Source organism: Juglans microcarpa x Juglans regia, chromosome 1S (genome assembly GCF_004785595.1).
Source record: "Juglans microcarpa x Juglans regia isolate MS1-56 chromosome 1S, Jm3101_v1.0, whole genome shotgun sequence".
Taxonomy (NCBI): Eukaryota; Viridiplantae; Streptophyta; class Magnoliopsida; order Fagales; family Juglandaceae; genus Juglans; species Juglans microcarpa x Juglans regia.
The window spans coordinates 9,302,051-9,374,139 of NC_054595.1; the positions used below are offsets into that span (position 1 = coordinate 9,302,051).

The window sequence follows — 72,089 nt, forward strand, 5'->3', positions numbered from 1 at the left end:
TTTATACTATGGGACTGTCAAGTCCTAGTTCTGACATGCATCTGACTCCATATATGCTTGAATGAGCTACTTTCGATCTTAGTTGTCCATTTGCCCTCTGACCTTAAAGAATGTTAGAGATTAACGGGAACAAGACGTGCACATTCCTGCAACTTGCCTTGGGTCCACTCTCGCAGTCTTTCCCTTAATAAGGGTTTCCCACGTAGTGTTGAACCATACCTATTAGATTAGACAATATGGCCTGTAGGTTCTTAAGCTTTTTTCTGCAGGCTCACTACAAATGTGACATCTCTTATCTCGAAGAGCTCCTTCCACAGGCTGCTAAGCACCCCTATGTTATATTGGAGAGCTCCCATGTTTGCATTGAGTTTGCTCTTGCTTGTTGCTCACCCTAGTACGATCAACATATCATTTGCTCGCCTGATTTGGGGGAATAATCATTCATCACTTGATGTTGAAACTTGTTTTCCAGGCTTTCTACGCAGTGATGCTCACCACTTTGCTCACCCAGTTGCTTCCTTGTCCCCCACCTTTTCTCCTTGGGAGGGGATCTCTTCCCTTACTTCAGTGCACTCCTCACAGATGCTATATTCCCACTTCCATTATAGGATTAGTAGGGGTTGGAGATTGCCAAGGGGTCTCTAGTGCACAACTTGACCTTCACTTAACAAATAGTGGTTTTTGGGACAGAAATGTTTCTCGCGAATAATATTTAGTAGCAAATACCTACGATTTGCCACAAAATATAAGTCGTCGAAAATTCTCGTTGCAAATATTTATATTGGACCATTTTATTTGTCACAAGTTACAATATGTGAAAATTAAACGTTTTTTCCCACAAAATTAAGATCATCAAAAAATGTTTAAAGATAATATTGTTTTACAGTGAGATATGCATTCATTAGTGATGGAATTGGTTGGTTACAAAAAAAAAAAAAAAAGTCAGTTCCCGTGAATACTATTTGGTAACAAATAATTAAGTTTTGCCACAAAATACACATTGTCAGAAAACTCTCGTCAAAAATAATTATATTGGACCATTTTATTTGTCAAGAGTTACAATCTATGAGAATTAAAGGTTTTTTCCCACAAAATTAAGATTAACAGAAAAAAGGTGGTAGATCAAATTTATTTACGGTGATATATGCATTCATTAGTGATGGAATTTGTTGGTTAAAAAAAAAAAGTTCTCGCGAATACTATTTGGTAGCAAATAATTAAGTTTTGCCACAAAATACATGTTGTCAGAAAAATCTCTTCGCAAATAAATAATTTGTTGATTCTCGTAATGTGAGGCTTGGTTTAGCGAGTGATGAATTTAACCCTTTTAACAATATGAGTAAACCCTATAGCATATGGCCGGTGATACTTGTACCTTCAACTTGCCCCCTTGGTCATACATGAAAGACCTATACCACATGCTAACCTTGCTAATTCCTAGTCTAAAAGCACCTGGTAATGATATCGATGTCTACTTGCATCCTTTGATTGAGGAATTGAAAGAGTTGTGGGAAAACAATGTTGATACATACGATGCATTTGAAAAGAGCTGGTTTCGCTTACATGTAGCATTGCTTTAGACCATCAATGACTTCCCAACCTATGCTAATCTCTCTGGCTGGAGCACAAAGGGAAAGATGGCATATCCTACATGTAATGTTGATACAGATTCATTGTGGTTGGCCTATGGGCGAAAGCATTGTTACATGGGTCATTGTCGGTGGTTGTTGCCAGGGCGTAGGTGGAGATCTATAATTTCAATGGTAAGCCAAACCATCAGGAGGCACCTACACATTTGTTAGGACAAGATATACTTGAACAATTGGCTGAGCTCAGAAATTGACTGTTTGGTAAAGTTTCAAAGAAGAGGAAACACACAACAACTGAATTGAATTGGACCAAAAAAAGTATATTTTTTGAGCTTCCTTATTGGTCATCATTGGAATTGAGACATAATCTAGACGTTATGTATATTGAGAATAATATTTGCAATAGCATCTTAGGACTTTGATGAATATTGATGGAAAATCCAAGAACACAGCCAACACACGTAGGGATTTGGCAAACCTTGGCATAAGGAAATAATTACATTTACAACAGGATGATGATCGTTATTCCATGAGGATGGCATGTTACATGCTAAATAACCATGAGAAAAGGTCTTTTTGTGAGTGGTTATCAAATGTTAAGTTCTCCGATGGATTCACCTCAAATATTGCTTGATGTGTTAATGTTAGTGAAGTCAAGATTCTAGGCATGAAAAGTCATGATTGTCATATTTTCATGCAAATATTACTCCCAGTTGTGATTGGTGGATATTTTACAGCTGAAGTTCGACAAGCATTGACTGAGTTTAGTACTTTCTTCAAAGATCTTTGTGCTCGATCATTAAAGATTGATATCCTCCATCGGCTACAAACTGAAATCTTCATTATTCTTTGTAAGCTAGAAATGATATTCCCACCTGTCTTCTTTGATATAATGGTGCATTTCACCATTCATTTACCGCGAGACTCATTGCTTGGTGGACCGGTACAATATAGTTAGATGTATCCTTTTGAAAGGTATCTAGGAAAGTTCAAGAGTTATGTTAAAAATAAAGCCCGTCCAGAAGGCTCAATTGTAGAGGCCTATATTCATGTTGAGTGCCTTACATTTTGCTCGATGTATCTCCATGAGATTGAGACAACATTTAATCGACCAGAACGAAATGTTGATGTCGTTCAAGACCATGGAGTAGGAACGTTGTCTGTTTTCTAGCAAAAGGTTTGTCCGCTTGGATCGCCCTCCGCTGAAAGAATAGATGAAACATTTTTTGCAAAGGCTCGGTGATATGTGCTCAACAATTGCCCTGAGATTAAACACTACCTAGAGTAAGTATTGCTTACTCTAAACTCAATCATATCATCAGAAACAATTTCATTTGTTGGAGATAGAAATCCATTCAATTATTTTCATTGTCTATGCATGTAGTCAACACTATAACAAGATTAAAGAAGAAGGCTCTAGCAATGTCGATCGTAGGCACCAAATTCAATTTCCCAATTGGTTCAAAAGCCATGTAAGTTTGCTCATTGTTAACCTCAATACCATATATATCACTTCAAGTTGCAACCCAAAAATGGCATTTATTGCCATTTCTAAACTAACTGAGCTAACGATTGCTACTAATAGGTCCGTGAATTGCTTTCGTCGAATCCAAGTGAGGTTAGTGATTAAGTTTATGCTCTAGCATGTGGACCAGATCTATGGGTTGAGTCATACAGTGGATGCATTACGAATGGAATAAGGTTCCATACAAAGGACCGCAAACAACATCGACGAAAATAATGGGATTCTTGTTAATGGAGTACATCGGTCTCATAATGTGGAGTTCTACGATGTGTTGAAAGATATTTTGGAATTACGTTACATGGGATGACATCTTGTATACTTGTTTAAATGTGATTGGTGGGACATCGGTGATCATAACCGAGGCATACGTGTAGGCGGCCATTTGACAAGTGTGAATACTAATAGAACATGGTATAAGGTCAAGCCTTTTGCCCTTGCCAGTCAATGCTCACAAGTGTTTTACTTAAAAGATCCGAGTGTGGCAGGAAATTGGAAAGTAGTACAAAAGATAACAAATAGGAATGTATACAACATTCCACCGATGTCGACAATTGGGGATGATGATAAGGACTCCTTTGACGGTGATGCATGTCAAGATGAGGATGATGTTAACCATTTTAGTCCAGTGAATCAAAATGATAGTGGGTTGGTGAATCAATTGCATAGAAAGGATGAAGAACCATATGTAGTTAATGAGTTGCCTATACCACACTGTGCATGTTCTGGTGACGCCGAATATACTTTTATTGATGATGATGGTGATAGTGACGAAGCTGATGATGATTCCATTAATGAAGATTTGTTTGGAAATGAGGAAGACCTGGAATCAAATTCAGAAACAGACTATCTGACTATTATATGTTTCTGTGATTACTCAATCAACTTGAACTGTGTTTATTTAATTTTGAACCATGATATATTTTTTACCATTGTTGAGCTATTTTTGTACACTTATCACAGAGTGGAGGGATTAATTTTGGGTTCAAAACTTGGTCTGTATATTAAGGGAAGAAATTGGAGAGGGCTAAAGGTAATGTCCAAAATCTATAACTTTGTACTTACCTTGTGATAATTTTGTTAGAGACCAATTTGAGTATTACTGACTGTTTATATCATGAGAGTGGACAGTGTGTGGGAAATAATTTCATAACTCTGCAAATACTAGAATTGTGGGGAAAAGTTATGCTTGCTTATATAACCATCGATGAGTTTGCAGACAAATTAAATTTTGTGGGTCATGTTGTGGTTCCTGATTGTAAAAAATATGGTTGGATATGGACTGTTTAAGTGTTGTTGAGACTATACCATATTATCTCGATGTTAAGAGCAGAGTTTAAAGACTTTCTATTAATACAGACTACTAATGTTCTAGGATGTATTTATGCAGCAACTTGGCAGAAGTTACCATATCTCAAAGGGTTACTGTTTGGTAGAGAGCAAGTACACTAGGCAGATTTTTCATGGCTGATTAGGTACCAATAAGGCTAAATTTTCAATGTTAATCACAATTTATTTTTAGTATTGTAGTGTAATGCCAAATAACAACTTGTGGTGTAGATTTGATTTTTCGTATTGTAACAAGCATTTAAGTATATGAAACTGCAATTGGGAAAATGTAATGATAGTTTAGGTGGGTTTGTAAGGATAGGGACATTGATGGGTTGCTTGTCTAATGGCAAGATAGACACCTGTACTAAAGTTGGATAAGTTCTCAATTTGAGAACTTGTGCAAAACTACCTGTGGGATGAAGGGGGCACTTAAAAACTTTATGCTTGGAGATGAGTATAGTAGATATTTATATGGTTCAAACATGGTGTTCATAGATGGTAATATCCAATGCTTGTGAGGCAGTTATGATGTTACCCATTAAAGTTAAATAGTTACTATTATCCAGATGAAGCAATATCTCTCAATTGGCAAAATACAAGAGAATGGTTAATTAACATCAGGCTCTATACACAATATGAGCATATATGCTTCTTACATTACTATATGATATTTATAGAAATAACTTATTTTCAATCCAACCAGAATTTCCATGGAAATTTTTTTAATATTGTAATCCTTCCATGGTTTGGTATAATTAACTAAATTGCCACAAATTAAGTATTGTAAAAATGATGAATAAAAAAAATCGAATCAATGCACAACAAATTAATTTACTAATTTAGTTTTAGCCAAAATTGAAGTGTTAAAAAGTTGGTAGAGTCATTTTGGTTCAGCCCACTGAGCAAGGACTAATAATGTGACCTAAATTATGAGTTGTCACTGTTTAGTTGCTGGTTGGTGGTAAAATGAGGGGAAAAAGTGGGAAACTCAAAAAGTGGCTTTGAAACCTTATGCCGCATCTTGTCAAAGTCTACCACACTTTGGATCATGGTTAGTGAGGTTAATATTGGGCTTCTTCCTACTTTGCAGAGACTAGGGTGTACAAAGCTTTTTTTTTTTTAGGTTAAAAACTCCTCTAACTCTAGAGGAACTAGAGGCTTGGTGAAAAACCTGAAGTTGAAGCTACTGCCCAGTTTTTTGAAACTCTTTTATATAGAGATTCAGATTCTATTGTGAGTAAGTCATAGATTAAGTTCCTTCGTATTGGACTATTTTAAGTTGTACATAAAACCAAAGTTGCATTTGATGAGAACTTCTGTGATCAAAAGCCATTTTTTTGTTTCTTGAACAATCAGTGACTTTAGTGCCATTGATTGTGTGTGTTTCCATACATTTTTTGTATGTAATCCCTTATATATAAGAGGTCAGCTATACATCCAGTAAATCTGTATTCAATGACTTGTTAAGACTTACAAATAGTATCACTTGATTATGCTACGTTACAGCTCACTTCTGTTTTTGGCATAAATCTAGTTATTGTTAATGTCTTTGTTTGACATATAAGCATAATCTTGCATCCTTTTAGTTTGAAGAGAGAAATCAGACCCCTGCTATTAAGAAATGGTTCATGGAATGAGAGGAAGGAAGAAAGTTCATGGTGGGCATGCTAGCCATATAGCATTAGGTTCTGTAGAGGCCAATTAGAAAAACAGCCTAAAGTATGCACACCCAGGGATGAGATTCCATCATTTTCAGATGAGGAAATGCAAGCACTGAGTGTTGAACCAGAGGGGCCATCAATCTCCGTCAATGAGGCTGGTATGAATATGGATGTTGCAGTTAACATATACCAGATGTTTAAAGTTTCTGTAGTCAGTATTGTTTTATAATAATGTAGTAATCATTAAAGACTTTATGTACTGCCTAAGATTAAATTTTGGCCTTGTTCTATAGCTCCTCTTACAAAGAAATGTGGTCGGAGACCAGCAAGGTGCACAAAATTTGAAAAAATTTGTAAATATAGTAAAATACATTTGGATATTAAAGATGGCCAACGAGGAGTATCCTATGAACATGCGGCACTCTTCACAACATGAGTAACACATATTGTCAGACTATATGCAAATATAACACATGCAAACTGGACTCTTGTGGATAAGAAAGAGAAGGATGAACTAATAAGCGTGTCCAGGTAAATTTTACAGTTGTAGTATTATTTTTTTAGTTAAGTGCACATTCATTTGCATACTAAAAAGTTGTACAAACTCTTGTGATTAGGCTGATTTTGAATTGGATTGGACTAAAAGCAACCATCAGGAGACGGTGACAATGGCACTTGCTCAAAAGTATAATGATTTCCACTACCTACTACACCACACGTACAAAAAATATGCACCACATGAGGAGGCTATTTCTGGTGGGACAACTATGGTAGAGAAAAGCATATGAGAATATTTATGTGAGAGATGGACGAGTGAGGAATTTAAGGTAACAAATAATATCAATTATTTTCAGGAGTCCATTTTCAAATTTAGTTAGATTGAAATCTAAAGAGTTGCATGCTTTTGTTATATGTCCTTTTATTAGTAAATTGGCTGATCAAAGACTATTTGTATGAATTGTAGAATCTGTCAAAGAAGAACACAAATAATAGGGGGACTCAATGGATGACTCATACAGCTGAAAGAAAGTATTTTGTTAGGCTCATGGAGGAAAGGCTAATAATTTATTTTAATAGTAGATTATTAAAACTCAAGTTTAATAGTTAATTTGTAAGCTGTATTTTTTATTACCGTGGAAAGTACTGAACTAAGAAATCTATTTTAAAAGCGGGAGACAACTCTAAACTTGGTTTCTTGTTATAAAGAGGTGTATTGGTCTACAAGAAAAAGTTGATTCATTATTGAAACTATTGAGCATAACTATGTGAGTAAATAGTTATGTAATTTACTGCATTGTGACATTATTTATAACAGATTTGTGACTGTTTGATACTGAAATAATTGAGTTAATGTAGAATATGATAGTTGAAAGATTGAATGAGATGGAACCAGATGAAAACATGGATGATGCAGCGAATGCCGTGTTTAGGGATGTATTAGGACATCAATTTGGATATGCTAGAGGTTTAGGCTAGTTAGTAATAGCAGACCCATCTCCCTCATTTTTGAAAAATTGGGAGTTTCAACATATTAACGAAGAGAATGAGAAGAACAAGGCTGAGGTGCAGGACTTAAAGACTGAACTTGATGCTTTCAAGAGAGACGTGGCTGCCATGAGGGCCCACTTTTTTTGTTTATGTTGAGAAGGAGCTAATTTCTCAGATGACAGAATTGGAGTACCAGAGTCAGTCTCATAATGAGACTGAGTTGGGAGATGCATAGTCATCTTAAAAAAATATGGGGGTACCAGTTTTTTGAAATTTTGGGACAACTTTTTGATAAGTAAAATCCTTCCTTTAAGTGGATGTATGTATCCTTCTATTGAGCAAATTGGTTAATCATGATGATGTGGGGACTTGGATTGTTTTGGAAGATAGCCAATATAGTTTGAGACTAGTTAAGGCTATCTTGGTGTCTATAGTATAGTTGTAAAGGTTGAGGCTAAACTTTTGATAACTTAAGATGCAGGTGGAAGGAACACAAGTTGAACCTTGTGTACAGGTATTCCATATTTTTTTTCCTAACTTTCAACTTATAGTATATTTCCATCATTTGTGACTTATACTATATACGCAAATATCCTCTTGGAAAGCATAGATTTACAAAGCCTAGATATATATATATATGTATGTATGTTAAAGCTGAATATTGTAATCTGTGGTTACTATTAAGAAACACCTTGTGACATACAAATTACTATACTATATGTTTGAGAGCATCTTCACTTAAGTCCCAGCCATGAGACACAATATTTATTACTTCCTTTGTTGTCAATGCAAGTTATGGGTGAATTTTGAGTAACATAAAAGTGGCAATAATAACTTCTTGTCAATGCAAACTAAATTGAATGCCTATACAACCTTTTAACAGATTAATTGAGTTAATGTATATATAAAAGGGTTATTTTAGTTTTTGTTGTGATTACTCGAGAAAGCTGTGCAAATAGTACTATATAGGATTATTCTAAAGCAAATAAATTTCTACACTAGTTTAGATGTTAATGATGATATTTTGAAGCTATCATTTAACTTGTTCTAAATTAAAGACTTTAATCAACAGGAATAGAGTTGTTGGTTTATTCTTCGTGGCAAAAGTAATACTTTGTTGTAGTGTTAGGAAGATCATTTTAATCTATTACAAATAACCCTTTTACTTAGTTTGTTGTCAATGCAAGTCAAGGGGCACTTTTGTTATATGCAAGGGTTAGGTTTATGAAAGGTGTTTTTGTAATTGATACATTGTTTTTTCTATTATTAAAGATAGCAAAACTACATGGGGCCAATCTAACTCCTCATATGCTCTCAAGGAAAACCCAGCCAAATCTACAGGTATTATCCTATGTAGTTTTAATGTACATAGGCATAAAAACATAATTGTATGTATTATTTTAGACATGAAACACGTCCTATTTTATTTGTAGTTAAATAGTGGTGTGTTGCAGTAGATGATTATTAACAAGTTTGGAATTTCCTTGTACAGGTTGATAGCTTTAACTAGTAGATGATTATAGTTTGGTATTGGTTGAAGCAGATTCATACACGAATCTCGGTAATTTGTGTTTCCAATTTTGTAGCTCAGTTATTTTATAATAGTGAACATCACACTAGTTACAATTTGTGAAACAAGAGTTCTCGATCATTACATGGTTAGTAATGGACCAAGTCTCCATGCATGCATGCTTGAATTTATAAGAAGAATGTTCCATCCAGGAAGGTGTTTTAGATTTGACTAAATTATATGTATTTGGTAACTCTTGATGTATTGATGTAATCAATGGAACTTTTGTTGTCCATGTAAATGCAAGAATCTTACTAGTACATGAACCATATGTAAGTACTATATACATGTTGGTGACTATAATGACACCATTAATATCAATATATATATATATATATATATAGATATATGTATGTTGGTTGATTAATTCTTGATCTGGACTGAAGGGGATATGAGGAAGCTGTTCAATCACTCGCGAGAAAATTTTTTCACTACTTGCCGTACAAGTCTTTGCAGTGAAATAATGATTATGATTAATTGAGTATTTGAATTCAAGTAATACTTAGAATAATTAGTGGTTGAATTGGTTAATGCTAAGCGAAGCATTTTACCCAATTAACTACAATAAAGCAAAAGGAAAAAATGTTACTCAAACACTCCTGACCTAAAATACTCATGACAAAAAAATTAATATTATTCATCATTTAGCTTGCAAGAAATACTTTTTTTAGTAATAAAACAGTACACGGGTAAAAACTTTTATCGACATTATTGGATGTTCCAAGAAATACCTTTTCCTGACCTTGTTTGCATGTAGGAAAAAAACCTTTTACTAACCAAGTGCATGGCAAACTCACAATTTTGTCTATTAATGAGTATAACAAATGCCTTTTTCTGACAAGTTTATTTCTCGCAATAACGTATTTCCAGTAGAATATATATATATGCAACAAGTACTTGAAATTCATGTGAATTAGTTGTAGGACAACAACTTTATCTTGGAGAAATGTTCGTCGAAAAAGGTAAATTGTGACAAAATAATTTGGTATTTTTGGCGAAGTTTTTTTGTCAGATATAAGTATTTCCCACTACATATTTTAGTTACCAAAAACCTTTTTCGTTGAAGAAAATGTACAGTGGGATAATCTTTTTCTTAAGAAAAATATATATTTGTCACAACCAAATACGGTTGGAAATAATTGTTATTCCAACGAAATACATGCTTGTAGCTTTAACCACTTTAGGTTGCGACGCAATTCTGAGGTGTCAGCTAAGACCATATTTGGTAGGTAAAACTTTATTCCGACACAAAAATGCCTTAATTGCAAAGAAATCACCCTTGGGAAAAACCACCATATGTTGTAGTGCTTGTTGACAAATGGGGCATCTATAAACAAAATATGTTATTCCACTCTTCATGCCGTCCCACCAAAAGTGTCACTTTAGGTCTTGGTACATATTTGTGTTGTTAGGGTGCACAGTGTATGGTGCAACATGAGCATCTCTTAAAATTTTACCCTTGACTTCTTGATCAGTTGGAATCATTCTTTTATCCTTAATATATATATATATATATATATATATATATATATGCAAAACCTATCTAGGAAAAAACTCTTCTGATCCAGAGTTCAATCCCAGATGCAGATGTTTCAACTCCAAAAATGATTTTTTGGAAAGATATAATTCTTCCCAAAGAATAGATTTTGGAAGAAGAAGTTCCTCCTATCCCTCGAAACTCTGTTGACAGTTACTCAAGTAACATTCAACAGTATTTGGATGGAACCATTAAAATTAGCTTTGATCAGACTAGATCTCCAGGGCTTAGAAAAAATTCTTTTGCTGGATCTAGTTCTTCTTTTGCAGGGTCAGAAATTTCAGTAAGAAGAGACCAAAATCTCAAACAATTTCTGGAAGATTCTGTTAAAACAGCCCAACCTGTTAATTCTGTTCTAAAACTGAAAGGACTTTCTACGTCCTCTCAAGTTACTTCTACCTTTTACTCTACACGGGACACTGGATCTTCTAAAGACCAGCCTATTCATAATGAAGCTGATAAAGAAGACGATAACTCATCTTTATCACCTACAGCTTCAGATATGGTAGCTCCTGTTGCACCTCAGATTCATCACAGTCTAATTGTGCTGAACAAACCATTTGCGTTTGATCTTGTTTACCTTTTTGAAGAATACAAACTTTCAAAAAACAGTGCTAGGCGAAAAGCCTACCATGCAAAGTATTCTGAAAAGAAAAACAACGGATTAAACAGAAATGAAAAGAAGAAATGAATAAGCAGCAAAAACATATTCTTTTCTTTGATTTTGTTGAAAATATTTATGTTTTTAACAATATTTTGAATGTTGTTAAAACTGATTTTGTCAAGGAAGAAGGCAAAATGGTAGTTCAGTCTAGCCATCCACATTTGGAGACTGTTCTCGTCACCCATAAAGGGGTTGAGATATCTGCTTCACCTTTCAAAATCTCGGAAACTGTTTCCAGAGATCTTGAGAAGGACAGGATTCTCAAAGAAATAAAAAAAATTATTTCTCAAAATAACTTTGTGAATCTTGCTCTTCATACGATCGGACAACAGTTAGATCGGATTGAAGAAAAGATTGAAAAACCTAATCTTATTCCTTTGGTTTTGACTACATATCAACCAAAGACAATAATTGAAAAACCTTTGATTATCTTACCTGAAAGTCGAGCCAAAATTGATTTTAAAAATCCACAAGCAAAGACTTTAAATAAGATTGATCAAATGCTTAATGATCTGAAAAGAGAACAGCCTTCTACTAGTGCTTTGTCTAATAAAGAAATAGAAGAAGAAATTCTTGTTGAAACTACAGATGAGTCTTCTAACGATCACTCTTCTGAAGAAAATGACCTTGATTTACTTGAAAAAAAATTTCAAGATATTTTTTTAAAACCTGAAATAGCCAGATTTTCTTCAAAAGGACCCAAACCAATGAGTCTAACGAAGAACTGGTATTCCAGGCCTACTCCTCCTGATTTACAGTTTGAAGAAAAAATTTTTCAAAGCCAATCTTCTTACTCTGTAGACAAGGTTTACGAGTGGAATATTGATGGTTTCTCTGAATAAGAAATCATGAATACCATGAGTAAAATGTCTCTTGTAGCAAATGCCTATGTAAATAACAATATTAGGCAACCTGATAATTTTAAGATTTTAACACAAGGTTTTTCCTGTATTTTAAGAAACTGGTGGGATAAACACCTAACCAGAGATGCCAAGGAAACCATTCAGAACGCTGTCAAGTGTAATGATGAAGGGTTACCTATTTTTGATGAATCAATTGGATCTGCCCAATCTGATGGAGTTAATACTTTGATTTACACAATTTTAAAGCATTTTATTGGCACACCATCTGATATAACTAGCCGCATCAGCGACCAGTTAAATAATCTCAGATGTCTGATTATAGATGGTACCAAGATGCTTTTATTTCCAAAGTAATGCTTCAAGATGATAGTCAGAAGCCTTACTGGAAAGAAAAATTCATTGATAGATTACCTCGCTTGTTCGCTTACAAAGTGAAGGATGAACTTACTATTACTGGGTCTCTAAATTACGATGCATACACTTATGGTGATATCTATACTGTAATTAAGAAACTTGGTATTAGTATGTGTAATGATCAAAGAATGCTTCGAGAGCATATGAGAAAAAGCAAGAAAGCTAAATATGAAATGAGAACATTTTATGAACAATGGACTTCCTGCTATAGCTCCCTCTAAAAGGAAGTACAAGTTTTCTAAACCTCATGGTGGTATCAGGAGAAAACCCCGTGATGATAAGAAAACTTATAAAAAACCATTTTCTAAGAAAAAGAAATCTAAGGATTTTTCTCAAGGAAAATGTTTTATTTGTGGCAATCCAGGACATTTTGCTGACAAATGCCCCAGAAAGCTTAATCAGTTGAATATTGATAACAATGATAAAGAAGAACTATTTCGACTCCTAGAAATAGTTTCGTCTTCATCATCTGATATCCTTGAATTCAATTCTAGTGATTCAGAATATCACTCAGAAAATGAATCTCCAAATTCTATTAGTCCTAAGCTAGGTTTCAATTGTAATGATACTTGTTGCCAGACAAAGGGTAAGACAATTTATGTCTTGTCTAAATCTGAAGAACAAGAAAACCTATTGCTAACCTTGATTTCTCAAATAACAAATCTTTGGCTTATGGACGAATATCTTCTTAAGTTAAGAAAGACTATGGCTCGCCAAGAACCAGAGTCTTCTAAGCAAATGATTAGTTTTCAAGAAATCTTGGAGAGATTTCAAAAGAAAAAACCCAAGGAAATTTCTACAAATGATTTACAACACGAAATAAATCTTGTTAAAAAAGAAATTGTAGAACTCAGATCTGAGGTTAACAACCTTAAGTTTGAAAATGAGATTTTAAAACAAGAATTTTTAGTGTTTAAAATTGACAAACAACTTGATCATGATATTCTTTCTGACAATGAGCAAGCAAACGATTCTGGTTCAAGCCAACATGAGTTAGCTGCTGATAATCAGATTTGTTTGATCCATCATACCATTCCCCCAAAATGGTTTTCTAGGGTCACCATTGTGGTCGCCCATGATTTTCAATTTTCTGCTATTGCTATGATTGAATCCGGATCAGACCTGAATTGTATTCAGGAAGGACTCATTCCTAGCAAATATTTTGAAAAATCCTCTGAGAAATTATTTTCGACAAATGGATCTCAGATGAAAATCACATATGAGCTTAACAACGCTCATGTTTGTCAAAATAATGTTGCTTTAAAATCCCCTCTGTTTTAGTCAGAAACATGTCTGACAAAGTGATTTTAGGCATTCTATTTATTTATGCTTTATATCATTTTTTGACTGAAAAAGATGGTATTACTACCGACCCTTTTGGTCAAAAGGTCAAATTTAAATTTGCGTCTCGTCAAGAGATTGATCAAGATAAAGGTTTGAAATCTTTACTCTTTGCAAAAGAAAAACATCTAAATTTCCTCCAACAGGAAATCAGATACAAAAAGATTTCTAAACAATTATCTTCGCCAATTTTAATTTCAAAAATTGATGATTTTAACAAGCGTCTTGTTTCTGATGTTTGTTCTGATTTACCAAATACTTTTTGGCATAGGAAGAAATACATCGTTTCTCTTCCCTATATCAAAAATTTTGGTGAAAGTACTATAACCACTAAAGCCAGACCCATTCAGATGAATAGTCAGACTTTAGAATTCTGCAAAAAGGAAATTGCAGACCTTAAGGATAAAGGCATAATTAGAGACAGCATGTTCCATTGGTCTTGTCCAACCTTTTATGTACGAAAGAATGCAGAACTAGAAAGAGGTACCCCTCATCTAGTCATTAATTACAAACCCTTGAACAAAGTCTTGCAGTGGATTAAGTACCCTATTCCCAACAAAAATGACTTAATTCATAGATTGAGTAATGCTGTGGTCTTTTCCAAATTTGACCTCAAATCTGGTTTTTGGCTAATCCAGATAGCTGAGTCAGACCGGTATAAGACAACCTTTGTTACCCCCTTCGATCATTTCGAATGGAATGTAATGCCATTCGGTCTAAAAAATTCCACTAATGAATTTCAACATATCATGAACGATGTCTTTAACTCGTTCTCTGCTTTTACCATCGTCTATATAGATGATATCCTTGTTTTTTTCAAATCTATTGATGAACACTGGAAACATTTGAACTCGTTTCTAGACATCATTAGACTCAATGGTCTTGTCGTTTCTGCGAAGAAGATCAAACGAATTCAGAATTATTACTTGAGGACTTAGACAGTTGTTGCTCAAGCAATTTTATTAAATCTTTTTTGCCAAGTCTGTTGAGGTTATTATCTTTGGCAGACTTAGAAGATTTCTTTGAGGATGAGCGGATGGCTTTCCTCTTGCTGAAGCAGTTGGTAAATTAGGGGCTTGAATCATCCTATAAAAGCGCTTGTGCAAGAGAGGGTGTCTCTTTCAATATAAAGCCACTAATAGGATCACTACTAGCCGATGTGGGACTATCCCGGCCCGCATATTCGACCCTCCCCTCGGGGTCCCTTGCAGCGGCCCCACACGCCTACCAAACCAAGGGACCCTTGCCAAGAGCGGCCCTACTACCCTCCGGCGATATCGGTTTTGGCTCTGATACCAATTGAGGTAGAACTCATCTTACAAAAGCGCTTGTGTAAGAGAGAGTGCCTCTCTCAATATAAAGTCACTAGCAGGATCACTACTAGCCGATGTGGGACTTATATATATATATATATATATTGTTCTTACTAATGCTAAGTGATGTTTGCATATTTTGTGATTTAGTAGTGTTTGAATGACTAGTACTATTTTGCAAAAGCCCATATATAAATAGAGAAATTGTCTAAAAGCTCACACGTGATTGTTTATAATCTTCATGGCAGAAGAAACTTCGAGATATATATTTATACTCGAAAGAATAGAAGAATTTTATAATATTTAAATTAAAGAGGAGTTTGCGTAAATAAAATCATTTGTTATTTAATTCGTCTTCAGTACATAAAGGTTACTTATATTTTTCATGCACGGTAAAAGAGATCAGTAGATCAGTAAATTAACGGAACTCGATAAGATTAAAGATGGAAAACAAGCCGACCAAACCTGGCTAAGCCAGTCGGTTTCTCCTTTTATATATATTATATTAATTTTATTAGTACACCTTATAATACATGATCATATCTATCAAAATCCATATTTTACATATATAGATATATTTCCACACTGCAAAGCGATCCAAATTAATAAGCTTCATTATTAATTCATGATATATTAAACCTGCAAACCTGTTTATTCTCAAGCGTACATGCATTCTCCTGATCATCGTGCATGATCACACGGAAGAAGCAATATCGATCCCAGCATACAGCTCATAGTTTACTATTTTAATTATATACTTTCATTCCACGTACTATGATAAGTAGGTAAAGTACTACGTACGTAGTTATTCAAAGTTCCTTTAACTTGGCCTGCAACGGCGCTCAAAAGACTAGGCCGGTGTGTCGCTTACTCTTGTGCTTGGGCTCCATTCCTATGCATTGGCTCTAGTCCTACATTCAAGTGATCTGGATTTGTGCGTGGTTGGCCCTGACGTGTGTGAATAGCATGCAAGTGGGTGCATGGAATTTTCTGTTAAAACATAGATAGAAATTCGAAATGCATAAGCATGGAGAAAAATCTCATTCTCATTGATATGTTAAAAATGATACAACACCTACTATTATTTATACATTACAAAGGCAGAAAGAAAAAGTTCTAAAACTAATTTTAAACTTTCTACTTAGTTACAAGTAATCTACTAGAGCTTTATGGACAGCATGGTTTAGGCAGTGCTTTACATGTTGATTTCCTGACATTGCTTTGTGTGTGCAGCCATGTATTTCACAGATGATCCCTTACTTTTCTGTGACAACACTTTCCTCATTTTTCTGTTGCTTTTCTTCTTCCTTTTACTGTTACTTTTCACTTCTCTTTTCTGCAGTGTATTTACCTCAACTTTTGTTGCTGCATGCATTTCTTGGTCATTGCAGAGTACTACATGTTTGCTTTTGTTGCTGCATATATTTCCTCGTGTGTTGCAGCTTTGTTGCTCAGTGTCCTCGTGTCTTTCTTGCTTGCATTTATCCTTCTCTTTATGTTTTATTTCGTGAGACTCCCCCTCAAGATGGGCATAGATGTTTAGGATTCCCATCTTGGACAATAAAATTGAAAAACAGAAGATGATAAAGCCTTAGTGAAAATGTCTGCCAATTGGAACTTTGAGGCAATATGGACAGGAGTGATTACTCCAGCTAGGACTTTTTCTCAAACAAAATGGCAGTCTAGCTCTATGTGTTTAGTCCTTTCTTGGAAGATAGGATTCCTTGTGATGTGAATGGCTGCTTGGTTATCACAGAACAAGAGAGCAGATTGTTCATAATTGATGTTGAATTCTTTTAAGAGACCAAGAAGCCATACGATTTCACAACTTGTTGTAGCCAATGCCCTATATTCTACCTCAGCTAAGGACCTGGAGACAGTCACTTGTTTCTTTGATTTCCAACTTACCAATGAGTCTCCAATGAACACACAGAAGCCTATGACAGATCTCCTAGTTTCGGGGCAAGCAGCCCAATCAGAGTCACTTATGCTTTCAAGTGTAGAGGTGATCTTGATGACAAGAAGATGCCCTGACCTATGGACCCTTTGAGATATCTTAGAACTCTATAGGCTGAGTGCATATGAGTTTGTGAAGGCTTGTCCATAAATTGACTTAGAACATTTACAGCATAAGTGATATTTGGCCTGGTAAATGTTAAATAAATGAGCCTTCTGTAGGCTGTGGGGTCTTGCAGAATCTCATTTGTGGTGTGGCTCAACTTGTGGTTCAATTCAATAGTTGTAGAGACAGTTTTAGTGCCAAGTAAACCTGCATCTTCCAATATTTCGAGAGTGTACTTCATTTGACAGATATTGATTCCAGAAGATGACTTTGCAACCTCTAGGCCTAGGAAATATTTGAGGGGTCCAAGGTCTTTGAGTTTGAACTTACTGTGGAGGTAAGTTTTGAGTGAATCAATTTCATCTTGAGAATCACCTCCCACTATGATATCATCCACATACACTAGGAGTGTTGTGAACCCTTTTTGACTAACTTTAGTGAATAAAGAATAATCAGACTTAGATTGCTGAAATCCAATAGGAGTAAGTGAGTTGGAAAATTTTGAGAACCATTGCCTTGATGCTTGTTTGAGTCAATAGAGGGACTTATTTAGTTTGCATACTAATTTCTCCCCCTCAATCCGCTCTCTGTGAATGTTATAACCTGGCGGGATATCCATATAAATTTCCTCATTGAGATCCCCATGTAAGAAGGCATTATGCACATCCATTTGAGATAAAAACCAGATTTGAATACATGCTAAGGCAAGGAAGACACGAACTGTGGTGAGTTTGGCCACTGGACTAAATGTTTCTTGGAAATCAAAGCTTTCTCTTTGAGTATACCCCTTGGCGACAAGTCTAGTTTTGTGTCTTTCAAAAGAACCATCAGATTGAGCTTTACTTTGTAGACATATTTACAACCAATGGCAGTTTTGTTGGGAGGGAGGGGGGGTAATAGTCCAAATATTATTCTCCTCAAAGGCACTGAGTTCAGCTTGCATTGTATCTTGCCAATGTTTAAATTTCACAGCTTCACTATAGGATTGAGGTTCAGAAAATAAGGAGAGGGAAACAGAGAAGGATTGGTGAGATGGGGAGAGGTGTTTATAGGTAAGGTGATGATTGAGTGGATGAAAGGTGGAGGATGAAGAGGATTTAGTGAGAGGTAGGGATTCTGCTATCTGACAATGGTATTGTTGTAGATAGGCAGGTTGATGTCTATCTCTGGTAGACCTTCGAGGAGGTGGGTCAGGAGTTGAGGTGGCATGGAGCTCATCAAGATGAGGTGAAGGAAGAGGTGGGTCAAAAGAGGTAGTGGGCAGAGGTGTTTCAAGAAGAGGTGTTTCAAGAGGAGTTTGAGATTGGAGAGTAAAATTGGATGTGGTAGATTGCAGCTCATTAAGAGGAGGTGGAAAGTAGCTATATGGTGGTGGAGGAGGTAAAACTGAATTATGAGGGAAGGAGGAGTGAATGTCTAAAGAGGAATGAAAGGAGGGAGTGGAGGTTGAGGAGTGGAATGGGAAAACAGATTCATGGAAGATTACATTCCTAGAAATAAAGGTGGAATGAGTCTCTATATCCTAGAGCTTGTAACCTTGGATGTTTGCAGGATATCCTAGGAAAATGCAAGGTTTGGCTCGAGGTTCAAACTTGGTTCTGTGGTGCTTAGGAGTGCTAGCATAACTTAGGCAGCCAAAGACTTGAAGATGATCATATGAGAGTGGTGAGGAAAAGAGCCTTTCATAGGGAGATTGGTTGGAAAGGAGGGGTGTAGGAATCCTATTGATGATGTATGCTGCAGTCAAGATGGCATCCCCCAAAAAGGAATAGGTAAACTAGCTTGAAAGAGAAGTGCTCTGGCAACATTCAAGAGGTGTTGGTGTTTCCTCTCAACAACACCATTCTGTTGAGGGATATACACACATGTTTTTTGGTGAATGATGCCATGATCTTTATAGAAATCAGACATCTCGAATTCAAGGCCATTATCAGTTCTGATTTTCTTAACTTTGCTATTGAATTGAGTATTTATGAGCTGAAAGAAAGACTGTAGGATAGGTCTTGTGTCTGACTTTAGGTTCATTAAAAACACCCAAATGATTCTTGAATAATCATCCACAATGGTTAAGAAGTAATGAAAGCCTTGAATTGAAGCTTGAGAATATGGGCCCCATATATCACAATGAATTAAGTCAAAAGGAAATGAACTAGTGGATACACTTGGAAGAAAGGAAACATGTTTCTGCTTGGCCAAAGGACATATTTTACAATGAGATAGATCCTTGGTCTTTACATTAGGAACAAGAGAATGAATTAAATTCATTCTTTGTAAAGATAAATGTCCTAATCTAAAGTGCCATAAATCAAAATCTTTTTGTATAGCTGCTTGGTTGACTCGAGCTTGATTGGGAAAAGTTAAATAGGGGTTGATGTTGCTGTCATGAAAAGGAGGCAGCAGATAATAGAGTCCAGCATGGACCTTAGCAAGTCCAATCGTCATCCATGAAGAGAGGACCTGAATGAAGCAAAGATCATTTAAGAAAAATAGACATGTGTTTGGGTTTTGAGTGAGTTTGCTAGTTGAGATGAGGTTGAAAGTGAATGAGGGCACACATAAGACATCAGTTAGTGATAGTGAATCTGTTAACTTAACAGTGCTAATGTGTGTGACTTGAGCCCTTGTACCATTTGGGAGTTGCACAAAGGCTTGTATGCATGAAAAGGGACGGTCAAAGAAGGAGGTGGAGCACACCATGTGATCAGTGGCTCCTGTGTCCATGATCCATGGTGTATTAGAGTGCTCATGTAGGTAAGATGAACTGTGTTTGCATTGATTTACAATATTGGAATGAGAGTGATTAGCAGGTATGGAAAGAGTGAAGAGGCAGTAATGATTACCTGCTAAGTTTGAATATGGTGTGGTCGAGGAGCTAGTCTTAGTAGTTAGTGTCTAGTTTGGCAGGAGTAGGTGTGGGCAGAATTGGTTTTTGTCCCAAGTTTAGCTGAGGAAATTGAGCATTGACAATATCCATGGGGTGCTATGCTTGTGCTTGAGAGAGTTTCAATTGAGAGGCACTTGGAGCAGGTGCTTCATGGCTTGAGGCAGTAATCTGGGCATCAACATGATTTGCAAAATAAGGTGCAGCAGAAGTATTCCCAGTTCTTGGTTTGGTAAATTTGAAGTTTGGTGGGAATTCCACTAACTTGTAGCATTTTTCCTTTGTATGTCCAACATTACCACAATGGTGGCAAACCAAGTCTGACCTATCCTTTTTCTTTGGAAAATTTTGGTAGGCAAGTAAGGCAGAAGGTTCTGAGGTGGGCAGAGCAGTGTTCCTTGCCCGCCTGTCTTTCCTCTTGCAAAATTAGTGAAAATGTTTTATCCAATGAAGGTAAATGGCTTAACAAAATGATTTGTTGCCTCACAGCATCATAACTATCAATTAAGCCCATTAAAAATTTAAACACGTAATCTCCTTGTTGGACTTCACCAACATTTTTCAAGGCATCACAGGTACACTTTCCACATGAACAGTATGGAAGAGGACTATAGCTATGCAATTCTTCCCAAATAGCATTAAGTTGTGTGAAGTAATCACTTATAGAGAGGTGTCCTTGTACAATGCCACTTAGCTTATCTTAGAGGTGATAGATTCGAGCCTCATCAAGTTGTGCAAAACGTTCCTTAAGCTTGTCCCATACCTGCTTGGCTGATGTCATGAAGAAGACATTGGATGCAATGTCTTTTGAGACAAAATTTAGAATCCATGCAAGGAGGATGTTGTTATATCTTAACCATCAAACACAGGAAGAATCTGACAAGTCAAGGGTGGTGATTGTGCCATCCAGGAAGCCTGATTTGTTTTTGATAGAAATAGAAAGCAGAAATAATTTGCTCCAAGAAATATAGTTTGAACCAGTTAACGGAAAGCAGAAATGATCTGCTCCAAGAAATATAGTTTGAACCAGTTAATGGAGGTGAGACAATGACAGTGTTAGCATTGTCACTGTGATGTAGGAAGAAGGGACTATTTGGATCCTCAAGGGAAGAAGGAGATGAAGAAGAAGAGGAGGTTGTCATGATTTATGAGATAAGGTTTGTTTGAAAATTAATGAAACACAACAGAAAAAAAAGGTCCTGCTCTGATACCATGTTAAAACATGGATAGAAATTCGAAATGCATAAGCATGGAGAAAAATCTCATTCTCATTGATATGTTAAAAATGATACAACACCTACTGTTATTTATACATTACAAAGGCAGAAAGAAAAAGTTCTAAAACTAATTTTAAACTTTCTACTTAGTTACAAGTAATCTACTGCAGCTTTATAGACAGCATGGTTTAGGCAGTGCTTTACATGTTGATTTCCTGACATTGCTTTGTGTGTGCAGCCATGTATTTCACAAATGATCCCTTGCTTTTCTATGACAACACTTTCCTCCTTTTTCTGTTGTTTTTCTTCTTCCTTTTATTGTTACTTTTCACTTCTCTTTTCTGCAGTGTGCTTTACCTCAACTTTTATTGCTGCATGCATTTCTTGGTGATTGTAGAGTACTACATGTTTGCTTTTGCTGCTGCATATATTTCCTCGTGTGTTGCAACTTTATTGCTCAGTGTTCTCATGTCTTTCTTGCTTGTATTTATCCTTCTCTTTATGTTTTACTTCCTGAGATTTCTTCATTTAATTATATACGCACAATTAGAACGGGTCAACATGCATGATTATTTAGTAGTACGTACGTATCAAAAATAAAAAAAGTCACCTTTAATTTGCAGATAAGATGAAACTTTCCATGAGGAAAAAGGGAAAGCAATTAGAAGACTTAGCAATTGACTAGAGATGCCATGTTCAAAAGAAAAATTATGAAAAGAAAAGACCAGAGATGCCATGATGATCATCTGATTCCTCACTGTTTAACCCCATCAATTACTATTTTTGGTATAGGAAAATAGTAATAATATTAGTTTTTTTTCAAAGCTTTAACATGAGATATATGTCAATCCAACCTACACTTCAAGGTTAAAGACTTTTACCAGCGATTATGTATCGCTGGCTATACCCACAAAATCGCTGGCGTACGTCTATGCCAGCGACAACTAAGTCGCTGCTATTTTGCCGGTATTAAAGCCCTACTTTAGATCTAGTCCAACGGAACCAAAAACTCGCCGCCATATTTTTGTTGTTACCAGCGAAATTTTATTCACCGCTTAATGTACTTAATCGCCGCAAACTCAATATAGGATTTAGTTGTTAAACGCTGGGAAAGATATATAGCAGCGACTAATTTTTGACGCTAAAAGTGAAAATATCGCTGCCAATTATATTTACCAGCGACCAATCAAAATCGCCGTAATATAACTTCAACTGTGTAGGTGTATTTGGCAGCAATTAATAGTCGCCGGGTTTTATTAATACCCGCAATTTTTTTATCGCTGAGATTGGAGATGTCACTTTTACCAGCGAACATGAGATCGCTGCCAAATGATAACTTACGGCGACTTTTTAATCGCCGTTAATTGGAGATGTCCCTTTAGCGGCGATGTGAATATCGCCGCTTTTTAATTATAGACAGCGATTTTGAGTTTCGCCGTAATTTAGTCATTTGTATTTAAATTTTTTTGCGGCGAATGTTATATCGTTGGTATAAGGTTATAGTAGCGATATGTACATCACTGGTGTAGACTTAGTAAAGTGAAAGTGATTTAGCGGCGATAAATTAGTCGCCGGCGAAGGCTTTAATTCGCCGCAAAAGATTTTTCGTGCTTAAATTTCCTGGGCCTGATTTTCTTTCTAGGCCTAGTTTTTAGTTGTTCCTAAATGCAACATTCATAATTAATGGCTGCCAAGAAATGAAAGTTGAACATCGATATAACATGCAAAATAAAATCCCATCAACAAACATCCAAGCCCATCAACAAATCCAAACTCATATGTATTACAATGGGGTGGTGTATTGTATTCTCATATACAAACTGAGCTATATCCATTCATATTAGATAACCATCACAGTCATTTCTCATTTTGTATTCAATTCTACTATCCACTGAGAATAAAATTACCAATATCAAACAAAGCCCTAATCGTCGTCTCTGTAAAGTAATAGGGAAGCCCCCCCCCCCACCCCACAAAAATGCTATATATGTGGCCCCTCATGCCCATGTACAGATCCTGCGACTTTAACCCAACAACGGCCAGGTTCAGTTCTAGATTGGGCTGGCTTGGACCAAGTGTTGCAGCACGGGATGGGTTGTAAGCACTAGGTCTCCTCACCTTAATAGGGGCACCTTGGAAAAAGTAGAAACAATGAAGGCATCAGTCCCATGTCATGTACTAACCCATCCAACTAATACATAGGTGGTAGCTTATGAAGACAAATCGAACTCAAGCACCAAAATACCTGGACCAGCATTGTTTCCTCCAATTGCAGCCATAACATGACCGAAAATATGTTGCAACAGACTGCAGTAGAACATTTAAGATAATTAGGGTACCCTTGGGTTTTCCCAATGAGCATGGCTAACAAGAATACATAGTAAACCAAGCTTACAACTAAGACCAGTTTTTGCACTCCAAATGGGGCGGCTTTTTGTGTTCTTTACTTATGTTTATGGAAGCAAATTTTAACCCAAATAAATTAGATGCAACTGCACATGGCCTGAACTCATGCATACCTGTGATATCCCAGCGAATAGACCCTCAAACAATGTTTCCGGTCATAATGCCCACCTCTTCCTCTCTGTAAAAGTAAATTATCCCAGTGAGAGGCATGCTGAATATCCAATGTAGGATCATGTCTCATTCTCAGAAGGTTTAAATTCTGGAATAACCAAATTAGAAACATTAATTGTATATATAATTATACGAAAAATATTATTTCTTATAATTTCGCAGAGAATGGTGCAAATCTGGCTAGCTAGCTATATGATCATGGTATTAGAGGATTGGCGCCATGAGTCCTTCATCAGCTCTGGAACTTAATTAAGAGTTAATAAGACCTTATATCCATAGGCAGGGACTAATAATATATATTATATAGGTGGTCTGTAAAACAAATTAGGCTTAGCTTAGCTTGAAAATGACTGGAAATTAACCAACTGTTCATGATCTTCTTTTTCTTGTTTTGGTAATAATTAGCAATCAAAGGTTAACGCAGCCAAGTTGGATTAACAACGTACGTCTTCGTTAATACCTACCTACTTGTTGATCAATGAATATTTGGCTAATTATAATATATAATTAAATACAAATTTAATTATTTGGTCCCACTGGACAACTTTATACTGAATTAGCAAATGCATGCAATGGATAGGAGCCAAGCATCAAACTACGTAAGGATAAAGTTGGTTTTGCTTAATTGAGTTGAGACTGAGCCTTTTAACTGGGCAAAAAAAAGTTGCATACATATAAAGTAATAAAGATGAGCCAGATCTCTGACGGTTGGCAGCCTAAACTTTGTGGCAGATGTAACAAAAAACATGCTACCTATACAGCCAAAGAGACTTGGGGCACCTCTTCAGAGCAGCCTTTTTTTCATTCTTTTTCTGGGCTACCCCAGCAATTTTGGCCATGAGGGAATATGTGGATCCTTGGCTGTGGAATAGCAGTTCCCATATGCTATTCAAGCCACCCAATTACAAACTAAATAGAATGGAGAGCGTGTTACAGAAACGAATAAGTTTTCCTTAATAGTTAGCTTAGTATATATAAGTAATCATTTTATTTTAAACTTAAAACTAGCTAATTAATATATAAGGAATAAGTAACCAGAAAATTAAGATTTAAAGAAAGGGGGGAGGGGGAGAGAGAGAGAGAGAGAGAGAGAGAGAGAGACCAAGACCAGAATTAAATGCCACCGATATCAAGATAAAGTCATATGCAAGCTAGCGAAGCTTACTTACATCATCCTAAATTAGCCCAAAAGGAAAAAGAAATGAGTATGAAACTTAAAACAGTCAATAAAATAAGATAGAACTAAAGCATCTTTTTTAACCTTGAGTATTAAAGGAAGACTGGATAGCTCAACTGCAGGCAACTTCCTCAACTCATCTGCATAAATCACCAAAGAGAGCATAAGTAATAGTCCATGCCAAATAGAACCCTACAAATGTAATCTAGAATAAGAAATATAAGAGTGAATAGAAAATTCTAATGGATGGATCAGAGGATATTCCCCTAATCTTTTGAACTTGTTCTCAATGAGAAAGACCCCTCGATCGTAAAAATGATTTATTTCCTCATCTTTGACATACATCTTATATTCCCTCCAGAAACTTTATTCTTTAATTGTGCCACCTCTATGGTCAAAATTTCTCACCATGGATATAAGAAAGATTAATATACAATATTCTTTGCAATTCTTTTATAAGTGATTTCAATTTAACTGCAGAGAAGTATACCTTTGCAAACTCAATTTAAACCATTAATTTATCTAGTTCCTATATTTATAAAAGCTATCAATTTCTGGAGCTGTGATCAATCCAAGAGAAGAAAAATGGGAAAGTATATTTTACAGGTCCAAGATGGAGTCTGGCATTGTAGTTATCCAAGTGTTCATATTAGCTGTTGGTGTTTCCTACTGATGTTACAGATTTTTTTATCAAAAAAAGTTTTGCACCTTATTACAAGATGAACACTTTTGGTGAAGTGGTTATGGCACAATGCACAGATTAATAAATCTCCTCAACATTACATAAAGTTAAAGGTTTCGCTTCCACAAATAAGAGATTGCTACTATATTATTGACCACTTCAGATTATTCATGTGTGTCTCTTTCAGCTGTCTTCCAACTTCATTCTTCTTGAGCTCAGTTATACTTACAGACATTGCACACATCTCTAAATAAGATCAACTAACATATTCAAAACAACAAAAGTAAAAGGTTTGTCAACTTGTAAAACGTATAGAAAAATTCATGAAAAGTTGGCAAACATAAAAAATTCATGTTTCAAAGTATGCACACCAGAATACAACAGAGTGCTATAGATGCCCGTATATAGTGTGGCATAGCACTTTGCAAAAAGGGCATTTATGCCGACTTTTCAGCTTTCTAACTAAACTAAGTTTTCTTCGTTAAACACAACCATAACCAGTTAGTGGTTCAAATAAGAAGAAAACCAGCAGGGCCTACAACCAAGGATCAAGATCACTCTCCCTAGACATTTTCCCATCCTAAGCTAACAGCTTCAACCAATAACTCTTGTGAAATGTGGTATGCGAGACAAGTTCTAACTAAACCAACTTTATCCTTACGTAGGTTTTTAGCCTAGCTTTTCATTGTCACTGCACCAATCATATCAGTAAACACTGGGAATCTATCGTCAACTCAAATAACCATAAAATCACCCATATCGGACTAGTACACTTAAAAGATACAAGCAAACAATCAGCAAGAGGCTCACCATAGAATATTTTGAGAAAAGATCCTTAGGCAGCTGTCACATCCCACTAGCTGAGTGTACGTAGATATTCTTCTCGACAGAGGACGACAGGAGCAACTGTGGCAAACACCAAAAATAGCATTAATATTCAGCTTTGTTTGGGAAACCAAGTTGCTAGAAATATATTTGAGAACTTCATTTGTACAAGTACATTTTATGGTGGATAACTCCAAATGATACTAACCCCATTTTCAGACCATGAGAGATCCAAGCAGATCCCCAGTGTAGACATAGATCCAAGATTTATATAAATATCAATATATATATAATACTATATATATATATATATAGCCCAGTGTCGTATAGACTAAGTCCAAAAACCACCCAAAAGCACAACACGTCGACACCCTAACTTCATATCTCTTCGGTGTCACAAAAAACCACCCAAAAAATGTGCCCTTTTATGAGAAGCCCCTTATGGGCCGGGGGAATCGTTACACTGAGTCTATCGAACTGACTTAGTGAACGATGGGAAAGCCCTAAAGAAAGACTGCATTAGATTGTCATTTTGTATCTGATGCTCCCTCAGCTCCCGCAACTCTGTCCTCATTTCATCCAGCTGACTCTTGTAAGCTGCAGCATCCTTCTTATATTGTTCAGCATCCTTCCTATATTGTTCAGAATCTTTCTTGTGCTTTTCAGCCTCAGACATGTATTGTTGCATTTGAAGTTTGTCACGTTGTCTACTTGACTCGGGGATGACCATTTCCCCAAGTCCCCGTGCATATCCAGGTCGATGGCCAAGAACCTTCCTAAAGACAATCACTGCTGCCTCATCACTACATTGCTCTGGTCCTAGGCCATCCAACCTACCTTGCATCTCCTTCTGCACATTGACAAAGCAACGATTAGAAAGAAATAATCAGATAGTGGTATGTTAATAAAATTATCACGTATAGAAAGAAACATAGACCCCAACGGCTGTTTCTGCACTACTCACATAAGTACTTTCTGTAGCTTCTGTGACAAATGCATTCTTTTTCTTCGACCAACGCGTCTCTTTGTAGAAGTCGACCAAATTTCCATTCTCATTGCGCTGTCATGTGTGACAAATGAGTATAAGAATACTCATTTAATATAAGAAAACGTTATTCTGTGGATGAACCATGTGACATTTGAACAACAAAAGCTATGAGTAACCACCTTTAGTGATAGTAATGTAATATTGTCACTAAAATCTCCAAGTAAAGTGCATTTTCACTATTCTATTGAAATGAAAAGATTGTTTTCCCTTAGACATACCTTTTGCTCAAGTAATCGGACGAATGATTTACGTCCTGATGTGTGGTTAATGGCCTGCTTGTTTCGGTTCTCCCGATTTAGAGCTGAAATTTTCTGTCATACACATTAAGGAACAATTACTTATAATAGACAAACATATTTGCCACAACAATATTTAGACATATTAAATTGATGCATATTATATGGTTGTATGTGAGAAAGATCATCTGTACCTTGAAGGCATCGCTGCCCCACCTTTCACACAACTTCACTCATACAATGGGGTCCACTAGACTAGTTCCATTAGCCAATGCTTCTACGTGGCTTCCATAGGATTCATAAATCTTGTGCAAGTCGTGGTGGAAGGAGTTGAAGTGCTTACGTAAGGCCTTTGTCACAGTCAATCGGTAGTTTTCGCGATCCCAGTCCAACACAAAGTCACTCTACATAAGGCAGCATGCAAACAATCAATGTGTCATCTCGTTATTTAGGTGATGATTATACTACATAAACAACTTCCAAACAATCACAAGAACAAATTTGTATATATACCCGAACACGGTCGATGAGCTCCTCTTTAATCGCTGGTGGGACATCCGATCAACGCTTGTAACTCATGTCACAGTATTGTTTAACAATCCATGATACTCGTGTTGTGAACATAGAAGCGTGTTCACAACATGGGGCTGTCTCACCATCATTTAACTTGAACTGCACTTTCCCATTCTTCCTTAGCTTGTCAAAGAAAATGCATCTAGATGGCCCACGAGTTCTTGAGCTCTGTTGAGTCGTTCCTTCGGTCTCCATTGGGGCATCTGCAGCTGTATTTTAAGGTGCAATATATTAGTATTTTTAACATCAAGTGGAATATTCACAATTAATAACACATACAAACATGATGTTACTTTCAAAATTAAAGTATTGGAAAAATACTCACCAGTTTATTCTTGTGTAGGTGATTGTTCCACTGTATTTGGTGGGGGTTCTTGAATAGGTTCTGGCGCGTGACTTGGCACAACGCATGGTGGGGGACTTGGGGGCTGTGTCGAATCATCCGAGGAGGATTGATTACACTCCTCATTGCTGTGATATGAAGATAATTTCGCACCACGGGGTCGGATGTGACGACCTGAGTATGGGATATAACGCCTTGCACCTCGAAGACCGCGAAGTCTGCCTCCGCCTCTTGAACTGGGCCCCGGCTGGGTACCTGCACGAGTACAAGTTAATAACATAGTGGGATAAAATCCAGAACATAATTGATACAAAATAATCTCAATATGCACAGACAGGTTCGTAAACAAGGTCATTTATCTACCATTTACAGTTACTTTTAGGTAGACTAACCCTTACACTATGAGACTTTAAATAGAGAAATGAATAACTGAGAGTCGGCCGTATATATACCTTGATAATGCATAGTGCTCCTCACACAGCCTCCCGGTATTGAACGTAACCTGAAGCAATAAACATCACATGTTAGATACTATTTAATTTAGGTATGGATGTTGTAGATCTTGAATACTACTCTCAAGATTGTTTGCTACTTGCATAAAAAATAGTTCGAGCCAGGTAAAATGAAATTCTTCATGGTGGTAAGAAATAAATCAGAACATATATTTCACCCAAACTCATATTGAACTGTCTATATACACATACCAATTTCAAAGTCAATCTCATATTGTCAGATGTCTATATACAAATGGGAATTTCGAACAAGAAACCTAATATCTCAACCTTAAATGAACGAAGTTCCTGGGTTGTACTTATAGGTTGCCAGACTCATCAGATGTTGAGTGGACATCCTCATCTGAATGTTCCCCCTCATTTGTTGATAGGTCCTCTTCATCTTAATATTCTCCCTCACTAGCCGCATTTCCAGAATCAGAAGTGATCATGTCATCATTAATAAAGCCTGTTGAATCTATGCATTGACCAACCGGATCCATGATTTCTCATGCATCTACATGGCTAGGTAGTCTATCAGGCCTATTCAGTTGAGTTGCCACTTGATCTGTGTTATCACACTGCACTGGTTCATAATAATATGATGGCTTGTTTTCTTGATCGGCATCAGGAGTACTTGATTCCCCATCAATATCTTCAAGAACTCTCAGGAGTGGCGGAATGTTGTATACATTCCTATTTGCATAGTTCTTCACAACACCCCAATTCCCTTTCGCCCTTAAATCTCTTATGTAGAAGCATTGATCAGCCTGACTCGCCAACACGAATGGTTCATCCTTGTACCAAGTCCTGTTCATGTTGACACTAATCATATGGTCATCCACCCGTACCCCTCGTTTTCGATCACCAACGTCAAACCAATCACATTCAAACAGGTACACCCGACACCACTCCATGTAGCGTAACTCTACAATATTATTAATAACTCCATAGAAGTCCAAGTTATTTGTGGCCTTATCACCAGTTACCACCACTCCAAAATTTTGTGTACGCCGGCGAAGTTCACGCTGTTTCGTATGAAACCTTTCTCCATTTATTATGCAAGCAGCATATGTTGCAACCCAACGGTCAGGCCCGCAAGCTAACGCATACAGATCAGCGGACACATCAAGTGTATGCGAGGTACGATGTTCCTGGATCTATATATTTAAAAAAGTAAATTTCATAACGTTTATTGTCGATTAGATCCAAATCATATAAAATGAAACCTATAGCAGCGCATCTTAGATAGGAATGGATAAGAACTTACACGTTGCTTAAACCAAGTTGGAAACTCAGTTTGGTGCGTGCGATCGATGCAATCTGGGTGTTGCACCTTACATTTCTCGTAGTGTTCCCTGCATTTCGTGCATCGAGGCGAAGCAACATATTGAAGTTAGATGGTATTGGATTCATAACAACTTGTATAGAATGAAAGATGATTTTTAAGTAGACTCGTTAATGCTTACTCTATATAAGGTCCAATCTCCGCACAATTATTGAGCACGTACCAGATGGCTGCCCTAAATAGTTTATCTTCTAATTGCACGTTAGAAGGCATGCCCAAGAGACGGACTTTCTGGTTGAAAATTTTGAACCCATCTAACGTTTCCTCTTCGTCAGCATCAATGTTGCGGTCTGATCGACTAAACCTCGTCTCAATATCTTTGAGGTACATGGAGCAAAATGTCAAGCATTCGGTGTGAATGTAGGCCTTGGCTATTGAACCTTCTGGGCGGGCTTTATTCTTAACATACCGCTTGAATTTGCCGAGATACCTCTCAAATGGGTACATCCACCTATATTGTACAGGACACCCAAGTCTGGCCTCATGGAGTAAATGGACAGCTATGTGGACCATAACATCGAAAAAGGAAGGAGGAAATATCATCTCCAGTTTGCATAGAATGGTGACAACATCAGTTTGGAGTTGGGCCAGGAGGTTGACATCAAGTGTTCGAGCGCACAACTCTTTGAAGAAAGTACCAAGTTCAGTCAAAGCCAAGCCAATATCACTTCTTAAATACCCCCAGCAGCAATGGGGAGTAGCCTTTGAAGGAAAACGTGACAGTCATGGCTTTTCAACCCTGAGATTTTGCACTCACGTCGAGAGACACAGTTTGAGATATTGGAAGCAAACCCATCTGAAAATTTGATATCAGACAACCACTCACAAAATTTATTCCTTTGCTCGATGTTTAATGTGTACTGTGCATGTGGCATTGTTACACGATCACCATCACGCCTCAAGTGTAATTCTTTTCTATAGCCCAAAAGCTCTAAGTCACGCCTTGATTAATGTTATCCTTACTTTTCCCTGGACTGTTCATTAAAGTAAATAAGATGTTGTTGGCAATATTCTTCTCAATATGCATAACATCTAAATTATGCCGAAGTCAAACTGTTGACCAATAAGGTAACACGAAGAATATGCTACACTTTGTCCAGTTCAACTCTTCAGCAGTGCGTTTTTTCTTCGTATGAGATTTGCCAAACTGAACATCCCCAATCATCTGCAATTGATTTTGAATCTCGTCAGCTTCTACATCCCTTGGTGGCATGCGATGATCTTCTCTACCGTTGAACAACCATTTCCTCCTTCTCCATATGTGATCTGGGGGTAAGAAACGTCGATGTTCCATGTAATAATGTTTTCGGCCATATTTCAACCAATTAGAGTCTGTGTCTGCATTGCAAGACGGACAAGCCAATTTTCCCTTTGTTGACCAGCCAGACAAATTCCCATAGGCAGGAAAATCATTGATTGTTCATAATAAGGCAGCATGCAACATAAACGTCTCCTTAGTTGAGGCATCATATGTAGGTACCCCATCTTCCCACAATTCAAGCAGTTCATCGATCAATGGCTGCAAGTATACATCAATCTCATTTCCTGGTGACCTTGGGCCAGGAATAATCAGAGATGTCATGAAGAATTGGTCTTTCATGCATGACCGCGGTGGCAAGTTATAGGGGACAAGGATCACTGGCCAAATGCTATGAGGTTTAGCCAAGTTGTTGAATGGAGTGAAGCCATCACTTGCCAGGCCGAGCCTAACATTGCGAGGATCCGAAGCGAACCAACCATGATCTTCATCAAATTTCTTCCAGCACTCAGAGTCGGCCAGATGTCTCATACAAGTATCTTCTTTCGTCTGTTACTCTTTGTGCCATCGCATATCACCTGCTATCTTGGCAGACATGAAGAGACGCTGCAATCTCAATTTCAAAGGAAAGTGACGCAACACTTTTTGAGGTACCGCGTGTGGTCCGTTTGTATTTGGTATCCACCTCGAAGCCTTACATACAGGGCATTCATTAAGAGCAGCATTTTCCTTCCAATATAAGATACAGTCATTGGGGCACGCATGGATTTTGTGATACTTGAAGCCCAAACCGCGCTCCAAAGACCTTGACTCCTCATATGATTGTGGCAATAGGGCATTAGGAAAGGCAGACCTCAACAAATCAAGGAGCATGTCAAACGACTTAATTGACCATCCACTGATTGATTTGATGTGTAACAACTTCACAACGAATGACAATTTTGAAAATTCTGTACACCCATCGAAAAGAGGACGTCGGGCATCCTCTAGTAGCTGGTCAAAAGATGGGGCTGGTCCATCTACATGTAGTGATGGCCTGTTTGGCATAGGAGTGCTATCTTGAGGCACATCAACGAAGGTGCCTGCCCGGATGTCATCCAATATATGCTGCATGTCATCTATGTAATCATCTTCTTGGATGATATCGTCATCAAGATCATCATCACTGACGTACAATGTTGTCTCCTCCTCCCCATGAAATATCCACTGGGTGTAATTTGGGTTGATCCCTTTAATAAACAAATGGGTTTCCACCTCAGGTATAGGCAGCCACAGATTGTTAAGGCATGCACGACATGGACACCGAATGCGAGCCCTTCCACTTGCATGGTTTCGTGCTTGTGTGAGGAAATATTTAACGCCTTCGGCGTATGCAGGTGATACAAGCCTATCGGGGTCATGAATCCAACTTTTGTCCATCTAAACAAAGACATGGTGGGCAAGAAAGTTAGGTCAGCAGAGACTTTAAATATATAAGTTCGATGAAAAACTCACCATAGGCCAAATGTTGGGATAGGAAAATAAATGTTTAAATTGAAGATGATTTATGAGATTGGCTAGCTAGGCATCTCAAAAGGTTTAAACTCCCACAAATTTTCAAGGATTATTGGCTAACAAAACTTTATTGGGAGCTACAATGTTTATGACATCATATGATGCCATATGTCTCAAAAAAATTTTAAACCGGGGGGATTCATCAAATGAATTAGCGTGAGCCAAGTATCGATGAGGACGCTAGCTACGTAGTCCCTAGTTGTCCCCTCTTAAGGTTGTAATGTGTATTGATATATATATATATATATATTATATATATATATATGTATTTATCAATACTGGACCAATAATGTTTGATCGTGATAGTAATAACCGTCGATGGCCAACTACATGTCTAAGCCCCTTCACTCTCATGTATATATATATATGGATTATGTGTGTCTGTGTGGGTATGCTTGAGATATACACATTATATATATAGACTTGAAAATGAACAACATCACCCAAAACAAAAAACCAATTACAAGAGAGTTTGGTAAGTAGAACACACTTGACTTAGAGTGATTATCTAAACATAATCCATAAAAATATGCAAACTCAGAAGGTCTAGCATATATAATAACACTCACAAAAAAAACATCCATCTATGTTTTGAGAATGAGCAAAATAGATAAAATATCGTCTTGAAGCTGTGTATGGGTATTTATTACCTTCAATCCCCAACTAAAGGAATTTCAGCTCACACAAGAGTGAAATGGCTCCTCAACAAGCTTGTTGTTTGAGTCAAGTGTTTTTTAATCAAAAGCACAACACGTCCGCCTTACAATCTGCACCCAACAGTACCAAGTAATTTTCAGAACAAATCTCAATACCAAAATATAACACAAACAAAATCAAGAAACAAAAAAAATATATATATATACTAATAAAAGCCAAAAAATGTAGGAGCTAGAGGATTTAATCACAAGTCCAACCACTGAACCAACAAGGAACAAGTAAGTCCCTAAAATGACGACAAAAAAACATCAGAGAGATAGAGAATAAGGGGTTGCAAGCTGACCAGATTCAAAGAGCTTTGAGAATATCCTCAGCCCCACTAAACGTAAACGCTCCACCTTCCTCCAAATTAAAGTTACATAGGAACATGCACATTTGTTTCGCAAGTTAAAGAAAAGTATTGACAAAAAAAAAAAAAAAAACACAAATTTTGCATGTCCAGTGTTCATGAGAAATAACCATTTCCAACCAAATACATAGTCAAGACTAAACTAATTACATGATCAGAGTGCATTTGGCAAATGACGAATTTTGGAATAAGCACAAAAACGAATTTTAGATTTCATTGAAGGGAGGAAAACAAATAAATTAGCAACGACAGATACCTATACAGTAGTTCCCTTCCCTGGAGCTGCCAACGATTATGCTTGACTGCGGCAAATCTTCAACTTGGGAAACGAAATGGAGGCAGAGAACGAATATTGTAAGGGAAGGAAACATAGGGATTCGGCTTGTTACTAGTGGAAATGAAGGGGAGTGGATTTTTTCATTTTACTAGCTGAAAATCAAGAACCAACAATGGAAGGGAGAAAATTGTCGGAAAATGGGACAGTGAAAACCCGCTTTCGGTGAACACGAAGGAGCTGACGCCGTGGGCAAACACTGGTTAGGGCAGCGGAAAGCAGGTGCAATAGTCGCCGGGTTCGTCGAAGTGCAGAAGGTGGGTGTTGGGGGGAAATGTGTTTGGGGGGAAAATAATTATGACCCCAAACCTGGATGTCAATTTGGAGCCCAGACAATGTGTTGCGGGGAAGTTTAGAGCGTTGTTACAGAAAATTTTTCTACCAGCGACTTTAACCGCCCCTATAGACCATAAAATCGTTGCAATAGCCATCTTCTATGGACCCAGTATACGATCGGTCGTATTTCATTTAAAAACTACCGGCGGTTTTTAACTCGCCGCTAAATAATACTTTTCCCAACGAATTGTTTTGCGGCGACTAATAACTCGCCGGTATAGACCAACTTTCTTGTAGTGCTAATTAATAAATAGAAAGGTCTTTAATTTGATGGGTTTAGGGCTCATCAATTACAAACCTCCATTTTTTCTGCTTATTAGGTTATACTAGTTAGTGATTACGTAGAATGAATAGAAGTTATTGATGGTGGGGTGCTCTTCGTGATTTCGCTCTCCACTTTCCAGCTTCGACGATATGAAGGATGAGTGTGAAACACTCTAAAATGATCGACTATAAATGCATCAGTACCCTAGTGGGGTGAAATTACAACAATCAAAACGGTCATATTGTTCATAATAAGGTTATATGGTGGAATTTCTAATTTTTGAATTATTGCATTATTCACTACTAGTAAGGTGTCAAGTGAGTCTTGAGCGAACTCTTTGTATAATGTTTGCTTAAGTAACATGTCCATATTTGCTTTGGCTTGAGCCTCATTGAAACTCTATCAAAAAATCGTGACGAATCCTTGTCGGATTGGTTCATCAAATCGGACAGCCACAAGAATGAATCATGCTTCACAAACCCAACACTGGCCTTTTAACTTCATTAATCTTTTTATATTTAATTTTGTGGAGAAATTTATTGTGGCCGGCTACCCACCTATTTTGGTATTACATCTTTTACTTTTATGAAATCTCAGTAAACCGAATCAAGTAGTATAATTAATTAATGAAAACCAGTTAATGTTTGACAAAGTAGCTAAAATAGAGTGTGAAAGCGTGGAGCCAATCTCATTCTGTGTCATACACCTTGTCATAAAATGATCAAATGGAAAACTCATGGCCGGCTATTGTTCACCGCAAGGGACGTCACCCCTTGAATTTATTCGGCTTCCGTCGTCCCCGGCCCATTGCGTAATACCGGACCCCATGATCATAGGAGCTTCTTCGTGTCTAATCTTTTTTTTTTTCGGCGTGTCTAATCACGTGTTTGCTTTTATTTTTATTTTATTATATATTTTATAGAGACAGAGAATTAATATTGGGTCGTTGTTATACCAGTTTTGAGCGTAGTAGTCAGTAAATTATTTACATGTTCTTTTATTGATATATTAAACACATCAATATAACATGAACGTGTCAACGATGTTGGGGAGTGTTTAAACAAACTTCCTATAATGCTTCGAAGCCGTATTAGTAATAAAAGTAATTTTATAATTTAACGTATCACATGAACTCATATCAATTAATTTATAGATTTATTATTATGTAATCCTTTGTAACTAAAATATTTTTCTTCTTTTTTAATATTATGAGCTTCATCTGACACTTACTCTCAGAGCCCAAGTACTGCAAATAATGTAGGCTGTCATGCATCAAGGTTCATACATGATGATTGTTTCTTATGTACAACCAGAAAATTCATCCGTTTTCTGCAAAATTATAACGCGCGTATATCATATATATATATATATGTATATATATATAAAATATATGTGTGTGTACACGTACGTACGTATTGCATTGCATTGCCATAGAGATCAATGAACTTATCCAAAATATCGATATATTCTTAAGAGAAATTATCTTTACAGTCGTAAAGTGTATAAGCGTTATAGTACAATTTCTTTGAAAAAAAGTGAGTAAATACCGGACCCATATGTAAAAAATAAATAAATATATAATTTTTTAATAGTAATTTTCACTCTTTTTCAAAATGATTGTGTAATGATTACGTATTTCACGACTGTATATAACATTATCTAATTGATAAGTTTTTTTATTTAATATAATAAAAAAAACTTTCTAAGTATGTTTTTTTCAAGAGTACTAATCATGAGGAGGGACCGTGCACAATTATAATTTTCATCTGAATTCTCAATAGCAAACATTCATTTTTTTTATTTTTTTGGCTGACTATTGATAATGTGTATGATCATTTCGTTTTATATCTTAGACTCCTTACGTCGTTGTTCGACTGAAATCAATGACTTCACGTCATGATTTCGGTCGGAATCCAGTTTGAGAAGTACGTAACCTTCTTTCATAGATTCCGGCCTTCACCATAATTATTGGAATTCCATTACTTAGATATATAGTAAGAAAACAAACTGACCCAAGTAGTAGTCAACACTACAAGAAAACTGGTCTTTCCCGGTGATTATAAAATCACCAAAAAAAAAAACGACGCAAAAGATCTTTATCTCATCGATTTAGAACTCGTTGAGGCCGTTTAAAATTGTGTCTACTCTTAAACGTTGGGTTTTCATTAAAATGAGTTTTTGCGGTGAATTAATTTGTTACTTGCAACGATTTTGTGCGTTGTAAGATGAAAATTTCTTTTCGTCGCTGTGATTTTCGCCGGGATTGGCGCCAAATGCACAAAGTGCCATTTATTTTCCCCCCAACTTTATTTTCTCCATGTCTGCCCACTTCGACGCACGATAACTCTTCTGCACTTCGACACATTGCACCAATAGACTTCATTTCCAAACCCTGCAAGCTCCAACCTCTCTAGTATTCTCTCATGGTGTCAATTCCCCCGTCGTGAGCTTTTGGCCCATTTTCCGAGTCCCATTTCCCCACACCGGCCTTCTCCCTTCAATTCTTGGTTCACCAATTTCACAGAACTTCAAATCCCACAATCGGCTACCCTAGTGTTCTCCACTGCTCCTATTCTCTCACTTTGGGAAGCTAGGTCCTACGTTTCCGACTCCCCTTACAAATTTCAATTCTGTGCCCCTCCATTTTGACATAGAAGTTAATATTTTGGGGTTTTCAAGAATGATCGATCCTGCTCCAAGTATCTTTTGCTGCCTTCCCCCCTCCACAAGTAGGTTGCATTACAAATTTGTTGTCGTTTTTAGATCTATAATAATTTTTTTCCCTTTGTGAAACTGATGTGCATATTCCTCTGTTTTTTTGCAGTTTAATGTTGTGTATGATCTGCCTCGTGTGTTTGAGTTGCTCAATCAGTTGTGGGTATTAGATAATTTTAATTCACCAAATATTGTTTTTTTTTAGCTTATCAGAAGCTTTTTTTTGGTTTAATGTTGTGTTTGATCTGCCTCGTGTATTTGCGACGATTTTGAACATTGGAAAATGCCTGATTTCTTGTAGTGCAAGTCAGCTGATCTTTTATTATTGGCACACCTACATCATATCAAAATATAGTAATTACATGATTTCACATATCTCTACACTGCAGATCAGTGAGCTCAAACAGCTAGCTTCATTGATCTTATGATATCAAACCAAACTCTATTTTTATTCTCAACTAACTACCGTACGTACGCTCTAATTCTCATGAGAAATGCCATGAAATGTAAGTACTAAATATTCAAGTTCCTTTAGGTGGCTCGGTGATCAGGTTTTAATTTTGACTTCCAAGCGTAGAAGCTGTCAAAGTAATACAAGGGTAAATCCCAAGATCGAAATCACAGGGACAATGAGAATTTAGCAAACATTTCATTTTCACAAGACAACATATTACCGTTTGGAGTGACACGAAAGTTTAAAATGATAAGAAAAGATTAAACTAAATGAGCTAGCAATGAACAAAAAATAATAATAAGAAAAGAAAAATAAATTTTAGAAATTAACCGCTAACAATATTAACATCTAAATGGGGCTATTTACTAAGAGAGTGTGGAATGGATTATGAGTGAAATTGTCGGGATGATCAAACATAAGTAAAGTTGAAAATAAAAGTGAATGTATTTTTCTTTTTCTAAAATTGCTAAGAATCGAGATTTAAAGAAAATGTACGGAAGTTGACTTAAACTTGTAAGAAACAATTAAACAAACACTTGGGATGCAATTTTCACCCACTAATTCGGTGATGGATTTACTTCTCTTTTCATTTTCTCTCAACCATTCTTCATTCCTAGAGATCATGGTCGGATAATATAGCAATAAACCACAATTTTTATTTTAATAAAACTATTTGACAAGTTATATGACAATCATAAAAAAAATGAAAGAAAACCATCAAAGTCATGTTACTTGTTTAAGTATCAATTGTGCCTTTACGTCTACAACTGATCTAAACCAAGAACAAAGAACTCTAATCTTTTCTAGATGCACATTGAAATATAATCCATCAAGTTAATCATCAAAAGCACTAAATATCAAAGAAAATCCAATCCCAAATAGTTATGGGTTACTCATTGAATCTCAAGCTAAAAATCTAGCCTATCATGTCAAGATTAACAAAATGTCCAAAAAGATTAAATTCAAACATCTTTAACTACTGCACTGAATGAAAATTGCAAAATAAAAATACTGTAATCTCAAAATCTGCTGAAGCCCCGAAAACTATGAAGAAAACCAAACGAAAATAAAGAAAAAACAAAAAGAACTAGAAAAACGAAGAAGATGAACCAGCCGCCCGAAAATGAGTCCGAAAGAAAAAAAATACGAGAGAGAGGCGCTCGGCCAAAAATATTTCTTTTTATACCCTCTCCCTCCCTGCGTTTCACGTTTGCAGATCGTGCATTTTGATCTCTGCTCCCGCATTCCACTTCGTGCATGCGTGCTGCTGTCCATTTCTGCCCAACACAGATCCGCGTTTCATCTCTCCATTTACTGCATTTTGAGCCAGCCCAGCACAGATCCGCGTTTCATGTCTGCAGCCCCCGTGCGTTTTGAGCCAGCCTGCTGTGAGTTTCAGCTCCCGCATTTCACATCTGCAACCCAGCGTTTTGAGTCAGTGCTGTGAGTGCGTGAGCGGTTCTGCTTGAGCTCGTCTCCAACTCCTGCATTCGCGGTGAGGCCTTCTGCTCGTCGTTTCATCGCGTGAGTGCCCTGCACCATTTCTCTGCAGTGCGCTCGTCCTTGCGAGTGAACCCATCCCTCTTTCATTTCTTTTCCTCATTTTGATTCCAATCCCTAGCTGCTGTGCATTTCTGTTACTGCCATGCTAATTGGGCACTTCCAATAATACCCATATATTTTTAATATCTTTCCCATAATGCCCTGCAAAATTAGTAAAATATCAGAATAAAATTTGGGACATTAAACAGAATTTAACATTGAGTCAAGCATTAAATTTCACTATATAATTAAGTGCTTAATTCATTTTTTGATTAAACAAATCATTCATTTTAGCAACTTAATCATGTAATTTTTAACACTTTATCACACCCCCAACTAGCTTTTTGCTAGTCTCTAGCAAATAATGCGATAAAAATATTGTAGGATCCAAGAATGAGATACTAAACTTAAAAATCTCTACAAAAGATCAATCATATTGAAATCATGGGCATTAGAATATAGTCAAGTCTAGTTTTAGCTCAACACAAAAGTTTATAAAATTCTCAAGAGCTCAAACAAGGGAAATGTACTTAAGCTGAAGATCTTTGAGTGCACCAAGTGTGTGACAGATTTCCATTTGTTAGTTTCAAGATTTCTCACAATAGTTTCACCCTAACAACTTTTTCAAGAAAAACCAAAAGGTCTTCACTCCAATTCAAAACCATTACATTAGCGGCTTTCACGCTATCACACTTTGAAAGACCCATTTTTTTTTTATAGATCCCGGTGATAGGCAGCCTTTTCCAATGTACTTGCACCATTTTTTTTTTTTTGTGCATGATCTCTAGCCTGCCCCTTTTCTCATGTACTTTTACAACCTTTCTCTTCTTTTTTTTTTTTTTTTTCATCACACTTTTCCTAAGCTATTAAGATATGGTTCATTGTAGTTCTTGCTAGTTGCTTAGAAGAAACCACTGATTGTCATCAAACAAACCACAAAAAGTATTTGCTTGTGTCAATTAAGGTCATCAATCAATAGCTTTGAAGTAACTTTCCCAAGTTTGAGTTGCTAAGACTTATCATAAGGTCAAGTGTCAAACTTAAAACTAACCAATGGGAATTAGTGTAGCCCAAAACTGCAACTATCTGATCTTAAGTAGAGAAGTGTGAAAATAGTAGCTTGGTAGCAACAAAAATTCAGAACCCACAATTATTAATCCTGAGAGACTAATGGTAGAAGGCTCTCCTTACCCCCCCAACTAAAAATGGGCAGTGTCCTCAATGCAAATCATGAATAAAACGAGAGATGAAAGAAAATAGGGTCGAAGGACAATACCTGAGATGGCTGAAAGGATTGTGAACGTAAAAATGAAACCATAAAAGAATAAACAGTGCTGAACCTGAAAAGATATACTAAAGAAAAAGAAAAAAACATAGAACTGAAACAAATAAAAGCAGAAAAATAAAAGGAAAAGAATAGAAAAAAAATCAAAACAAAAATGAGCTAAGGACCATGAGAATAAGTGGGATCTTCCAAAGGAATGGAAGTATCCTCATGTGAAAGTTTTGCCAAAAAATGTTTAAGTCGTTGGCCATTAACTTTGAAAGTGTTTCCATTTTGAGGATTAGTAATCTCAACAGCTCCATATGGAAACACAGCCTTAACTACATAAGGCCCACTCCACCTCGATCTTAATTTGCCTGGAAATAGATGGAGGCGGGAATTGTAAAGTAAGACTTGCTCATTGGGCTCAAAATTCTTTCTTTGGATGTGCTTGTCATGTAATACCTTCATGCATTCCTTTGACAATTTAGAATTGTCATATGCATCTCGCCCAATATGCCTTATGTTCAATATCAACGGGAAGATGACATGCCTTTCCATATACCAAGCGATAAGGAGACATGTTAAGAGAGGTTTTAAAGGCTGTCCTATAAGCCCAAAGTGCATCAATAAGCCTTAAAGACCAATCTTTTCTGTTGGGGTTGACTATTTTTTCTAAGATGTGCTTAAGTTCCCTATTAGCTAATTCAACTTGCCCATTCGTTTGCGGGTGATATGGAGTGGAAATTTTATGGTGTATATCATATTTTTTCATGAGGGCAGCAAATGGTTTGTTGCAAAAATGAGTTCCATTATCACTAATGATAGCTCTAGGCATGCCAAATCTAGCAAAAATGCTTTCTTTCAAAAACTTAAGCACAATCTTATGGTCATTTGTTTTACATGGAATGGCTTCAACCCATTTAGAAACATAATCAACAGCCACGAGGATATACAAATAACCAAAAGAAGATGGAAATGGCCCCATAAAATCAATCCCCCAACAATCAAAAATCTCAATGACCAAAATGGGTTGTAAAGGCATCATGTTTCTCTTAGTGATCGTGCCTAGTTTTTGACATGGCTCACAAGTTTTGCAAAAATCATACGCATCCTTAAACATACGCGGTCAATAAAACCCACTTTGTAAAATTTTTGCAACGGTTTTATTTGCAGAAAAGTGCCCCCCACAAGCCTCATTATGACAAAAAGAAAGAACAGCTTGTATCTCATGATCAGGCACACATTTCCTTATGATTTGGTCAGAACAATATTTAAACAAGGATCATCATAGAAGAATGACTTTACCTCATGCTTGAATTTTCGTATGTCTTGAGCACTCCAATGGGGTGGAGTTTGTCCTGTCACCAAAAAATTAACAATGTCAGCAAACCAAGGTAAATTTTCAACTGACATTAATTGTTCATCAGGAAAAGAGTCAAGGATAGGGATAGTGTGATCCTTTTCAGCAAATGTAAGCCGAGACAAGTGGTCGGCAACTACGTTTTCTGCACTCTTCTTGTCTTTGATGATAAGGTCAAATTCTTGTAGAAGAAGAATCCATCGGATTAAACGTGGTTTAGCATCCTTCTTCGACAATAAGTACTTTAACGCTGCATGGTCAGTGAAAACAACCACAGGACAACCAAGAATATAAGTTCGAAACTTGTCTAATGCAAAAACTACAGCAAGCAATTCCTTTTCAGTGGTAGAATAATTTCTTTGGGCTCCATTTAAAGTTCTACTTGCATAAGAAATGACATGTGGGAACTTATTTCTACGCTGTCCAAGGACAGCTCCTATGGCTACATCACTAGCATCACACATTATCTCAAAAGGAATAGACCAAACAGGAGGCTGCATGATAGGGGCTGTGGTGAGCAAAATTTTCAGCTTATCAAAAGCATCTTGACAAGAAGAGGTCCATTCAAAAGCAACATTATGCATAAGTAACTCACACAAGGGCTTAGAGATAGAACTAAAATTTTGAATGAATCGCCTATAAAACCAAGCATACCTAAGAAAAGATCTGATTTCTTTCACTGTTTTGGGTATAAGAAGCTTGGAAATAAGTTCAATCTTAGCTTTATCAACCTCAATACCTCTTGATGAGACTATGTGACCAATAACTATGCCTTGTTGAACCATGAAATGATACTTTTCTCAATTGAGAAGCAAATGCTTCTCTTCACACCTGGCTAAAATAGCTTGTAAGTTAGTCAAACATGTATCAAAAGAACTGCCAAACACTGAAAAATCATCCATGAATATTTCCAAACAGTTTTCAATCATGTCGTTGAAAATACTAAGCATACATCTTTGGAAAGTAGCTGGTGCATTACATAGTCCAAAAGGCATTCTTCTAAATGCAAAAGTGCCAAACGGGCAAGTAAAAGTTGTTTTCTCTTGATCTTCGAGTGCTATTTCTATTTGGTAAAAACCAGAATATCCATCAAGAAAGCAATAGAAATCATGACCCGCAACTTTTTCTAGCACTTGATCGAGAAATGGCAAAGGGAAATGATCTTTCCTAGTGGCGGCATTCAACTTCCTATAATCTATACACATTCGCCAACCAGTAGAAATCCTAGTAGGAATCAGTTCATCTTTCTCATTTTTCACAATAGTAAGCCCAGATTTTTTTGGTATTACATGAATAAGACTTACCCACTTGCTGTCCGCAATAGGGTATATGATTCCCACGTCAAGTAATTTCAAAATCTCTGTTTTTACCACCTCTTTCATGGTAGGATTTAATCTCCTTTGCATCTCCCTAGAGACTTTAGCATTTTCTTCTAAATAAATCCTATGAGTGCACACAAGAGGATTTATACCTTTTATATCTGTGATTTTCCACCCAATGGCACCAATGGCTTCAGCTCTAGTATTGGGATTTCATTTGCTGAAGGCTTCAAATTTACTGTCAACGGTGGGAGTTGCTCAATCTTCGGCCTCCATTTAGTCTCCAATTTATTTTCTGCATTAAAAACATGAGAAACATCAATGGGGGTGTCATCAGTGAGGAGTTCACAAAAATTTTCTAACTCAAACAGCAGGTTAGTGGGCTGGTATGCGAAATAAGTCTCCTCCTCAATGATGCTTTCCAACAAATTCACTTCTTGTACATCTTCCAAGTCTTGAGGTTGCCTACAAATATTGAAAATGTTTAGTTCAAGGGTCATGTTCCCAAAACTCAGCTTTAAAACACCACTCCTACAATTTATTAATGCATTTGAAGTAGCAAGAAAAGGTCTCCCAAGAATCACAGGTGCTTGAAAAGAAGATTTTGGTGTCAAGTGAACATCCAACACAACAAAATCAACAGGATAAAAGAATTTATCCACTTGAACCAAGACATTCTCAACAACTCCTCTTGGCATTTTAATAGACCTATCCGCTAGTTGTAAAATGATAGGAGTTGGTTTTAATTCCCCCAAACCAAGTTGCTCATAAACATTATAAGGCAGTAAATTCACACTTGAACCTAGATCTAACAATGCTTGACCAATTTTTGAACTTCCTATAACACAAGCAATTGTTGGTGAACCGGGATCTTTATATTTTGGTGGGGTATTGCTCTGAATTATGGCACTGACCTGCTCAGTAAGAAAAGCTTTCTTTTGCACATTTAATTTTCTTTTAACCGTATACAAATCTTTTAGAAACTTAGCATATGCAGGAATTTGTTGAATAGCATCCAACAAAGGGATATTAATCCTAACATGCTTGAATATTTCTAAAATTTCAGATTGGTGTTTGTCTTTGTGCAGAGGAACTAATCTTTGAGGAAAAGGAGCAGGTACAAGACATGAAATCTTTTCACTTTCAGTTTCATTTTGTTCAAACTCACCATTTTCAGCCTCATTTTGTACAGGTTTAGAGACCTTACCAGCCTTGTCTGAACCTTGAGCCAGAATGTTCACCACCCTACCATTTCTCAAAGTGGTGACCGCCTTCACTTGCCTCACATTTGAACTCTCAACTGCCCCTTGTGGTGGCTGACTTTGTGGATTGGGTTGAGGTTGTGCAGGAAATTTTCCTTTCTCTTGAGATCTCCATGCCGTAGTCATCTTTGTAAGTGTGCTCCAAATGTCATTTATCGCTTGAGAGTTTTGATTGTTGATTGTTGCTTGACCTTGCATAAACTGCTGCAAGGTATTTGACAATTGCTGTACTGTCTCTTCAAATCCCTTCTTTTGCATTGGAGGTGCTTGAATTGCGAGTTGAGAGGGTCCCGGAGCCAAGGCTGCTGGAGCTACTTGCTCGTCATTCCTCCACCCAAAATTTGGGTGGTTTCTCCATCCTGGATTATAAGAATTAGAATAAGGACCAGAATATGGTTTTTGTATCATATTTACAACATTAGATTGGTCTAACAATACCTCTTTGAATGCGGGGATCGTGGGACACTCATTAGTTGAATGCCCATGATCCTCACATATGCTACACTTCTCTGAATTTTTATGGACAGCATGCACTTCATTTACTTTTTTTAATTCCATAGCTTCCATTTTTCTAGACAACAAAGTTAATTTAGCACGCAAATCATCTTCTTTCAAAGTATATTTTCCATGACCAGACTCAACTTGCCTAGACCTATCATGCACATCAGTTGTGTCCCAAGATTGAGCATTTTTAGCAAGGTAATCAAAATATTCAAATGCTTCCTCAGGCTCTTTGTCAAAAAATTCTCCATTACACATGGTTTGTACAAATTGGCGCATCTTAGGTGTCAAACTTTCATAAAAAAAACTTATCAAACGCCAATTTTCATAACCATGATGAGGACAAACATTTAAAAGATCTTTGAATCTTTCCCAACTTTGATAAAAAGTTTCAGAATCTTTTTGCGTAAAGTTCATGATTTGTCTTTTATGTGGATTCGTCCTATGTATTGGAAAGAATTTCTTCAAAAATTCAGTTTGCATTTCTTGCCATGTGCCTATGGTTCTAGGTCTCAATGAATTTAGCCACGTTTTAGCCTTATCTTTCAAAGAAAATGGAAACAACTTTAGTCTAATAACCTCTTCAGTGCAAGTCCGGTCCATGAATGTAGAACAAACCTCTTCAAACTCTTTGATATGAAGGTAAGGATTCCCGGAATCCATGCCATGAAAATGTGGAATTAATGAAATCATTCCAGGTTTGAAGTTAAAGGCATTTGCATTCAAAGGTTGGATTATACATGAAGGTGTGCTAGTTCTGACAGGTTGTAAATAATCTCTAAGTGACCTATTCTGATTCACTACTTCCCGATCATGATTTTCATTTTCAGCCATGGTACTATTAATGTCAGAAGATGACTCAAGAGAAAGTGATGCTGAGGTAAAATATGCTTGTGATTCTGTCCTAACCAACCGAGAAGTTTGGTCCCTAGTCCAACCAGTCATACAAACAAGAACAGAAAATAAAAGAGTATGCAAAATAAACACAAAAAAAAAATAAAGTAAAATAAAATAAAGAAAAATGTCACCCAAGCTGTGAAGAGGTTCACAGCACTACAAACGTCTTCTCAACAATATGAGAATGCTCTGATAAACACCAGTTGTCCCCGGCAACGGCGCCAAAAACTTGATCAGCTTTTAATTTTGACTTCCAAGCATAGAAGCTGTCAAAGTAGTACAAGGGTAAATCCCAAGATCGAATTCACAGGGACAATGAGAATTTAGCAAACATTTCATTTTCGCAAGACAACATATTACCGTTTGGAGTGACACGAAAGTTTAAAATGATAAGAAAAGATTAAACTAAATGAGCTAGCAATGAACAAAAAATAATAATAAGAAAAGAAAAATAAATTTTAGAAATTAACCGCTAACAATATTAACATCTAAATGGGGCTATTTACTAAGAGTGGAATGGATTATGAGTGAAATTGTCGGGATGATCAAACATAAGTAAAGCTGAAAATAAAAGTGAATCTATTTTTCTTTTTCTAAAGTTGCTAAGAATCGAGATTTAAAGAAAATGTGCGGAAGTTGACTTAAACTTGTAAGAAGCAATTAAACAAACACTTGGGATGCAATTTTCACCCACTAATTCGGTGATGGATTTACTTCTCTTTTCATTTTCTCTCAACCATTCTCTCATTCCTAGAGATCATGGTAGGATAATATAGCAATAAACCACAATTTTTATTTTAATAAAACTACTTGACAAGTTATATGACAATCGTAAAAAAAATGAAAGAAAACCATCAAAGTCATGTTACTTGTTTAAGTATCAATTGTGCCTTTACGTCTACAACTGATCTAAACCAAGAACAAAGAACTCTAATCTTTTCTAGATGCACATTGAAATATAATCCATCAAGTTAATCATCAAAAGCACTAAATATCAAAGAAAATCCAATCCCAAATAGTTATGGGTTACTCATTGAATCTCAAGCTAAAAATCTAGCCTATCATGTCAAGATTAACAAAATGTCCAAAAAGATTAAATTCAAACATCTTTAACTACTGCACTGAATGAAAATTGCAAAATAAAAATACTGTAATCTCAAAATCTGCTGAAGCCCCAAAAACTATGAAGAAAACCAAACGAAAATAAAGAAAAACAAAAAGAACTAGAAAAACGAAGAAGATGAACCAGCCGCCCGAAAATGAGTCCGAAAGAAAAAAAATACGAGAGAGAGGCGCTCGGCCAAAAATATTTCTTTTTATTCCCTCTCCCTCCCTGCGTTTCACGTTTGCAGATCGTGCGTTTTGATCTCTGCTCCCGCGTTCCACTTCGTGCATGCGTGCTGCTGTCCATTTCTACCCAGCACAGATCCGCGTTTCATCTCTCCATTTACTGCGTTTTGAGCCAGCCCAGCACAGATCCGCGTTTCATGTCTGCAGCCCCGTGCGTTTTGAGCCAGCCTGCTGTGAGTTTCAGCTCCCGCGTTTCACATCTGCAACCCAGCGTTTTGAGTCAGTGCTGTGAGTGCGTGAGCGGTTCTGCGTGAGCTCGTCTCCAGCTCCTGCGTTCGCAGTGAGGCCTTCTGCTCGTCGTTTCATCGCGTGAGTGCCCTGCACCATTTCTCTGCAGTGCGCTCGTCCGTGCGAGTGAACCCATCCCTCTTTCATTTCTTTTCCTCATTTTGATTCCAATCCCTAGCTGCTGTGCATTTCTGTTACTGCCATGCTAATTGGGCACTTCCAATAATACCCATATATTTTTAATATCTTTCCCATAATGCCATGCAACATTAGTAAAATATCAGAATAAAATTTGGGACATTAAACAGAATTTAACATTGAGTCAAGCATTAAATTTCACTATATAATTAAGTGCTTAATTCATTTTTTGATTAAACAAATCATTCATTTTAGCAACTTAATCATGTAATTTTTAACACTTTATCACTCGCAGCCGTGCCTATTGTATATTGGATCATTCTTACACTTACTTGGTGGGCTTCGGTTTAAGTTTCCTTATGCATTCGTCATACGAGGGAGTGTCACGCTTTGATCCGCATGAAATTATAGCTCGATCTCTTGGGATCCTCGGCTCGGCCAGTACCATTATAACCTGCATTAACTTATAAACCAATGTAAAATTATTATAAGTTATAATCCTATATATATATATATATATATATATTATAACACATACTTGACATGATGATGTCATGTAGAACATGCATATATAAAACACGTGACATGATGTTTAAACAATATTTGGTACACATATAATTGTACTAAAATTATATAAACAATTAGTCACAAATTAGGAATTGTGAGAATCCAAATGAAAACTGTTATTATATAAAAGCAAGAGGATAGATAATATTTAAAATTTGGGTCTTGAACAACTTCTGATGTAAAATAATATCTTTAAATGTTGCAATAAGCAGACATGATGACTAACGAATGTCGAAGATGACTAAATTGTGTACATGCTCTCACCCTTATTCTCAGCCAGTTCGCGAGCTGTAATTGCAGGGGACAAGATAAGCAGGGAAGCAAAGAGAATGCAAATAAGAATGATAGCCTTCATTTTGTTGATTGCTGATTAATGGTTTGTGCTGAGAGGCTATTTTCCTCCTACACTCTATTTATAGAATACCATTCAAGTGCATGTGTAATTAGTGTGTGAATGTGGTTCGAAATTTCTTCAGTTGATAACATGCACGTACAGTCAGATCAAGCAGCGCCCCAACACCCCAACATCAAGTAGTGGTATATATCAAAAAGCAAAAATGCTACCTTTAGTTTGGTAGATAAGATGGAAATTTATTTTTTTATGAATAAAAAGTAAAAGCAAAAAGACCTAACAATTGACTAGATGATCAATGCCAACCATGTTAGGCATTTAAAAAAAAAACGTAGAGAAAAACAAGAAGAAATTAAAAAGATGCCATGATCGTGAGGTGGTGGTACAACTGTCGATGCTGACTCATTAATTTCTTCACCGATTTTTATGGGTTTTGTTTTAAATCGGATGACGCTCTTTTATTCCTTTTAACTATTAGTCTGTTACTAGCTTATTTTTCAATAAGGAAAGAGTCGAAACTAGCTAGTAATATTCGTTTAAAAAGAAATCACAGATGTCAATGAATATTGGAAGCTGGTCGTCTTTCTAATGGTTTTGTGATCATGATGATCTATTACATGATATTATTAATTTATTACCCGTTGTATATAGCTATCGACCATAATACCTTTATTTCTAATGAAGTTATAAGATCGATCGCATAAATTAAACAATAATTTTCTATGGAGTTTACATATATCTTTGTAGGGTCTCCAACGTCGTTTTGAAATACTCCTTTTACTTGATATAAAAGATCTTTAACACTAAACAATGATCATTATAGTGGTAGTACTGGACGACAAGTAACAACCCAAGTCATTATAGTATTTATAAATTAGTAATGAAGGGTAAATGCTTAACAAAGTAGTTAGAATATATATTTTTTATTTATCAAAATAACTATTTTTTATTGTAAATAACTCCTTACAAATACTCGCTATTCTTTTTGTAATGAACATCCGATCGATACAAATTTATTTGGAAAATTTGGCATGCATTGGAACTACTTCATGATCAAAATCTAAGTTATCAGTATGCACATGCTACGTACAGAAGTAGCTAAAAGTGGAAGAGAATCTTAATAATGAAAACGAAAGTCATCGCAATTCGCAAGCGATCGACATCCCGTTATTTGGCAGCTTCTTCGTGTCTAATTATCATGCCTTTGCTTTCCAACTTTTTTTATTTTTATTTTTTTTAAAAGAGAAATACTATGTGTCCCGTTGGGTTCTCTCGATCGTGGGTCTCACTAACTTTTTTTTTTTTAAAGAAGTAATTTTTAATAATGTTGTAAATTTTTATTTTAAAAATATTTAAAGGTTTTAAAAGAATACATGAAAAAAAAAACACTAGTGAGAGAACACAACGGGAGCCTACAACAGTGGTTGTAGAAGGATTTTTTTTAAATATTATACTAGTAGTCGTCTAACGTACAAGCGTTTACCTAGTTAGACGAAAGCAATTTTATCAATTTGTAAAATCCTATATAGAAGCAAATAACTTGAATTGATTGATGACGGCTTATTGTCTTTTATCAATACACACTACAACACAATTTGTCTTTTGTGACAGAGAAACTGTCACAAACAATAACCAAAATGTCACTAAAGATATTTAAACCATCACCACGACCGTCACCTAATGTGCATCACAAAAAACAATTGGTGACGGCTTACTGTTGAACTGTCACTAAAAAATATTTTTAGTGACGGTTGGAGGTGTTCCGTTTGGTGTAACGTTCGAACGTTTCCTTTTTTTGTGACAGTTGAGATCTGTCACAGAAAGTAACGTTCAGTCGTCCAATCGAACGTTCGAACGTCAATCCGACTGATTGATGTTCGAATGACAGAAGTTGACGTTCATTGATTATAGTTCGAACGTATCATATTTACATTCAAACGTTTATGTGTTCGAACATTAACTGCAATAAATGTTCGAATTTCCGTTCGAACATTAACGGATCAATGTTCAAACGTAATGGGTATAACGTTCGGACGTTAGTTTGAATGTTAACGAAGAAGCATTCGAACACAAGTGGTACGTTCGGAGGTTTGTTTGAACGTTAATCGTTTAAACATTCGAACGTTTTATTCGTTTGTGGGTGAGTACGTTCAAACGTTGAGTCCTACGTTCAAATGTTATTATATAATTTTATATAATTACGTTCGAACATTGGTTTGAATGTGAACCAATGTTCGAACATTTTATATTTACATTCGAACGTACAGATCAGAAATACTAATTTCATAAAATTAAAAAACATACCAATTGTATCATATTACACACCATCAATTAACAAATGTCTTATAAAGTTTCAAAATTAGATATTAAAATTAGTTGTATATACTGATAAAATTGATCAAATTCATTATTCTTTGCTCCCGATTTCTTTGTTGGTCCTGTAAATGCGTTTCTAAATGAGACTGTCACTCTAAGAGAGACTCTAACTCTTGTTGTCTTGACCTCATATATTCATTCTCATGCCGTGCAACTTCTAAATCTTTAGAAAGATTATTAATTTGTGAAGTCAATGAGGTTGAGGAGGATAAACATCTATACTTGAATGATCGTCTCAAACCTCTTTCCATACTATATTGCAGCCCAAGCACTTGCATGAATATTATGTCATTAGGAGAGGATTCCTCAGAAGCTGATTGCATCTCCATAATTTTTGCTACATTTTGAAAGAAAATACACAATAAATAACGTATTAAAATAAATACAAATAAAAAATAAATTATTTACATGTTGCATAATTTATTTAACAAAATTAACACTGCTTACATAATTATCTACAGTAGCAGGATCCATCTGTTCACTACGCTCATTAGTGTGAGCAGCAATATAGACACGAATGAAGGAAAAGTTTTCAGGATCATCACGTTGCTAACAAAGCAACATTAGCAATTTAAAAGGATAATGTTAGTACTTAAATAAAAGAATATCAGAAAAATAAATGAATTCTATAATTTTTTAATTACCATTTTTTCAGTAAGACGGTGAAATGACCTTGAACCGGCATGATGGTGGACAGTCAGAGTGGGTCTATTCTATGCATTTGTAAAACTTAAGTGCTACAAATTAATTAAGAATGTTAATTGCAATATATATATATATATACATATAATATATAGAACGAATATAAATGTAAATAATTAAAGGATATGAATGTAGAATACCTGATAATTTGGAGATGCGAAAAGATCACAACACATTTTCCAATCATCTAACTTCATCTGTTGAAACGAGGATTGCGCAGCCTCTTCCAACGTCTCAAACTTCTTGAAGTGGTCATGAAATCGTCCCTTGTGATGTCAGAATAATATAGTCATCAACTCATTCACAATTCTCAAATCTTCGCTACAGCCAAAGTAGAGGTCGAATTCATCCTAATAAGTGAATTATGTCAAAAATATGATATATTAATTTAGGTGAAAAAAATTTACTCTCAAAGTAAACTCACTAGCACATGACTTCAAATGTGCTCCTTAATCTCATTCGGAACATCTCGTCATGAGCACACATAAAAGCTCGGACTATTGTGCCAATATAGGAGGAAAGCGTTGTTGCACTATTATCCACTTCTCTAGTAGAATTATCAAGAATGGTGATCTTTAGTTTTCCGTACCTTCTATTTTTCTCAAGAGAGATGCCACGTGTATAGCTACGACTACGACGAGTGGATGCATCAATTATATGATAATAGTATAATTATAGTTATATAGTTATTGAGACAAAAGTATTAATTATATAATTAATTATCAACGACATTTCCTTACTGGTAGGTGTCGACTAGCTGTTGTTTTCTTACGTGTTAACTTGATCTTCAGGAGTGGATTCCTCTGGTGGGGAGTCCTCAATGGGTTTGAGACTTGGACTTGGCAGAGGAAGCACATTTCTTCGTTGTCGTTTAGCGGCATCTTTGAAAATGATTAATTATATCAAAGAAAATTAATTATAAGAAATTATAAAAAGTATAATATTCTATAGTCACCTATATGAATAAAATATTTAGTACTTTTATTCTTTATTTTCAGATGTATTTTCCATACGTGTTTCAGAATCTCTCTTAATAACATAATCCTCGTCATCAGCAACCTCTTCTTCGTCCACCTTATCCATTGCTCCCCGGATTCTAATTCGTCTTATTCTTCTTCTTCCTCACTTACTTGAATTGAATGATAATTTAATATGAACGGGTCGAGATGGACGGGTGAGACGTCATCTCTACACAAGGGGAGCAACTCAAGTGCACTAAGGTCAACAAACAAGTTAATACCCTCTCCATCTTCCTAGTAAGCCTCTACAATAGGAGTGTTATTTTCATCTCCACGATTCTCGTAATCTGCACTCGTTCCTGCTTCATGGGACAAATTTTTGTACGACTCACCAAGTTATCTATCCACTATCTTCATCAACGCTTTTCATTGAATCAATCAAGTAATAGACTTGGGTAGCTTGACAAGCCAATACGAATGGATCATCTTCGTACCATTTAGATGCAGTATTGACACTCATAAAGTGATTATCCCTATGTATCGAAACCCGACCACCGCCTAGATCCTGCTAATCATATTTAAATATATATGTTACAAACTCATCCAGATATTTCAATCCAATAATATCACGTATGACACCATACTAGTCAATATCATCTGTTCCATGACTCCCCTCGACTAACACACTAGAGTTTTGAGTCTTTCTATTACGGTCATAGTCTAGAGTATGGAATCTATAATCTTGAACAGTGCATGCAGTGTATTGAAGTGTTCTATTTTAAGGACTATGGGCCAATGCATATAACTCAAGAGAAATTGATCCAGGATAACGAGCATGTTGTTCCAAAATTTAACAATTGAAATAGTATATATTTATTAAAAGTTACCCAGAGTTAAAAGTTTCAAAATGTAATATATATAGATATATAATTTTAGTTCATACACGTTGTTCAAACCATTTAGAAAATTCTTCCTCATGTCTTGTCTCTATATTCTCTACACTTTCTATCCTAAGTTTGTTCATGTGCTCACTGTATATAAGCGCAAAAGAATATTATTTTGAGCACGATAGATATAGTTAAATTTGAAAAAACTAGAATTATTCGAAGAATGCAACGACATACCTGAGATAGTCATCAATCTCCCTGCAATTATTTAGCACATACCACTGAACTTTACCCAACTCTCCATCAATTAAATCGTAATCCATTTGTGTACACAAGAGTCGTACATTTTGAGAAAAGACTAATAGCTCACGAGGAGGCTGAGCAGCAAGATTAACATTTCACTCTTGACAATTAAATCGTGTCCCAACACCACGAAGATCTAGAGAGCAAACTGTTAACCATTCATCATGTATATAGGCCTCTGCTATTGAACCCTCAGCTCTGGCTTTATTCCCAACAGCCCGCTTCAGTCGGCCCAAATATCTTTTAACTGGATACATCCAACAGAACTGCACCGGTCCACCCAACAGTTCCTCTCGAGGTAAATGTATTACTAAATAGACCATGACATCAAAAGATGATGGTGAAAAGATCTGCTCGAATTTACATAATATAGTAGTAATATCTTCTTCCAATTTTCACAACATATCTCGATTTACTACTCGAGTGTACAAATCTTTAAAAAAGATATAGAGTTCGGATATGGCGACACGTACATTAGATGTCAACTTCCCACAAATTCCCACCGGTAATAACTTCTGGAAAAATACGTGACAGTCATGACTTTTCAATCCATTGATTTTCTAGTCATCAGGATTCACGCATCTATTGATATTTGAAACATAACCATCTGACAACTTCACACCTTACAACCATTTGCAGAAGTCCATCATCTCCTCCCTCATCATCGTAAAACATGCATGCGGTATGACCACCTTATCGCCTTCCACCCACAAATGTAGATTATGTTTAGCTCTTATTCTATCAAGATCTTTTCTTGTCTTGATCGTATCCTTCATCTTTTTGTTAATACTCTCATCAATGTACCTAGTATATTATCACATATATTCTTCTCTATATACATTACATTCAAACTATGTTGCAATATGCAAGACGACCAATATGGCATGTAAAAAAAAAATACTACGCTTTGTTAATTCAATTCTGATGCGCCTTCTTTTCTCTTGTTCTTTCCCCGACCTTTGCCAAAATTGTTCACTCTAACATGTACGAGTTGTTCCACTATCTCTTCCCTAGATAACTCATTTGGTGCAATTATGTCCTCTACTCTCCCATCAAACTTAACAAATTCTCTTCTCTATGCATGATTTGCTGGTAGATAACGTCGATGACCCATGAAACAAAACTTTTGAGAATATTTTAACCACTCACTAGCAGTTTTTTTATTACATATCAAACACACTAACTTCCCTTTAGTACTCCAGCCGGAAAGATTCTCATATGCCAGAAAGTCATTTATCTTCCACATTACCGCAACATGCATCTGAAAAGATATCAACGTGGATGCATCATAAGTTCTGAACCCTGCTTCCCATAACTCTTTCAGCTCTTCAATCAATGGCTGCATGAATACGTCAATGTCATTCCCAAGTGATCTCAGGCCAGGGATAAGTAAAGTTAACAAAAAGTTGGGCGCCTTCATGCACCTCCATGGTGGAAGATTGTACGGAATCAATACTACGGGCCAAGTGCTATAACTTGTACTCATATTTCCAAAAGGGTTGAACCCATCAGTTGTGTGTCTCAAGCGCACGTTCTGAGCTTCTATCCCAAACTCTGGGTATTGATTATCGAAAGATTGCCATGCAAGTGAGTTAGCTGAGTGCCTCATATATGCGTCATCCTTAACTCTTTTCTCCATATGCCACCTCATATGGTGAGCTATTTTCTTACACATATATAACCTTTGCAACCTAGGTCTCAAGGACAAATACCACAACACCTTAACTGGCATGTTTTTCTTACCCTTCCACCTCGACTCTCCGCATATTGGACATGCTTGTTTCTTCTCGTTCTTCTTCCAAAATAAAACACAATAATTCTTGTATGCATGTATAGACTTCTACTCAAACCCTAATCCGTTTCTCAACTGTTTTGGTTCATAAAAGTTTTCGGCAATGTAGACCCTTCGGGAAGTACCTAGTTAAATAAGTCCAATACCATGTTTATTACTTTCGTTGACATCCCACACAATGACTTAATGTAAAGCAACCTCACAATAAACATCATGTTGGAATGTTTTGTATAGCCTAGATAAAGCTCATGCTTTGTATCTTCTCACATTGTAGCGAAATTTTCACAATCAATCCCTCAGCCACTTAAGGCATTGTTGTCAATCTTATCCATAAACATCTCAGCTCCAATGTCACCCAACATCTCCTCTATCTCATTCTGCTCATAATCATCATCCATGTGCCGCAAATAATTCGGATGACTGAATAATACATCCGTTGACTGTTCATACGGCTGATCATGCAGTACCCATCGGGTATACCCCAAATCCATACCATTCACAAATATATAACTTTCAACTTCATCCAACCCTATTGCACACAAATTTTTACACCCTCGACATGAACACTTAATGTAACCACAACTATCAGCAGAGGCCCGTGTAAAATCAATGAAAGTTCTTACTCCCTGCGTATTGGGTAATTAATCCTTTCCAAGTCTATCGCCTAAACGCATCCAACTTTTGTCTATTTCTAAAAACATCTATCTATTAATAACACGTACATAAAAAATTCACATGCATTTCATGCTCCAATTCTCTTTGCTTTTTTGATAAGGTAGTTGGTCCTATCTCATTCGAGATTGTATTATCTATATTGCACAAATCTTGTCACTCTACTACTTTCCACGTTAGGAGAGATTTCGGCAGCACCTCCTCATAGTTCTCCAAGTATAAATGTTCACACAGAGGGATTGTGACCCTACGAACAGTATAAGAATACACCAAAACTTCATATTACACGTGAAAATGGAAAGTAGGAGTAACAAAAATGTGCAATACAAATAATATAATTACAAACTGTCCACAGTGGAAAATTTAGGAATTAATAGACACTTAAATGTACACTAATTCTCAAACGGGTCTAAGGTTATTTATGCAATGTCACACAATATCTATAAAAAAAACTACAAACAATATCATCATGTTGTTTGTATTAACAATGTCAAACAAATAGTAGTGTTATATTGTTAAACTAGAGAGAGATGAAAGAATATGTTCACAAGTTTCCTATCATAAGTAGATAACGAGGAAGAATAATCTTGAAAAAATGTCTAAATTTTAGTCTATTACTTAACTGTCACAAACTCTCTGAGCTTGACAACTCTCAAGGTCGAAGAGACTTTAACAGTCAAGCAATTTGACAGATATTTCTTCAAGATCATTCTTCCTTGTTGTCTACAAGACAGGAACCTTGTTCACATATTCTTCTATCTCTCTCTTGTTTAACAATATAACACTACTATTTATTTGACATTGTTAATTTATAAAAAAAAAAAAAAAAAAAACTTAATAGTTATGGTATTAGTACTTCAGATTTTTTAACAGGTAACAAAATATTTTATAGTGATCTTGGATTGGCTGAAGCTATAATGATTGATCTTGGATTATTATTCCTAAATTATAATTTTAATTGCTATTATATAATTCTTATTATATAATTTTAAGGTTATTATATAATTTTAATTGTTATTATTCTTAAATTATAATTTTAATTGTTATACTTAATTTAGTGAGTTATTTATTTATATAGACAATAAGTATATAATTTCTAAATAAGTATTTATTTAATCCTTATTTATTTACTCTCTATTTTATTTTAAATAAGTATATTTATTTATTCCAACTCTCTACTTATTTGGTGGGTTCAAACCTTCTTTTTTAAAGAGTATTTTACGTTATTTATATATATATATATATTTAATAATATAATGGTTTGGAACCTCACAATGGTAAGAATATTTAATAAATTATTATTAATTATAGTTATTATATGTATATTATACTTTATATATAGTTAAGTTATATACTTATAATTTGTATAATAATCATATTCTAACTAAATTAGTATGAATATATTATATATACTTATTAAATATTAATTCTCATATTAAATGTATATTAAATGTTTTTAATTTTAACTTAAATTAAGTTCCTAAATTTATAATTTTCTTGTTAAAGAACAAATTCAAGAAACATAAAAAAATATTATATAAAGAAATTCACATAAATTCACAAACTAAACACAATATATTTCTAACCATATAAACATATTCAATAAAAACTCACAAATAATAATCACAATATTTCAAATCCATATCACAACATATTCATAGTATTCCCACAATAATATTTCTAAACATATTAATTTATCAATAAACACCATAAACTCACAAAATTCACAAACAATAACCACAATATTTTAAGAGTAGGCATAAACACAAGACAATTTTTCATTTTAATAGTAAGCATAAACACAACACAATTTTCCATATTAATTCATTATATTACACAATCCATATCACAAAGATTTCCTTCTAATTCATCAATATAAAAAATTTAATTCATTCTAATTCGTCAATATCCAATTGATACATATTCACTATATATATATATATAATCAAAATTCACTACTCAACTCACAATACTCTACCCATATCCAATTCATCAAAGTCCTTTAAAAAACTCATATTATACACATCCCATATTCATCATTATCAACAATAAAATCACAACAAAATGTATAAACATACTGCTAAAATTTAGAAATATACATTGCACTCACAATATCCTCTTATAAATCAAAAGCTTTCAACTTACCGAAATAACCAATCCTTTAAAAAAATACAACACTAGCTTGTTAGAGATATATATATAAAAAAAAACACGACAAATATCATAAAATTCAAAAAAATAAAAAAAAAAATAAAAAAAGATTTTTTCCTTATCAAAATCAATAGAGCTAGAGTTCAAAATATTAACCCTCCCTCACTCAACCCTCTCTCACTCTAACCCACGACCCTCTCTCACCCTTTCTCTCTAGATTATTTTCTCACACGGGAGAAGCAACAGAAATGATTTTGCTTCCTCCCGTGCGTGTATTCATGCAAAAGCTAAATCATTAGATCAAATGTTCGAACGTTTAAGTTGTACGTTCGAATGTTAATATATCCCGCCCAATTTTCAGATGAAACGTTCGAATGTAAAGAAATTTAAGCTAAATTTTTGCTGAAACATTCGAACGTTAAATATCCACACTTGAATGTTACTTCCTATGACAGAAGTTGAAATTGAGTAGGAGCTATTCCGCAATTTTATTTTCATGTTCGAACGTACAAAAATTTAACGTTCAAACGTTTATAAATTTCCTTACAAATTTCATCAATTCATATTCGAATGAAAAAACTTGAACGTTCGAACATTTCACCTCCATCACAGAGCTGAGGAAATCGAGGGGGAAATTTCTCACATTTTTCTTCTCGTGTTCGAACGTACAATAATTTAACGTTCGAACGTAAATCAATTTCTTCTCATATTTCATTGATTCACGTTCGAACATTAAATTGGAACGTTCGAACGTGGAAAGTTCATCACAAACCTGAGGAAACTGAGCGGGAAAATTCTCGCATTTTTTTTACGTTCGAACGTAATTAAATAATGTACATTCAAACGTGAGTGCAGGATGTTATTCAATAGTTAGTATTTATTAATATACTAGTTATATATATGTATTCTTTCTAGATACTCATAATATTTCTCTTGGATATAATCTCTTTCTATTCTTGTAAAAGTTGAGAAAAATACTAATCTTTTGTGACTATTTTCTTTTTTCATATAATGGTTGTTTGAGATATTTTAAATTCTTCTTTACTCAAGATGTATATTTGGGCATCATCTCCAATCACTTATGAATATGTTGGAGTAAAAGGTTCATTTTCAAAATTATAAGAGATGGATGCCAGCTAACCAAGAATTAGGATTTACTAATGGCAAAAAGGCATAATTAATAAAAATAGCAATACAACGCTTAATGAATATAATAATAATATCACATATTTATGCTAAATCACTTGATATGCTTGATGTAATGTTATTTTAGACAACTTATTAAGAACATAATATATTCTTACAATCTAATATCAATTATTGGGAATTAATTTTTACATTTTTAACAAAATAGTGAAAAAATATATATGTTAATGTTGTTAGTAATATTGTAACTTGTAGTCAATAAAATACTGTCTACGAAAATATTATAAAAATGATTGTATGTTTTGTTATAAATGCATACATGAATATAATTATACTGTGAATTGTTTTTCCATTATATATATAATATTAATGTATAGTATTAGTATATGTTTAATAGTATTAGGATAAGTACTAATTAGTATATATAGTATTAGCATATATAGTATCAGTATATACTAATACTATATATATACTAGTTATTATTATATTAGATTATAATATATATAATACTTAATATATTATGTTATATATTATAACATTATATCGTATAATATATTAGTTTAGTATTAGTTTAATGTATATGTTATATACTAATAGCATTACTATATTAATATTAGTATTATTAATATTAATATTACTATTAGAAAGCTAATCGAAAATTAAGGTTTGCTAATGGAAAAAAGGGCATAATTAATAAAAATAGCAATACTACGCTTTATAAATATAATAATAATATCACATATTTATGCTAAATCTATTAGTATATATCTAATAGTATTAGGATAAGTATTTCTAATGCCGTTTTCATTAATTTATAATGTATTCTATAAACTACTGTTAAAGGATGTGATTCTTTCATCATCTAATAACTGTTTGTTCTAATATTTAATGTTAAAACATGTAAAATATTAGAATCAAATAATGAAAGAGAATAATTGGGATAACAATTAAAATAAACTGGTCGTACAAACATGCTTGATTCTACCATTCCAAGTAATGAATCATGAAAATTATAGTGTCTTCCATCTCTTAAACAGAGTAATACTGAGGTGTTTAATCCACTTCCAGTGAGTAGTTTTATAGTTACTTATACTAGTCCAATATGTATGAAAGAATATTTTTGTTCTTTGTGATGTTTAATTGCCTCTTTTGTTAATAGTTGTAATGATTCTTATTCATTATTTAAACTAATGGTTTTTTCTACTGTTTTAATTGTATAATTTGTAAGAAATGATAATTTAGAAGAAAAAATAGAATGTTTGTATATTTGATTTTTTGGAACATTAGGAATTGTTCAGTCTTGTAGATTTCTTTCTATATTTATTATACTATAATATTCTTGGTTGATGTTATCAGATTCTTTGGGGATACTAGTAGTGGATTCATTAAGTTTGAATAAAGAATTCATTTAGACAGGGTTTTAAACAAAAATTTCCTATATCCAAAGCAAAATAAGTAAATTAAGAACTTGAGGGAACACCACCGGGGCCACCCTTAAAGCCTTCTAACATGAATGGGCTGACCATCGATTTTTTCATAGCTTATCAACACAAGCTTCCCAATATGCTTCATTCTCTTTAGTTATAGGTTATCTTTATAAGAATCTGTATCAATGATTTCTTACTTCTTTTTTTTTTTTTAAGAATCCTCAAATGATTTTTTACACTTTTAATTTTGTTTCTTAAGAAGTTGCAGTCAGCTTCATAGTATTCTATTGCCGCTTGTCTACTTTGATATACAAGATATTTAGTCATCATTAATGTATAATCTTGTCTCCTCAATTGTTGTTGTCTCTTAAGATCTCTTCTGTTATTTATCAAGATTTCTAATTCAAGCTTTAAATTATAATCTAGACATTTTAACTCATATATATCACGAAAATCAGTACTATGAGCATAATAATTATCCATTATAAAATATGTAATTCAATAAATAAAATAAATAACAATACGAAGGGCAAAATAAAATATAACAATATGATTTACTGGCTCTGATACAAAAGGCGTAAATCCCAGATAATAAATAGATAGTAATAATAGTATAATATTAATAAGAATAATAGGCCATGATAGCAGATAGAGTAGACGGTATAATAGACCATATGCATGAGGAAGTAAATAATATAGAAAAGAGATACAAAATAAATTTCTTCATTAAAAACATAATACTTACAAGGAGACTAATTCTCAAAGGAGTTGGAAGAAGAAGACATGAAGAAAAGAAGATTTACAGAGTGAGAAGGACAGGAGTGGAGTGATTTGGGTGAGACATCGACTCAATCATTCTCTCTGAAATTTCTTATTCTCTTCAAACTCAACCTTCTCCACCTGCATCTCCAATTATTATTTTTCACAAAGTTAGCCTTAAACAGGTTCTCACTTTAGAACAATTGGGAAAAAATTCCTATTTGACAAGAAAGTTTTCTCATCCTTATGATCCGCCTGATTATAATTATTATGATTACCAGCAAGCATGGACAAAAATATTCCTAAAACAAAATAAAAATTTGTGTCATTCATGGTTCCTCCATGTTGATAAATTATAAGATATCAACACACTCCCGAAATAGTTTTCACTATGGTGAGAATATTATGGACCCGAACCTCTTCTCCTTCCTCTCCCCCTCCAGGAAAGTCTTCAAATTTTTATTTCACAAAATGATAGTCCACTAGCATTAAACCATTGTTCACCACTCCTTATTTTCTTCCTCAAAACAAAATTAAATTGAATTATGAAATGAGAATATATTATCAAACCTCATCCCTCTCTCAAAACCATTATGTTTCTAGCCCGCCAAGTTTATGTCAAATGGTGGAAAAAATACAATTATGATCATGTCTTAAAAATGTTTTCAAAAATTACCAAGACCCAAGAAGTTCTAGTCCAACGGAGCAGATTTCAAGCGCAATTAGCATCCATTACCAACAAGAAGGATTTGAAAAAAATTAGCCGAATCAATGTCACAAGTTTCAGATAGTGACCATGAAGAAAAAGCACATCATCTCGCCAAATTATCTTCATTACAATAACCCTCATTATCACCAGCCCATTTTTTCCCATGAAATTCCATCTCATTTGAAAACTATTTTTTTTTTAAAACAAAAATAATTTATTAGAACAAATCTCTAGTAAATTAGAAAAATTAACTATTAGTAACACTGCATCTACCTCAAAACAATCTCATATTAATGTATTAAACAAGACAAACTCACCTGTACTATCCGACTCCGAAATTAGTAATATTGAAAACCAGTCTAAAAATTTAGATTTCTAAATAAATAAGATTAGAGGAGATCATGTTAACAGTTTTTCAGCTAGAGATTCGAAACATTATATTTCTATTACTCGTAATTGGTATCCGAGACCTACTCCATCGGATATGCAATTTGAAAAAAGAGAACATATAGTAAGATCTGCTTTTGCACTAGATGTATTATATGAATAGAATATAGATGGATTATCTGAGTATGAAATATTAAATCATTTCTTGAAATGATTATAGTTGCTAAGATCTATAAAAGTAATAGAAAAACTGATTACCAAGTAGCACATATTATTGTCACGGGGTTTACTGGCCAATTAAAAAGCTAGTGGGATCACTATCTTTCCCATGAACAAAGGACACAAATATTAACTGCATATAAATATGATGAAAACATGCAAGTGATTAAAATAGAAAATGATTTACCTTTAGAAGATGATGTAAATACTTTAATATATGCATTAACTAAACACTTTGCTGGTGATTATATTCAATTCAAGTAAAGAACTATTGATTCATTGATTAATTTAAAATGCTTTCAATCATCTGATTTCCGTTGGTATAAAAATGTATTTATAACTAAAGTTATGATCAGAAATGACTGCCAACAGCCATACTGGAAGGAAAATTTCATAGCTGGACTTCCAAATTATTTCGCCCAAAAAGTACGAGCATCATTAGTAAAATCAGATAGTACTATTGACTTTCATAATCTCACATATGGTGATATAATAAGTAATGTTAATAGAACTGGTTTAACTATATGTAGTGATTTAAGATTAAAAAAGCAAAAGGAGAAAGAAAAGAAATTTGCTAGAAAAGAATTAGGTACCTTTTGTGAACAGTTTGGTTATACTATATTATTAGCCCCTTCAAGAAGACACAAAAAAAGAAAAAGAATTTATAAGAATTATTCTAACAAAAAACAAAAATACAGAAAATCCCATAAAAAGACAAAAGATAAACAAATATATAATAAACATACATATAATAAACCTCTAAAAAGTCCTAAAAAGACTAATAAAAAGAAAAAATAAATTATTTAGTATAAATGTGAAAAAGTTGGACATTATAAATCAAATTGTAAAGTTAAACAATAGATTAATGAACTAAATATATCTGAAGCCTTAAAAGAAAAATTATTATACATTTTTATAATACATTCAAGTGAAGAGAAATATAGTTCTTTAGAAGAAGAAGAAATCTATCAATTAAAACAATCAAGTTTTTCAGAGCAATCTTTTAATAGTGGATCCGAAGAAGATGAAGTATAGATTTGTAATTATCTATATAAGGATAATTGTATTTGTAATAAAACTATTAATGTACTTTCAAAACAAGAAGACATCATGTTAGAATTAATAGACAAAATTAGTGACCCTCAAGAAAGAAAATATTACTTTGAAAAGTTAAAAGACACTTTTAGCAATCAAAACACTTTGGTAACGTCATCCTCAACACTTTACAATTTTTCAACACCTTACAATTTTTCAGAAATAATAGGAAGATTTAAAATAGACAAAGAAAAAATTTCGATACAAGATATACAACAAGAAATCAATGAAATAAAACAAGAGATTATAAATTTGAAAACATCCAATCTTAAATTAGAAGTTTCGAATGAACAATTATTACAAGAAATTATATTATTCAAAATAGAGAAAAACAAAAATAATTTTCATGATAAAGAACACAATAAAGAACAAGAAGAATGTTCAATATTAGTTATAAAAGATGAAACAGATAATTCATTAATATCATTGATAAGATAAATTTTCAAAAATGGTATGCTGAAGTAACAATTTCAATTAATCGAGAATTTTCTTTCACTATAATTGCCCTATTAGATACAGGAGCAGATTTAAATTGTATATAATAATGTTTAATACCTTCTAAATATTTTGAAAAAATAAAAGAAACATTACCCCAAACTAATGGAACAAAATTAAACATAAATTATAAATTATCTATTGCACATATTTGTAATAATAATTTGTTTTAAAACAACATTTATCTTAGTAAAAAATATCAATACTAAAGTAATATTAGGAAATCCTTTCCTTACCTTACTTTACCATTTCTCTGTAACAGAAGAGGAGAATCTCTACTAAAATACTTAGACAAGAAATTCAATTTAAATTTTTATTTCCCCTAGTATCAAAAGAAATTTAACTATTTAAATGAAGTTTCATTACTCAGAGAAATTAATTTTTTAACAAAAAAATAGAATTAGAAGAAAAGAAAATCAGATAAATTTATTAAAACAAGAATTAAAATATAAAAGAATTTAAAAACAATTAAAAGACCCGCCATTAACCCAAAAAATTGATAATTTTAAAATTATAATTGAAAATGAAATATGCTCTAACCTGTCTAATGCCTTCTGGAACAGAAAATAACATATAGTTGAATTACCCTATCAAAAATAATTTTTTGAGAAAAATATACCAATTAAGGCTAGATCTATTCAAATGAATAATAAATTATTATAATACTGTAAAAAGAAAATTAATGATTTACGAACAAAATGATTAATAAGGAAAAGTAAATCGTCATAGAGTTGTGTTGCCTTTTATGTTCAAAAACAGGAAGAATTAGAAAGAGGAGTTACTTATCTAGTCATCAATTATAAACCTTTAAATAAGGTATTACAATGGATTAGATACCTAATTCCTAATAAAAAAGATTTATTATCCCGACTATATAATGCTACAATATTTTCAAAATTTGACATGAAAAGTAGATTTTGACAAATCCAAATTGCTGAAAAAGACCGTTATTAGATAATATTCACATTTCCCTTTGGACATTTTGAATGGAACGTTATGTCCTTTAGATTAAAAAATATTTCTAGTGAGGTTCAAAATATTATGAATGAGATATTTACCCATTTCACTCATTTTTCGATAGCTTATATAGATGATATATTAATATTTTTTTCATCTATTGAACAACACTGTAAATTTTTAAATACTTTTATTCAAATTATTGAACAAAATGGATTAGTCGTTTCATCACAAAAAATAAAATAATTTCAAGACAAAATTAGATTTATTGGATATGAAATTTATCAAGGAACTATTACACCAATTAACAGAACAATAGAATTTGCTGATAAATTTTTAGATGAAATAAAAGATAAGCAACAACTACAAAGATTCTTAGAAAGTCTCAATTATATTGCAGACTTTTATCAATCTCTCAGGCCATTATGCAAACCATTATTTAAAAAATTAAAAAAGAATCTACCCTCGTAGACAAAAAAAAACATACAAATATTATAAAACAAATTAAGGCTCATGTTAAAAAATTACCATGCTTAGGACTCTCATCTTCACATACTTTAAAAATTGTTAAAACAGATGCCTCTGATCTTGGTTATGGAAGAATTATGAAACAAAAATTATCAACTGATTCAGAACAGATTGTCTGATTCCATTCAGGATGTTGGAATCCTGTCCAAAAGAATTATAGTACTATTAAAAAAGATATTTTAGCTATTGTATTATGTATTTCTAAATTTCAAGATGATTTGTTGAACCAAAAGTTTTTACTTAGAATAGATTCTAAATCAGCCAATGAAGTTTTGATTAAAGATGTGAAAAACCTGGTTGCTAAACAAATATTTGCTAGATGACAAGCTATATTAAGTATTTTTTATTTTAATATTGAACATATCAAAGGAGAATCTAATTCTCTTCCTGATTTTCTATCTCGAGAATTCTTACAGGGAAAATTATGTCAACTTCAAAATCAAAAGTAAAGTCCAAATCTTCATACGCACGGCCACCATCTCGTCCCTATCCTTCACTTTGTCATTCTGCAACTCCAAGACTATATACAATATTGAGGTCATTACCACAAGACATTAGACCATCTTACAATTTATTTTCACCATTAGCCTCTCTAAAATTACCAACCTACTCTAAAGCTGTTTCCCCATCTTTCTCTTCTCATTCCCAAATTATTAATTCTCCATTATTATCTCAGCCTTCTTCATCTCCTATTATCATCAAATCTCATTGGCACCCAATCTTCCCTATCGAATCTGAAATTCAAAACTTGTCTGACCCCCAAAAATTACTTGATGCCTTTCTTTTACCAGACTAGTATTATGTTCCTCAAAATATTAAGAAAATCCAACATTTTTATGAAATTTAATAATACATATAGAGTATCAACCGACACTAAAAACAAACTAACACAGTATAGGACACGTGAACTAGTATGTACAAAGTCATTTGTTACTTTCCTGGACAATAATCTGACATGAATAATTATCTCTTGAGGAGATAATATTTCTGACGACTTTCTACTGACTAATGGAGATATTAGTAATCTTCTGGAATCACATAATCTGGGGATCATAATGTGGTAATTCCAGATCAAACGGATCTGTAACATACACTATATATATATACTAGTTATTATTGTATTAGACTACAATATATATAATACTTAATATATATTATGTTATATATTATAAAATTATACCATATAATATATTAGTATAGTATTAGTTTAATGTTATATGTTATATACTAATAGCATTACTATATAATTAATATTAGTATTATATACTATATAGTAATATTAATGTTAATATTAACATTAGACAGCTAATCGAGAATTAGGATTTGCTAATGGCAAAAAGGGCATAATTAATAAAAATAGCAATACTTTGCTTTATAAATATAATAATAATATCACATATTTATATATGCTAAATCATTTGATGTGTTTGATGTAATCTTATTTTAGACAACTTATTAAGAACATAATATATTCTTAAAATCTAATATCAATTATTGGGAATTAATTTTTACATTTTTAACAAAACAATGAAAAAATATATATGTTAAAGTTGTTAGTAATATTCTAACTTTTAGTCAATAAAATATGGTCTACGAAAAAATTATAAAAATGATTGTATGTCTTGTTATAAATACATACATGAATTTAATTATATTGTGAATTGTTTTTCCATTATATATATAGTATTAGTGTATAGTATTAGTATATGTCTCAAAGTATTAGGATAAGTACTAATTAGTATACATATTAATATATAGTTTTAGAATATATAGTATTAGTATATAAATATATAGTATTAGTGTATATTAAGTATATAGCAACATACACCATATATATACTAATTATTATATTAGACTATAGTATAGAGTAATGCTATATAGAGTAATACTATACACCACACTCTCATCATATTTTGATCATACTAAGTAGTATGTGGTACATTTATCACCATTAGATGATAAAGAAGCATGTAATAAGTGATCATTTAATAGTGATAATTTTGTCACATCTTACTTAATAGAATGAAAGTGGGATGGTAGTATGGTGTATAGAATTTTTCAATAATATGTACTATAAAATATAATATTTTATATTATATATTAACTATATATAATATACGTTATATATTTAATATACTATATAATATACGTTTTGTCTGTATTATTGATATATTTTTAGAAATTCAATCGCCAAACGTTCGAACGTGACTCAAAATGACGTTTGAACATTTCATGTATATAAGCCCAAAACTGAGACGAGAAATATCATTCTCAGAGCTAAACCATTATCTCTCCATCGTTGCACATTGCCGTCAAATCGTCGCCGCCGTTGTCAAACCCTGCCACATCCGTCACAAAAAGGTAGGCATCCCTCTTTTGTCTTCTTACACGTTTTTTTTTAAGATTTAGTAGGATTTTGTGTAAACCGAAAGTTAGTGGTGGCTGAATTTTTAACTCCATTTTTCGACCACCATGGGTTGTCATTGGTCAAATGATCACCATAAAAAAGTTTCTTAAAGTGTATATTTCATTTCTATGGTGACATTTGGCCACTTAGAATCATGGTATGTGATTTTTGAGAATGGCTCTCTGTCATAAAGTTCGAACATTTTGACAAAACGTTCGAACGTATAATGTTGCAATTACATAGCCGTTATGCATTCCACATTTGAATGTATGTTTTGTACATTCGAACATTACGTTCGAATGTTGAATGTTAACGTTTGAACGTACTACTTTTCAATTTATCTATCGTTTTGCCTTCCACATTGCAGAAGTCAATATTTTACGCTTGAACGTAAATATTTAGTAGCGTTCAAACGTAAAACATATATGTTCGAACTGGAAGGCATAACGTTTGAACGCAACATGATTCAAAATTCTTATCCGTTATGCCCTTAACGTTCGAAGGTGTATAATATATTATGTTCGAATGTTAATATAATTTTTGTCTAAAGAATGTGCATCTTTCTTTAGATAAAACATTCGAACATATGTTATATTATGTTCGAATGATAATAGAGCAATTTAAAATTAATACAAAAGATGCATCAATAGTACTAATAATTTTTTTTCCTTTTCTATTTTCAGGATATGACTTATCCTTTGCATATCAGGAAATAGGGGAGGGAAGGAACCACTGAGGACATTGCTTGGATTGGGGCTTGAATTGTTATGGTGGAACGAGAGGTCCTGATCAATGAGTTTGAGGAACTCAAATGGGAGCAGACGAACCTCAGAAATGTGTTCATAGTAGTGGCTAGGGAAATATCTGCACATTGAGGGGGAAGGTATACCCTTCAATGATTTGGGAGTTCTATACGAGGATGTGCTCCATGTCTTAGTCGTATCCTCTCACACCGTAACTGTACGTGATGTGTCGTTTAAGATTTCACCAGATGTGATCACTGAACTCCTCTGGATTTGTCGAGTAGTTGAGACATCGACTACAGTTGACTCTCAGATTAGCGACACAACCGTCGTTTGCACATCTACATCTGCAACTGTCGTAGGCACTTTTACATCATCTGCTGGTCCAACTAGGCCAATAGATGATGCCAGAGATGTAGAGGCCAAAGGTACTAACCGTGAGGCTCAGGATGATGACTGAGACGATGATTTCTACATCCTCAACGGGAGAGATCGCATGCAGATCGAGAGGGAGAACACCTTCAACTAAATACATCTGCTACCTTTCTTTTGCATGTTACAGCTTATTGTTGCAACAAACTTGGATCTTGTGGCACATAAGACCACATTTAGTTAGACTCGGGCACAATTTTTGATATGAGTGGCACGTGGAGATCCCATCGATTTGCCACTATGCATCTTTGAGAGGATCCGCTACGAGGCAAGCATCGTCTCCATTAACAACCTCTCATACGATGTCATCATCAACCGGCTATTACTTGCTTGGAGAGTGCCATTCTAGCCGAAGGAGAGGGTCATAGATCAAATGAGCCCTCTCGACATGGGCACACATCGACGTAGCATTGGATAGGCAAGAGGGTATCCTCGACGTCAGCTATCCCTGTAGCAGATCTAGTTCCTCCGACACAGCCCGGGCCCAATGTGGGGAGTAGTAATCAGCAGCCGATGGAGTACATCTACGGGAGATGCATGACCTGCTTGGGTTGATGCGATGATCTCACAGTTGACTGCGCATATCGATCGACAGATCGTGGCTGTAGAGGAGTCTGTCGTTGAGATAGCTAATTGTGTAGGTATCCTTAATGAGAAGGTTGATAGCTTGACTGAGGAGATATTGAGTACGAATTTCGTGAACAATGCGTTCGTCTGAGTGTTGTTTACGAAATTCTATCATATTTTGTATTTTACTTTTAATATATGTAAGGAAAAATATTATTTAATATATCTATTATTTTTTAATTTCAATTCTTAATCTTTTTTAATGTTAGATTTTCTAACTTTAATACTAAATCATTGCACTTCAAATATATATAAATATAAATATATATTTATATATGTATACATAAATATATAATTATATTTTACAAATTGTGTGTATATAAATATATATTACAATTTTTTAAACTTGTTCACAAATTATGTACTATAAAAATCACATAATTTTTTAAATTAGAGTTATATTTAGTTTAAATTTACAATTAACGTTCGAACGTTGGCTGCAAAACATTTCACATTCGCACGTAAGTAGCCACAATGTTTGAACGTATATGTGACATTCAAACCTAAATTTGCTCTCTGTTCAAACGTCAAAAACAACTTATCTGTCTTTAGTGATGGTTTACAGAAACCGTTATAGAAAATACTTTTTAGTGATAGTTTGGAGACTATCACAATTTCCTAACCGTCACTAAAAAAATTATGTTGTAGTGACAGAAATTAGTACTAATTAAAGCTCTAATAACTAAGAACATAGCAGGCAATTTCCAAATATGCCCAGAACATAAACAATCTTCAGGCTTCGATCATGATATCCAAATATACCCAGAACAAAAACAAAAATAAGAGTGTGTCTTCTC

At 34.6% G+C, this 72,089-nt stretch overlaps 4 long non-coding RNA genes and 1 other non-coding gene across 5 annotated transcripts; 1 reads left to right on the plus strand and 4 right to left on the minus strand.

The window, feature by feature from the left end:
- Positions 1-23,508: 23,508 nt before the first annotated feature.
- On the minus strand, positions 23,509-24,018 carry LOC121245956. Its single transcript, XR_005937032.1, has 3 exons — positions 23,974-24,018; positions 23,700-23,761; positions 23,509-23,586 (listed from the first exon to the last, which is right to left on the minus strand). It is a non-coding gene; the product is annotated as an uncharacterized LOC121245956 (long non-coding RNA).
- Positions 24,019-27,493: 3,475 nt separating this feature from the next.
- LOC121247589 lies at positions 27,494-28,054 on the minus strand. Its single transcript, XR_005937261.1, has 3 exons — positions 27,982-28,054; positions 27,680-27,775; positions 27,494-27,565 (listed from the first exon to the last, which is right to left on the minus strand). It is a non-coding gene; the product is annotated as an uncharacterized LOC121247589 (long non-coding RNA).
- An 863-nt stretch (positions 28,055-28,917) lies between these two features.
- On the minus strand, positions 28,918-34,303 carry LOC121247163. The gene is made up of 3 exons (XR_005937223.1): positions 34,217-34,303; positions 29,368-29,417; positions 28,918-29,170 (listed from the first exon to the last, which is right to left on the minus strand). It is a non-coding gene; the product is annotated as an uncharacterized LOC121247163 (long non-coding RNA).
- Positions 30,456-30,974, minus strand: LOC121247165. The gene is made up of 3 exons (XR_005937224.1): positions 30,876-30,974; positions 30,677-30,764; positions 30,456-30,566 (listed from the first exon to the last, which is right to left on the minus strand). It is a non-coding gene; the product is annotated as an uncharacterized LOC121247165 (long non-coding RNA).
- A 12,012-nt stretch (positions 34,304-46,315) lies between the features above and the next one.
- Positions 46,316-46,422, plus strand: LOC121247958. The gene has a single exon (XR_005937358.1). It is a non-coding gene; the product is annotated as a small nucleolar RNA R71 (small nucleolar RNA).
- The last annotated feature ends 25,667 nt before the right edge of the window (positions 46,423-72,089 follow it).